At 40.9% G+C, this 69,929-nt stretch overlaps 2 protein-coding genes and 1 long non-coding RNA gene across 8 annotated transcripts; 1 reads left to right on the top strand and 2 right to left on the bottom strand.

The window, feature by feature from the left end:
• Positions 1-20,816: 20,816 nt before the first annotated feature.
• Positions 20,817-29,136, top strand: M6PR (mannose-6-phosphate receptor, cation dependent). 2 transcript variants are annotated; one of them, XM_007503622.3, is made up of 7 exons: positions 20,817-20,940; positions 24,705-24,884; positions 25,629-25,792; positions 26,267-26,376; positions 26,574-26,710; positions 27,109-27,235; positions 27,591-29,136. In XM_007503622.3, exons 2-7 carry the CDS (start codon positions 24,706-24,708, stop codon positions 27,711-27,713), a joined length of 840 nt encoding a protein of 279 aa, XP_007503684.1. In that variant the 5' UTR covers positions 20,817-20,940; position 24,705; the 3' UTR covers positions 27,714-29,136. The 2 variants fall into 2 exon arrangements, with proteins under 2 accessions (XP_007503684.1, XP_001364374.1); XM_001364337.5 differs by lacking the exon at positions 20,817-20,940 and adding an exon at positions 21,032-21,435.
• Positions 29,137-29,210: 74 nt separating this feature from the next.
• Positions 29,211-52,667, bottom strand: PHC1 (polyhomeotic homolog 1). Of its 5 annotated transcripts, XR_472644.3 has the most exons (16): positions 48,555-48,929; positions 46,091-46,249; positions 44,734-44,844; positions 44,113-44,190; positions 43,002-43,151; positions 41,132-41,287; positions 37,011-37,503; positions 34,829-35,619; positions 34,243-34,390; positions 33,788-33,999; positions 32,915-33,029; positions 32,405-32,513; positions 32,075-32,225; positions 31,340-31,571; positions 30,313-30,483; positions 30,034-30,171 (listed from the first exon to the last, which is right to left on the bottom strand). XR_472644.3 is itself a non-coding variant. In XM_007503623.3 (15 exons), exons 2-15 carry the CDS (start codon positions 46,202-46,204, stop codon positions 30,017-30,019), a joined length of 3,015 nt encoding a protein of 1,004 aa, XP_007503685.1. In that variant the 5' UTR covers positions 46,205-46,249; positions 52,491-52,667; the 3' UTR covers positions 29,211-30,016. The 5 variants fall into 5 exon arrangements, 4 of the variants coding, with proteins under 4 accessions (XP_007503685.1, XP_001364459.1, XP_016281388.1 ...); XM_007503623.3 differs by lacking the exons at positions 30,313-30,483; positions 48,555-48,929 and adding an exon at positions 52,491-52,667 and having other exon boundaries at positions 29,211-30,171; XM_001364422.5 differs by lacking the exon at positions 30,313-30,483 and having other exon boundaries at positions 29,211-30,171.
• A 6,422-nt stretch (positions 52,668-59,089) lies between these two features.
• On the bottom strand, positions 59,090-67,107 carry LOC103106526 (uncharacterized). Its single transcript, XR_472645.2, has 2 exons — positions 67,061-67,107; positions 59,090-59,364 (listed from the first exon to the last, which is right to left on the bottom strand). It is a non-coding gene; the product is annotated as an uncharacterized LOC103106526 (long non-coding RNA).
• Positions 67,108-69,929: the final 2,822 nt, after the last annotated feature.

Here is a 69,929-nt window from a genome sequence, read left to right as displayed (position 1 = left end):
AAGCTATTTGTCCAGTTTGGTGGTGAGCTTCTGGCTGAGCTTCCTCCTTTACTTTTCCAACTTTATCCCCCCAGAAGCCTCTAATCTTCTTCAGAGACCTAGAGGCAGGAATTTTAAACTCCCCCTGGCACAGGCCAGGCAGGAGGAATCCTATATCCTCTTCCCTCCTTCTCCTTAAATTCCTTCCCTCTATATTAATTAAATTACCATAAATTTCCAGACTGACTTGGGTATTTTATTTGGGATTTTCCCTGGCAACCAATTAAATCTAGATTTTAAGTCACAACCTTAAAATTATCTTGACAATACATTGCTCCTCTTTATGCACTGTAAAATTCAGTTAAAAGCCTTTTTGCCATTTTTTCAGATAACATTCCATTTCCCATTTCCATATTTTTTCACAGGCTATTCTCCTCATGCCTATAATTCACTCTGTCTCTTAGAATTCCCCCCTTCCCTTAGTTTAAGCACATGGGCACACACACACATGAACATCCATCTGGAAAAACCACCCTAGGTTCAAGGGTTCAAGGGTTCAAGGTTGTAATAAGGATCAGTTTCCCTGACAACTTCTTTCTTCACATCCACAATATTGGTTGATTTTCCCCCAAAGAAAGCTGCCCTTGGGATCTAATTAGTTTCAGCCTCTTGGTAATTTAGTGGCATAAAAATTTCAACCACATAGGTCCTGAAGTGGTTGTAAGAGAAGTTCTAACCCAAAGCTTCATCCCTGAAACGATGGCTTCTGAAGACCTGTCTAGTGGAGCTCCAGTCAAGTTCTCTTCCCTTTGCAGTCAGCTTAGAATACCAGGATCTACAAGGGATGAGGGCCTGAAGAGGTAAAACCCAGTAGGTATTGAAAGAAAGACACTCTGTAATCAATCACAAGACAACAGAGACACTGGGACTCTCCACAAGAGCAAGGGAGCATGTACTTCATCATACATGCCTTATATGTGTATTCTCTACTCATGTGTGTTTCTTACATGTCCCATTACATGTCCCCCTCCCCCATCAAGGCATACTACACTTGAGGATGCACAATCTATCTCAAGGTCAATGAGATCTTGCCTTTTGCCAATAGTTAAAGAATAAAGTCAAATAAATTCTAAGGCAGAAGAGTGGTAAGGGCTAGGCAATGGGGGTTAAGTGAGTGATTTGCCCAAGGTCACACAGCTAGGAAGTGTTTGAGGCCAGATTTGAACCCATATTCTCTCCACTCCTGGACTGATGCTCTTCTACTATGCTACCTAGCTGGACCCTATATTGCTTTTGAAAAGCAGTTGCTTGCCTCTTACTGACCCAGTTGCTACTGAAAATATGACATACCTTTTGTCCAGAGTTGCCTATTATGGATTGAGTGATGTAAAATGGTCTAACAAGATGGGTAGACCTTCTATGGGCAACTTCTGCTGCAAAATGGAAATGGTACATTTGAAATCATGCTTGCCTAAGTTAATCTAGTGTTAGTGAGATTAAAGACTCCAGTCTAGACCCTGGAACTGCCCCCTTGGTTGGCCCTCAACCTGACTCCAGCTGGGTAAAATGGCATTCTCCAATCTCAGATCAAGAAGTTTGCCCTTGTTAATCAACAGTCACATAACTATACATCTGATTGATTGAGTTAAGTGTCAGGCCTTTGAGAAGCCATATCTGTGACAAATCAGTATTATCCTGAGAAGGGGTTGGGTTCTCTTGTCAATTAAACATTCAGTAAAGATTTATTAAGCTCCTAGTATATGCCAGACACCCTATTAAGTTCTGGGGATAGAACTTTAAAAAGAAAGACAGTCTAACCCTCAAGGAGCTTATTGGGAAGACAATACCCAAAAGGAAGTTGAAAAAAGGAAGAAGAGAGAATTTCCTAGGCAAGGAGGCATGATGGAATATAAACCAAGGAGTAGCAGCTGCTAGAAAATGAACAGATGGCTGGCCTGGGAGCCATCTTTAATTGGAAATTTTGAGAAGAGCTCTTCTGTCCACTCTCCAGCCCTCCTCTCAGAGGCGCAGAAACACTAATGAAGTGAGGGTATCAAAGCTAAGGAAATCTTATATGATGGCAGGTTTCACCATGATGAGATTTTTTGGGAACATGATGGAATCCAGTCCAAGGAGTGCAAGCTGGTAGGAAATAAGTCTTGTCTAGTGGATTCTGGGATCCAGTATCTAGAAAGGCTTACCTGTTGAAAATGGATTGCTTTGGGATACAACTCTGGCTGAGCCTTTCTGGCTTCTCTCATTCCTTCTCCAGTGGGATATACCTTGGCTACAAGGTCCTTACCCCTTTGGAGGGGACGTTAAGGGAGACACATCTTGATTATGAGCCCATTGTGCCCATCAAATTCTGATGATAGCATTTCTTGCCTTTCAAGGAAAAATTAGCTTAAGCCATGTTGTAAGGGGAAGAGAACCCTAGTAGATAGTGGTCCCATTGTACTTGCCTAGTTAAAGCAGCAAAGTCTCCTGAGGGAGAGACAGGAATCCTACAGACCTGGAATTTTCAATCTCATTTATGGCTAAAATCTCATATGGATGTTGGGAGCCCCTTGAGAATAGATGATCTTGCTGTTCTATTTCTTGTATTTGCATGATGTGTTATACATACATAATAAACTCTTTATGAGTTTACTATACTTGTTAAGTTGTCCAGTTAAATAAACTTGATAAGTTTGCATTAGCTCCTTCATGATTTGATAAATAGATGAGTAGGTAGGTGGAGAGATGGCAGATCTCCTGTGATATACCAGGTGAAGAATTATCCTTCCCTGCCCACATTACTATGGGAGGAAAGGATAAATGGTAACTAGGTAGGCAGAACTGATGCATTAACTGTAAGAAAGACTGGAACTTTGCTAATTGATGCAAAAGTCTCCTCTCCACTTAAATCCCTCCTAATGCAGATATTCTGTGGCCCTGTGGTTCTGTAATTGAATTAATAAATAAAATAAAGGACTTTTTTTAGACCAACAAAATCAATACTCCATTAGGTGATTAAACTAAAAAGAAGAGAGGAGAGTGGGAAATTACAAAAATTAAAAACAAAAAGATCATTAGAAATGGTGAGGAGGCACACAGAAAAAAGCCCCAGGTCCTCTTTTGGTTCTGCTCCTAGAAGTTCATGATGCCATGAAAACATACAACATAAGTGGCTTGTAAAATATATTTGCATACTATCATCCTTAACACTAAGCTAGGACTCAGACTCCTATCTTGTATAGTCTGTGAAATATTTAAAAAAAAGAAAGAAATGTCATTACTGCTCTCCAACTACCCACCCACTACTGGTTGCAAGATATACTCCTAGTATGAATACAATGTCTCAGAAATATACATACTGTATTCATTCTTTTTTTTAAACATTACTGTCAGTCTTAGTATCAATTCTAAGAAAGAAAAGTGGCAAGGGTTAGGCAACTGGGGCTAAGTGCCTTCGACCACTAGGAACTTTCTGAGGCCAGATTTGAATGCAGGTCTTCCAACTCCAGGTTTGGTACTTTATCCACTGTTACCTAGATGCCCTCCTGTACTATTGAACTCAAGGTTACCACTATTAGGACTATAAAGAGGTATTTGCAGGAAAAAAAACAAAAACAAGCAGACAAACTGCTGATCTGTACAAAAGGACTTGTAACAGCACTGTTTACAATAAGAAAAACTTGGACTCTGTTCTCTTCCTTTTCTTTTTTTAAATTAAAACATTAACAATACATCTCTTATTCCCTGTATTTTTTCAATATCAATGACAGAATCTCAGCTCTCTTTTCTTTCATTTGGTTAACCTGGCCCAAGTGACTTGTACTTATTGACAAGGAATTGCTCTCTCTTATCATCTCCCCTCTTAACTTCATTTTCAATTCCTAGATATTTAAGTCAGATTAAAATAAACACAAATAATTGTGATGGAATACTATTGTGCTATAAGTAATGACAGGTGGAATAGTTTCAGAAAAACCTGGGAAGACTTATATGAGCTGATGCAGACTGAGATGAGCAGAACCAGGAGAACATTATATATACTAACAGCAATTTTGTATGATAATCAAGTGTGAATGAACTTGGTTATTCTGACCACTGCAGTGATCTAAGACAATTCCAAAGGACTTGTGATTTTTAAAAAAATGCTTTCTACTTCCAGAGAGAGAACTGGTGGGGTCTGAGGGCACACTAAACCATATTTTTTTCACTTTCTTTATTTTTCTTGCATTTTTTGCAACATGGCTAATATGGAAATATGTTCTGCATGATTTCACATGTATGATTGATATCACATTTCGTGCCACCTTCTCAGAGGGTGGAGGAGAGGTAGGAGGCAAGAAGAGGATTCAAAACTCAAATAACATTTTTAAAGAGTTTTAAAATATATAATAATAATAATATAAAAATAAAAGAATGAACACTACTGCTTCTGATGTCTGAGAGTCTTATAGAGGCAGAGACCTATAAATCTGAATTTCCTGAAGTGGAAGCGAAATCTAACTTTTTAGATTTTACTATTCACTTTAAAAAGCCATGAAAATATAGTAATTATGACCATTAAGTGGTTATAATTCCCAAAGTCCAATAGAAAAAGCTTTCTTCAAAAATGAAACACAAAGAAATGTTACACATGATGTCAGTCATGGATAATTTTCCACTTGGTCACACTTTCTCCCCTTTTGTTATAAAGGAAGGCTTCATGGGGAGGGAGAAAGGGGAAAGCAGCATTCCTGGAAATTACTGTGTTGTAAAAAATTTAAAAACATCAATACTTAAAAACTAAACCAAACCTTATCTCATACCTTAGTATCAATTCTGTGACAGAAGAATAGGAAGGGCTAGGCAAACAGGACTAAGCGACTTGCCGAGGGTCATACAGTGTAAAGGATAATTTTAGCATTGCAACCTAAATTATATTAATTATTTGGTTGCCATGGATATTCCAAATAAAAAAAATACCCAAGTCAGCTGGAAATTTATGGTGATTTAATTAATATAGTGGAAAGAAATTAAGAAGGGAGAAGGAAAGGGTATTTAGGATTTTGCCCACCTGGCTTGTGCCAGGGGGAAGATTAGAGGCTCTAGGAAGGTAAGGTTTTGGAGAGTAAAGGAGGAAGGAATCAGCCTGAACTCCAAGAGGGCTCAGCCTCTAAGATGCCTGAACTTGAATTAGCTTAAGGGAAAACTCACCACCAAAACCCAGACAAATAGCTGCCATCACGCCATGATGTTGGAACGCTTAGCATGTTGCCAGCTACAGCCGCCTCTCCGGGTAAAGAGAGCAAAGAGAGGAAGTCACGTGCCCTATATAGATGGTTTTACATCATTTTCCTATGTCTCATCTGTACCAATGTTAGCTTAGCTTGACTTAGGACATCCCAGGAGTCTGTCAGCTGTTTCTGCACATGTCTATTGAAGGCCATCTTCAGTATGGGTGCAGACATTCCTGACCTTGTTAAACTAAGTAGGGTGGAACAATGTAGAGTTCCCAAGACCTGATTCTGTTAGACCAAGTATCTCCAATGTTACAAATCAGGGAATAGCTAAATCAAATCTTCTAAAGTATAGTCTGAGTACAATGGAGTAGTTTTAAAATTCACAACAGTTAGGAAGTGTCTGAGGCAAGATCTGAACCCATATCCTCCCCACTCAGATCTAACACTCTTTTGCTGTTCTACCTAGCTGCTCCTCATCAAAACAACTTTTTAAAAAGGAAAGAAATCAATGGAGTGTTAAGAGTTCCTGTGGAAGCAAATAGCAGAGGTAGTCATGTGTATGCCATGTGGCCTGACAGGGGAGGTCATGGACCAAGTTTCAAAATGCAAAACTCTTACACAGAGGAAATAGCTTGATTTTTTAGACAGTATGATACTAGAACCTAGAATCCTGGCCAGAGAAAGATGTATTGGGTAATGCTTGCCATCAAGTTTGAGAATTGGGGATCAGGCCTTTTAGAGAGAGTTGGAGATTTCCTAAGCATTGTCATAACCTCAGAGAATAAAGGATCATCCACAAAGGCTCTAATTAGAGATAGGAAAGGACCGAAGTTGCAAGATGAAAGAGTAGAACAACTGTCCTTTGCTCCCAACTCTTACAGTGAATGATTTGAACAGCAATGGTCCAATGGGAATTGAGCTTCTCATCCAGCCTGTTGTCCCTTGAAGTTTGTCTTCTGGAGATAATAAAAACCAAAGGGCACTGGGAGGGAATATGTAGGACTCTGTGAAAGCTGGGGATTCACCAAAATGTCAAAGGTTTCCCAGATGATAAGTTACTTCGAAAGGGGACTACCTGTGAGTGTGCTTTATGCATTTAAAAAATATTTGCTTATGGGTTCCTGTGAGTCCTTTAAGCCTGACATGTACTTTCTGTATTTATTTATGAAATCATGGAAGTCCCTTGCATCTTCTACATTTTCTATGGAAAGAAATAAAATCTGCCTATATACTTGTTTTCTTCAGTGAATTTTTTTCCAATCTTTTTGCTTCCATTACCAAGATGTTGACTCCTTTTTCATCATTCTCCTGTATCATTCTCATTTCTTTTCCCAACTTTTCTCTTGTACCTCTCTTATTTGAATTTTAAAATCCTTTTTGAAATATTTATAGCTGCTCTCTTTGTGGTGGCAAAGAATTGGAAACTAAAGGAATATTACTCAATTGAGGAATGGTTGAACAAAGTGTGGTATATGATGGTGGTGATGGAATACTATTGTGTAAGAAATGATGAACAGGATGATTTCAGAAAGAGCTGGAGAGACCTACATGAACTGATGCAGAGTGAAATAAGCATAACCAAGAGGATAGTGTACACAGTAATAGCAATATTGTGAAATGATCAAATGTGATAGACTTTGCTAATAATAGCATTACAATGTTCCAGGACAATTCTGAGGGACTTATGAAAAAGAATGCTATTCACCTCCACAGAAAGAACAGCTGGAGTATAAATGCAGATGGAAACATATGATTTAACACTTTATTTGGGTATATGTTTTGGGGTTGGGGTTTTATAATATTATTTGCTTACAAAAATGAATAATATGGAAATATATTTTGTGTGATAATATATGCATAACCCAGATTGAATTACTTGCCAGTTCCAGGAGGGGGGAGGCAAGAAGGGAGGGAGACAATTTGGATTATGTAACTTCAGAAAACACACATAGAAATTTATTAAAATTTTTAAAAAATTAAACAACTTTAAAAATCTTTTTTGAGCTCCTCTAGTAGTTCTTTTTTTTGGGGCCTGACATCATTTCCTGTTTTCCTCTGAGGCTTCACATATAGTCCCAACACCTGATATTGGGCAGATAGGTTACAGATGTGACTTTTAACTCAGTGTCTCCTAAACTCTGGGTTCAAATGACATGACACAAAGAGATCACTATACTACTTTATTTTATATACATATACATGGTACCTTGATACTCAAGCACAACAAATATAGTACCTGTATACACATGTTACCTTGACTGTTCAGAAGACAGAAATCCTATTACCCCCATTTGGGGAAACACAGACATAAGTATCAGCTGTATTTGGATATTTTTCAGAGTTAATTCTGGGTGAGGGCATACTGAACAAAAATGGTCCTTTTGGTGTCTGCTGGGAAACATTGGACCTAGTTCATTTGAATGACACTTGTTTCACACATTATCAAAATGTTCTGAAAGAGAGGAAGAAACAAACTTCCATGGAAATTTTTTGTTGAAATGGCCTCTAAGGGATATTGAGGAAAGTGTGACCAAAATTCAATGAAGACAACCAAAATTCAATGAAGAAAATGATGATAATTAAGTAAAGTTTAAAAAATAGCAATTAAGTTTAGCAATAAAGTTATATATCATAAGTAATGTGTAAGGTCAATTTTGCATTTAAATGTAGCATTATGAGTGTAGAAAGTAGGTTATGTTAAGTGATAGTGCATGAAATGAAAACCTTCTCTGCCAGCATCTTTGCCTGACCTTGAAGGTAAATAACATTTCATAAGTAACGTTTATTTCTTTAAATATTTCTTATTATCTATAAATATATCTATTTGTTATTGATAAAGTATATTTTCATATTTAAAAGCATATACAACAAAAAATTAGTTTGTTTTTTGGGGGACCAGAATGGATTAATTGCATTTCCATTCATTTAAATGGGGACATACAATTTGATACATGAGCAAATTGAGTTACAAGCTTGGCCATGGAATGAATTAAACCCATGGGTCAAGACACTACTGTGTATATACATATATACACCCTTACCTTTTGTCTTAGAATTAATGCCAAGTATCAGTTCCAAAGCAGAAGAACAGTAAGGGCTAAGCAATTTGGGGTTAAGTGCCCAGGCTCACACAACTAGGGAATATCCAAGATCAAATTTGAACTCAGGATCTCCCATCTCCAAGCCTGAAGCTCTATTCACCAAGTCATCTAACTATTCCTATCAGTAGACTACTTTTGAGGATTTTTCTCTTTTTCTGACCAGTTGACTCTACTTAGATGATTTGAGAACTTCAGTATCTAATCTCACCCAGGGCATGGTCAACAATTGTCTCTGATAAGCACATGTCTAAGAAGGCTCAATGAACAAACAGCTTTATGGATAATCCAAAACATATAAATAGAGCTTTCACAAACTGGGTAGAAATAACAGTAGATAGCTATCGGTGATCCTCTGGAAAGACGTCAATCACCTCAGTCATTTTACAGTCATGCTCTGGGGAGGTTCCCAACAGAACTTAACTGTGTAATGACTTTGAAGTCCATTTTTCTTTCTGAAGTTCCTGTGGCTGCTTCTCATTTCTCTGTCCCTAGGTGGTTTCTCTGGCTCTCTGCCTGGCTCTTCATTATGCCTGTGGTATTCTGTACCTACCAGAAGTCAGAGAGGTCATGACTCCCCATCAGAGCTTCCTATCATATTTTTATCTACCATCTTGTGCATTATTGATCTATGGTCAATCATGAGGATCCGATGGCAGGACTGAATCACCAACCAGGAAGTCCTCGACAGAGCCAACTCCACCAGCATCGAAGTCATGGTCCTCAAAAGCCAGCTACGATGGTCTGGACACGTCATCCGTATGGACCCACAGCGAATACCAAGACAGTATTCTATGGTGAACTGTCAGCTGGACTCAGGAAACAAGGTCGACCAAAGAAAAGATTCAAGGATCAGCTAAAGTCAAACTTGAAGTGGGCTGGCATGACACCAAAGCAACTAGAACTCGCTGCCTCTGACAGAAGCAGCTGGCGAACCCACATTAACCATGCCGCCGCCACCTTTGAAGATGAGCAACGTCGACGTCTCGCTGCTGCGTGTGAACGCCCACACCAGTGTAAACCTTAAAATTTCTTAGACTTGTGAATTTTGGAAATTTCACCATTGGAAGGTTTCATGCTTGTAGGGAATTTCCTACTGATAGTGGGAACTCTATTGGAATGTGAACCCCATTGGCAAGGGAGGTTCCTCCTCCTCCCTTCTTAAGATTACTTTAGGACAGAAACCTTTTGCTGAACAATGGAAAGGTCTGCAGCATAGATCAAAATTTAATTATTCCAATCTCCACCCTACTCAGGGTAACAGGATTTAGGAAGGGCTGTAGCAAAGGATCAAGATTTAATTATTTGAGAATATGACCTTCAACAGACATGTGCAAAGCCACAGACCTCTGGGCGGTCCTGGGTTAAGCTAGAGCCACCATTGGCACAGGGAAGACATGGACAGTGATTGGTAGATGTGAGAACTGAGGGGAGGGAACTTGGATGTTTTCCTTAAAGATAGCAGGGTCTGAGGACTGGGGGGGGGGGGGGATTGGAGAGGTTTTTGCTCTGAGAGGTTGTGCTCTGAGAAGCTTGCTCTGAAGGAAGCTGGAGGTGGAGGCCCCTGAGACTGTTTCTCCATTTTGGTCAAGTGAGTGATAGGGACTGATCTCTTTTCTTTGCCTCAGCTATCTAAGGGCTTGAGCCTTTTGGCCCAGCCTAAACAGAGCGGGTATTTAAGCCCTATTCCCTTCTCTCCCCTTTCTCTCTCTCTCTCTCTCTCTCTCTCTCTCTTTCTCTCTCTCTCTCTAATACCTTTCTTCCTCCTGTTTGTAATTAAACTCCATAAAAGGTTGACTGCTGCATTAAGGAATTACATAGCTGAATTCCTTGGCGACCTTAAATTAATATATATCAGTCTTTTAAGTGATTTCCTTCCCACACCAGGCCACAACTGCACCTCCCATAACAACTGGCATCCCATGCCCCATGTGCCACAAACTTTGCGCCTCAGCCTTTGGACTCCAAAGCCACATGAGGGTACATCAATAGATGATAATGCACAAAGACAACTGTCATTCTTGGTCACCGAGAGACTACCACTAAGTGATTCTCTAGGACAGTGATGGCAAACCTTTCAGAGACAAAGTGGTGAACCCCTCCCCCACCCCATCCCCTAGACCAAGTGCCATGCCCACCTCCTCCCAATCAGAGTGCTGTGCCCCAGTACCCCACAAAGGGCAGGGAGAAAGCATTCCCATTGGGCTGCTGGGCAGAGGGAAGGGTAATGTGAAAAAATGTCATCAGGCACAGTGGAGGAGAGCAGCTCTTCCCATGTCTCTCTGCCTTTCTAGTAAGGGACACTGGAGGAGGTAGCCAAGTGCTCACAGAGAGCGCTCTGCATGCCATCTTTGGCACCTGTGCCATAGGTTTGTTCACTATCACTACTCCAGGAGATATTGTCAGCAGTCTTCTGCTGCTACTCTCAGCTACCAGTGTCCTAGTCAGAGGCTATAAAATGTGTATACCCTTTCATCCAGCAATAACATTACTGAAACTAAATCACAAAGAGATCAAAGATTGAGGGAAAAGACCTACTTTAAAAAAATGTTTTTGGTAACTCTTTTTGTAGTGACAAAGAATTAGAAACTGAGGAGATGTCCATCAATTGGGGAATGGCTGAACAAGTTGGGATATATGGTTGTAATGGAATACTATTGGTCCATATGTAATGATAAACTGGATGACTTCAGAAAAACCTGGAAAGACATATAAACTGAAGCAAAGTGAAGTGAGCAGAACCAGAAGAGCACTGGATACAATAACAGAAATATTGTACCATGATTAATTGTAAAGGATGAAACTACTATCAGCAATGCAAGGTTTCAAGATTCACAATGAAAATTCTAACAGCCATAGAAGGAATTTCTAGAGTCTGACTGACAATCAAAGCTTTCAATTTTTCACTTTATTTCCTTCAAAGGTTTTTTTTCTTGTATGTGATACATATCTTCTTTCATGCCATGAGGAGTATGGAACTATGTATTGTATGACAGCACTTGTATGATATGTATCAAACTACCACTAGGGAAAGGGAGAAGGGAAGGGAGAAAGGGAGAGAATCTGAATTGCAAAATATCAAATAACAATTGTTGAAAATTGTTTCTAAAAGTAATTGAAATTTTAAAAGTTAAAAAAAGGTCATGACAGGTTAGTATTATTTCCTTTTTAAAATAGATTTACTAAACTATGTGACCCCTCTACCTTTTAAAAAGGGACTCATGAGGAAAATGCTATCCCCAGCCAAAGAAGGAACTATTGGAATCTATGTACAGATCAAAGCTTGCCATCTTCTACTATATTTCCTTCATGAGATTTCTACCATCTGTGTGATGTCATGGCACAAACAATATGGAAATTTGTATTACATGAAAGTTTGAGTATAACCTGTATTAGACTATTCGCTGCCTCAGGGAGCAGAAGGGAGGAAATAGGAATCTTATTATATTTATTTATTTATTTTTAAACCCTTACCTTCTGTGTATTGATTCTAAGGCAGAAGAGTGGTAAGGGCGAGACAAAGGGGGTTAAGTTTACTTGAATATTAGCAAAGCATTTGATGAAGTATTTTATTTTCTCCTTCATGTGGGAAACATAGAAAAATGTGGAAGAGATGATAGTAAAATTAAACATATTTAGAACTAGCCAAAAGTGCAGATTCAATGTCAGCAGGGCAGGGAGTCTCCAGTAGAATTCCCTAAGGATCTGTGCAGCTTGTTTTTTATTATTATTAATTACTGGAATAAATACACAGATGGTATAATATCAATTTGCAAATGACATAAGGCTGAGAATAACTAATGTACTCTATGACAGTCACAATCCAAAAATACTTTTATGTAATAGGATTAAGAGGGGAACAGGGGGAATGGAAGGAGAGAGGGAAATGGGGAGAGAGGATGAAAAGATTCTTCTTCCCCTCTCTATTCTGGGAGAGAGGTAGCCAGTCTTGTACCCCTGACAGAGGGAATATGTCTCCTCAGAGGATAGTTCTGGGAGATGGAAGACAAGACCTGGAGAGATTCTCTTTGGTAAAATGACCCACTGCCTCCCCTTTGGTCCCAGGTATTGTTGAGAGGTAGGATGGATTCTTCTGCCTCTGATCTCCTCAGGGACACCCACTGTCATTTCCCTTCAGAAACTTAGGGTCACCCCACTGTCAAGGAGAAATGTTGTGCCTTGGGTTAGGCAGTTTGGTTGTAGATCAATTGTTTTGGGAAAGAAATCTTTTGCTTTAGGATTTAATTTGGATTTTTGTTCACAATCTTTTGGTTCCCTCTGTGTAGAAGCTTGCCCTTGCTCTTTAAAAAATGGGGGTATGGAATTTTGGGTGCTAGAATCTGTAACTCTGGGCTTTTCTTGTGCTGTCTCTTGCTTTTTGCATATCCCCTTCTTTTGGGGGTTTATAGAATCAGTGAAAGATTTGGATTTGGTTAAGTTTTTTATCGTGATGCTGGATTTGACTTAAGGATTTGTTAAGAACCCCTGTGTTCCCTATTCCCAACCCATATTTGCATATCAGAAAATTTTCTAGGTATTTCTTAACTTGTTCCTTATTCATCCCATTACTCTCTTCTGTGCCCTTGTATGTACATTTATAAACTATGACATTGGACTAACTCTAATAAAAGCCAACTGGGATAAATGGAAGGTCTTATAGTTGGATTAAAAAATTCCATTTCTCAAGTTAGCCTGGTGGAGTGGAAAGCACACTGACTTTGGAGTCAGTAGACCTAAGTTCATATCTCACTTCTAAAGTGGATCATCCATGTGGCTTTGGGTAAATCATTGAATCACCCTGTACCTTAGTTTCCTTATAAAGAAAATGAGGGAATTCTATTATATGACCTCTAAGGTCCCTTCCAGCTCTAGATTCATGATATAAAATGTAGAATGACTGAGGGTCATAGATAATAGTTTTTCTGGAGAAGGTCTGGGAGATTTGTTGGCCAGAAAACTCAAAAGAGTCAGCAGTGTGATATGATGTGGCAGCCAGAAAAATGGGCTATTGCAATATTCATCTGCACTGATTAGGTACCAGTAAAAAGGAGGTCACTACTCTGACCTACAATGATTTGGTTCAATCCACATCTGGAGGTTCAATTCTGGGGCCCATACGTTAAGAAGCAGAATCAGCATGTAGGCATGTTGAAGAAAAATACTAATACAGTACTTTGAAATTTAGAATAGTCCATGAGAAACAGTTTTATCTAACATTATATCCAAGCCACTTCTAGTTTAGAGAAAAAGATGGCCCTAATGACCTCTGGCATGTCTGGCCTAAGATGAGTCCAGGTAACATAAGACTCTTTAACAAAGAAACATATATAATCTGGATTAAAAATGCTATCCCATTTCTCCTGGACCACTGCCACTGAGGAATCAATGTGGCTCTTCCTAGAGAGCTCTATAGAGAATCAAACTGAATCAGAGGCAGAAAGGATACCTCCTTTTTCAAAGAAAAAGATACTTCTTTACATTTCATTCTAGAGCTAATCCCATGGGAAAGGCCAAGTTCTTATCTGTTGTTGTTCACTGGTGCCTAACACTTCATAACCCCATGGACCATAGCATGCCAGGTCCCTAGCTCTCAACGTCTATCCAAGTTTGAGTTTGTTGTTTCTGTGACACTATTTATCCATATCAACCTTTGCCATTCAATTTTCCTTTTGCCTTCAATCTTTTCCAACATCAGGATCTTTTCCAGTGAGTCTTGTCCTCTTATTTAATGTGGTCAAAGTATTTGACCTTCTAGTGAATAGTGTAAGGATAATTTAGGGTTGTGACTTAATCTAAATTTAATTTTTGGTCACCAGGGGATATCCCAAATAAAATACCCAAGTCAGATTGGAAACATATGATGGTTTAATCAATATATAGGGAAGAAATCAAAGAGAAGAGAAAGGGAGAGAGTATAGGATTTCTCCCACCTGGCCTGTGCCAGGGGGATTTCAAAATCCTCCGCTACAAGGTTTCTGAAGAAGATTAGAGGCTTCTAAGTGGATAGTGTTTGGAAGGTAAAAGAGAAGAATCAGCCTAAAACTCCAAGAGATCTCAGAGAAGACACCTCACTGAACTAGGTTACTAGGCTTCCTCAAGTATAGTATCAAGGAAAACTCACCACTAAAAACCAGACAATAGCAGATACCATGCCAAGATGCCGACACGCTCAGTCAGCTGCTGCCAGCCACCTCTCTGCCATCAAAGAGGCCAGAGAGAGGAAGTGATGCGAAATATATAGACGATTTTACGTCACTTTTCTGCATCTTACATGTACCAATGATATCTTAGGCTTGACTCTTAGGACAGCTCAGGGGTCTGTCTGTTTTTTCTGATTTGTCATTTGCTAGCACATGTCTGTCATAGGCCATTCCTGATTTTGTTAGACTAAGTAGGGGGAGTAATCTAAAGTTCAGAATTTCCTGATTTTTGTTAGACTAAGTAGGGTGGAGTAATCTAAAGGTCACAATAGTCTGAATCAATTTCTTTAAGTATTGACAGATTTGATCTTCTTGCTGTTCAAGGGACTCTCAAGCATCTTCTCCAGCATGATAATTAAAAATCATTCAATTCAGCTTTGGAGTAGAGTCTGGATTATAGCCCTTAATTCATTTTCCTAAGAAAGACCTTTTTGTCCCAGACCTATCACCCACTTTAAGGGACTTTTCCCAGGAAGAGCTTAGAGAGGAATATTTTTAAATAATTTTAGGAAAATTGCAAACAGTCTTCCCATAGACATGTGTAGCACATTTCATTGAAGGGTATACACAGAAAGTTTTACTTTTTTAAACTTTACTGGTAAAGATTTATTGAATGCTCAATCAAAAATTTTATTATTTTTATTCATCAAACTAAAGGAACTAAAACTTAGGTACAATTAAGTATAAAACTTGTGCATAATGCAACAATCCATATTATTGTAGAAGGCAAAATCATTCTCCCAGTCCCTTAGGCTTACAATCTAGGGAATCCTCCTTGCCATCTCTCATTCCCTCATATCCAATCTGCTGCCGAGGCTCACTGACTTAACCTTTGCTACAGCTTCCAAACATACTCCATTCTTTCAGTTTACTGTTACCACCCCGGGGTATAGGCCCTCATCACCTCACACCTGGACTATTGTAATAGCTCTCTCTTCACTCCAATACATCCTCCATTCAGCCACTAAAATGATTTTCCCATAGCACATACCCAACTATGTCACTCTTCCTTACTTAAACTCCAATAGCTCCCTATTACCTTCCGGATCAAATGCTGTACAAAACCTGTTTGTCATTCAAAGCCCTTTATAATCTAAATCCTTCTTTCATTTTCAATCTTTTTACTCCTTCCTCCCTAACATGTATTCTTTGATCCAGTGACATTTTGGGCTTCTGACTGTTCCAGGAACAAGACATTCTTGTCTCTTGGCTCTAGATGTTTTCTCTGGCTATCCTTCATGCCTTAAATGCTCTCTCTCCTCACCTGTGCCTACTAATTTTCCTGGATTCTTTTAAGTCCCAACTAACATCTCATCTTCTATAGGAAAACTTTCCTAACCCTTCTTCATTCTAGTGCCTTCCCCCTTTTAATTACTTCCCAATTATCCTATATAAATATATCCTGTAAAAATTAGGTTTGTACCTATTTGTTTCTGTTGTTTTCCCATTGGATTGTGAATTCCTTTTGAGAGTAGGAACTGTCATTTATTTCTTTTAGTATCTCCAGTACTTAGCACAGCATCTGACACAAAGTAGGCTCTGAACAAATGTTTATTGACTATTTGAAACTAAATGAGTGTCATGGTTAAATTAAAATGCAAAGCTACTTTTGAGGGGTTAAAGGGAAGAGAGAAATTAGAGTGTGCCTAGGAGAACATGATAGCTTTGTAACACTCCTCTAGGCTATACCTCAAACTCATATTCCTGCTCCTGGGTTTCCTCAAAAAAGATATATGTTACTCCTATTTCTAGGGATAGTTGTGGAACTGTATTAAAACTAGGGCTCAAAGTTGCAAGATACAAAATAAACCCACATAAGTCATCAGCATTTCTATATAATTCCAACATAGCTCAGCAGAAAGAACTAGAAAGAGAAATCCCATTCAAAATTACCTTAGACAAAATAAAATACATAGGAATCTATCTCCCGAGACAAACAAGGAACTATATGAACACAACTACAAAACACTTTCCACACAACTAAAACTAGACTTGAACAATTGGAAGAACATTAACTGCTCATTGGTAGGACGAGCCAATATAATAAAAATGACCATCCTACCCAAACTCATCTATTTAGTGCCATACCCATGGAACTTCCAAAAAAACTTTTTTACTGATTTAGAAAGAACCATAACAAAGTTCATTTGGAAGAACAAAAGATCAAGGATATCCAGGGAAATAATGAAAAAAATACAAAGGAAGGGGGCCTTGCAGTCCCAGATCTCAGACTATATTATAAAGCAGCGGTCACCAAAACAATCTGGTACTGGCTAAGAGACAGAAAGGAGGATCAGTGGAATAGACTGGGGGCAAGCGACCTCAGCAAGACAGTATATGACAAACCCAAAGATCCCAGCTTTTGGGACAAAAATCCACTATTTCATAAAAACTGCTGGGAAAATTGGAGGACAGTGTGGGAAAGAATAGGTTTAGATCAACACCTCACACCCTACACCAAGATAAATTCAAAATGGGTGAATGACTTGAACATAAAGAAGGAAACTATAAGAAAATTAAGCGAACACAGAATAGCATACATGTCAGACCTTTGGGAAGGGAAAGACTTCAAAACCAAGCAAGACTTAGAAAGAGTCACAAAATGCAAAATAAATAATCTGGAATACATCAAATTAAAAAGTTTTTGCACAAACAAAACCAATGTAACCAAAATCAGAAGGGTAGCAACAAATTGGGAAACAATCTTCATAAAAACCTCTGACAAAGGTTTAATTACTCAAATTTACAAAGAACTAAATCAATTGTACAAAAAATCAAGCCATTCTCCAATTGATAAATGGCAAGGGACATGAACAGGCAGTTCTCAGCCAAAGAAATCAAAACTATTAATAAGCACATGAAAAAGTGCTCTACATCTCTTATAATCAGAACAACTCTGAGATATCACCTCACACCTAGCAGATTGGCTAACATAACAGCTATGGAAAGTAATGAATGCTGGAGGGGATGTGGCAAAGTGGGGACACTAATTCATTGCTGGTGGATTGTGAATTGATCCAGCCATTCTGGAGAGCAATTTGGAACTATGCCCAAAGGGTGATAAAAGACTGTCTGCCCTTTGATCCAGCTATGGCACTGCTGGATCTATACCCCAAAGAGATAATAAGGAAAAAGACTTGTACAAGAATATTCATAGCTGCACTCTTTGTGGTGGCCAAAAACTGGAAAACGAGGGGATGCCCATCAATTGGGGAATGGCTGAACAAATTGTGGTATATGTTGGTGATGGAATACTATTGTGCTAAAAGGAATAATAAAGTATAGGAATTCCATGGAGACTGGAACAACCTCCAGGAAGTGATGCAGAGCGAAAGGAGCAGAACCAGGAAAACATTGTACACAGAGACTGATACATTGTGGTACAATCGAAGGTGATGGACTTCTCCATTAGTGGCAATGCAATATCCCTGAACAATCTGCAGGGATCTAAAAAATACTATCCACAAGCAGAGGATAAACTGTGGGAGTAAAAACACCGATGAAAAGCAACTGCTTGACTACAGGGGTTGAGGGGATATGACTGAGGAGAGACTCTAAACGAACACTCTAATGCAAATACTAACAACAGGGAAATGGGTTTGAATCAAGAACACACGTGATACCCAGTGGAATTGCGTGTCAGCTATGGGAGAGGGAAAGGTGGTGGGAGGGGGGGCGGGGAGGAAAAGAAAATGCTCTTTGTTTCCAGTGAATAATGTTTGGAAATGACCAAATAAAATAATGTTTAAAATTAAAAAAAAAAAGTTTCCTCCATAAGCCTAAAGTGTTCTCTCTCTCAAATACATATAGTTTTTGAGGGAAAACTGGATTCCAATATAGAATACACATGTAGGGAACACTTTCAGCCAATAAACTCATAAATCCAATATTGCTAGGTCCTGATATCCATTCCCTCTTTGTAGAGACTTCACTAATCTCTCCTGAGTTCTCTGCTAAATTTGTCTCATCTGGGCTCTCAGGGTCTACTCCTTTCCATAGCCTGACTCTAAATTGCCAGTGCTAGATTATTCTAGCATACCAGTCACTCTTCTATCAGATGTCTCCTCCTCAAAGGTGTTTATAGAATAACTGCCTTTCTGTATCTAGTCTATCTGGGGCATTCTCTGCTCCCTCAATTATATTTCAAAGTCTCTAGAACTGCTTCTCCAACTGCTAAAGAGGTTATCTCCTGGACAAGTAGCTGTGCTACTAGATATCAGGGCTGTTGGCGAGAAATCTTCACCTCATCAAAAGTGATTCTTCTAAGTAGAAGGGACTTCCACTGCACTCTCCTGGACTGGACTAACTGCTGAACTGTCAAACTGTAGCCCTCAGGATTTAGTTTCCAGGGGCCATGGCCAATATCCAGTTCAGCAAATTGTCTTTCCTCTTCTGATTGTTTCAAAGGTATTCATTCCCATTTTGTTATGGAGTAACTGAGAGTTAATACTTTGTTAAAAATCTATTCTAAGACATGGAAAGTGAAGGGCAGAACCCACATTCCCCTTACCTTTTACTTCAAGCATTTTAAGAACTATTGTGTGGAAGAGGGATTAAAATTGTTCTGTTTGGCTCCTGAATGCACAACTGAGACCAATGGATGAAAATTGTAAGGAGAATAATTTAGATTTGAATCCAGGAAAAACTCACTAATTAGAGCTCTTAGACTGAGAAGACTGATGACCCAGGATGATCCTCTCCAATAGCTAGATGGGATACCTCCCCATTGGCCATAATCCAAGGATAAAAGTCAGCCAATCTTCCTGTTCCTATCTGAGGACAGCCTGGGGTGGGAAGTGCAGGAGAAAGCAGCAATATGGAATAGATAGCACTTATCTCAGTCTAAGGGCTCTAACAACTGAGAAGTTTTTGAGGCTTTAAATCTAGAATTGCCTCTTTACACTTAAATACATTGTTTGCCAGCAGTTAACTTGAATAGGACCTTTCCGAACGTTATAAATTATTGTTGATAAACTGCATAGAACTGTTTAGGAACCAGGGGGCTCGTATAATAACAATTTTGTGTTATACCTGGTTAACTGTTTTTAGGGTTCCTCATCATTAAGTAGTGTAATGGGAAGTATAGCTCTGAAACAGCCAATTCGGAGAACAGATGCCAGATCATATGGACTGGAGTCAGCCTCTGAACAAGCCAAAATACAGGAAAGATATTTGAGAAAACAAGGGGAGAAAGCTGCCTACCACGAAGTCAAGGACCAGAAGCACAGAAGCTTATCAGCTCAGCTCAGCTGACAGCAAGAATGCTTGATTTGGCGACCTCAGGGGATTGGTGACGAGTCAGACAATTTGAAAGAACTGATTGGCGGAAAGCGTTCCACTCTGAAAGAGCTGATTGGAGAAAGGAGGAATCATCTTCGGTGACGAAAAGGAGCTACTGCCAGCTCTATAGAGTGAAATTTTCATTAAGGTTTTCCTTTTTTGCATTTTACTGTCCTCTCTCCCCGCAAGAGGGGAAAACCCCCGAATATCTTTGCAGATTCCAAGATTAAAGGGTACTCCTCACATTGTCACTCTTGAGAATCATGATAGCTCATTAAAAATCCCTATGTCTTTTTTTTTTTTTTACAGAAACATACCCCCTTAACTACAAATTCCCCTCTTCCATTTATGCAATCGATTTTTAAAAAGCATGACTTTTTGCTCGTGTTAAATTCCATTCTATTAGAAATTGCTCACTGTTCTGGCTTATCAAGCTTTTCACTATTTTTATGTCCTCTGAAAATTTGTTAAATATGGTTATTTGCATTTTACCTAAGTCACTGTCAAAGAAGAGGAACCAGGGCGGAACTCTTCTTTGGAGACCCCTGTCCTAGCTGACTTTGACCCATCGGTAGATCAGATCATTCAACCAATCTTGAATCAACATTAATGCACAGTCATTTAGCCCGCATCAATTTATACGAACACAAGGACAGTATACGTTATTTATCAAATGCATTGCTGAAATCGAGTTATTCTGATGTCAGCTTGGAAAGTCTGTCAAAAGAGGAAATTAAATTAGTCTGGCACAACCAGCTCTTGATGAAATCATGATGATTCTTGCTTCCTTTTTTCCCCTAAGTATTCACCATCTATAATTTTAGAATTACATTTCAGAATCTTCCCAGGAATCTAGGTAAATGTCATGGGCTCATAGTTTGGTCCCTCAGTAGTTCTATCAGACCCAGAATGGAGGGCACGAAGGTGCAGGAGGGAAGAGAGAGTAAGCTTGGTAGGTGCGACAAGAGCAAAAGGAAAAGACTACAACTCCCAAAGTGCTGAGCGGCATTCACGTCAAGTCCTCCTTGACCTTAATCTTCCCCTCCACCCCGGTTTCCGCTTCCCTATTTTACAGTTCACATCCCTTAGAGCTGAGAGCCAGCTATCCGGCACGTGAGTCCGCGTGACAGCCGGAGGTGGGGAGGTGAAGGTTGGTTATTGATGGAAAAGGTGGGTGTGGGGGCGGAGCCTTTTAGATTGGCAGGAGGGGAGGGCGGTACCTTTCTGAGGATTCCATTAGTAATTGGTCGGGGTGGGAAGAGGGCGGGGTTAATTTCAGAAGCGACGGATTGAACTCACTTTTTGCCAATGAATGGCCAAATAGTGGGCTGGACTAGTTGGAGGCGAGAGGGAAGAGGCGGGGTTTAAAAAAAAAAACTCGCCGCGGTTGCCTGCCGCGGGGCCTGGTGGGAGGCATCCTTGCCGGGCGGCCGGTTTGCGTTTCCTGTTTCCGGTTCCCAGAGCGGGGCAGTGTGAGGTTCTACTGGAAACCCTGGCCGCTGGGACGGAAACCACCGCTGGGACCCTGGACTGCCCCTTCTTCGGGCCCAGTCTCCAAACGATATTCACTGGGAATTCCAAAGGAGGGGTGCTCTAATTAATATTCATGAGGGCTCATTAATAATTCAGGACGATCGGCGTTTCGCCCCTCCTCCCCAGTGGCACGTGAGTATGCTGAGGCCCCTTGGGAAGGGGATTGGAGACTGGGAAGAAGGACCTAAAGAGGAGCCTTCTGGAATTTGGATCCTTGGCATCCCTCTCCCCAGCCAAGAGCTCGATCCGAACTCCCACGGAGGATGTACTGGGTGGAGGGGGAGGCTGGGACTCGGACTAGGCCATGAGGAAGCTGCAGGGAAATGGTAGGAATGGAAGGAGAAGAGAACCTTTAGGACTTAAGTAATATTTGGGAGAGATCGATGGGTGTTGAGAAGAGGGAGACAGTGATCTAAGGAAGTTCCCCCACCTCTCGCTGGGTACTCTGACTGAATTATCACTGGGGGCTCTCGTTTGGGACTCACAAGGTAACTTGCTGGTGAAGACAACAAATAGAAGCCTAGGAAGAAACCGGAGTCTTTTGAGATAGATTACGAAGGTGCACGGTGTAGCATCTTGTGTCACCTGGCTCAGAGTTTCTCGAGGAGATGTAGTTTGAATTATTTGTCCATGTTTTTCTTTGCCATCCCTTCAGTGTTTTAGATATGGAAACAAGAGGAAAGGGATGAAGGCAGGAATTTCTTGCTGCAAGGGAGGCTCAGAGTCAATCATCAGACTTGGGTGGTTGAGATGGGATAGAAGTGGAAGTGCTTCCTATTACAAGTGTAGGTTGAGTGTTTCTGAAGCCATAGACTTGAGAGGGTGTCCACAAGGGTCCACACACCCTTCTTGTTTACAAGTTTAAAAAAAATTTTTTTTAATTATCACTAGGTCAAGAAGTTCTTAGTTTTAAGTGGGAAAAAAACCCTATTAAAATCTACTTTTTTTTAATTTAAGCTCATTCCTTCATGTTTGATGAAAGCATCTGTTTCCCTGTCTAGAATGCATGTTTTCTTCACTTCAAACTTTGAAGAGTTCCTAGGTTCCCTCAAGGTTCACCTGTTGACCTAATCCCCTCATCTGTTAATGGTCCCACCATTAAAAAAAAAAGAAAGAAAAGAAAAAAAACCTTGTATGTATTTTGTATATGCTTATATTCCTATTTATCTCTCTGACCCTTAGCTGAATGCCTGGAATAATAGCTAAAATTTATATAGTGCTTAGTATGTGCAAGCCACTGCACTAAATGCTTTTTTTTGATGGGTGACTGATTGTTGATATCCTTAATCATAATACTGATGAGAGATAAATAAGAATAATAATCACTTTTTAATAATTGTAAAAATATATTTAGTCTATTTTTTGTGAATCCTCAGCTTCTTAAATAGGGTGGTAACTAAAAATTACATGCAAAATTATTCTCTAATAAGAGACCAGTTGTGGAACAAATGAAAAAGGATCCTTTTTTATTCCCTTCATGCAATATTTGTAGTTAGAATGTCCCTAGCCCAATTTTTCAACTATTGCCTCTAAAACCAAGTGTAGTGTTACCTAGTTAGCCTTCCATGTGATCTGGAGGTGGTTCCTGTGACTTAAAGGTTAAGAGGGTAGATTCTTGGCCTGTTGGAAGAATGGCAAATCTATTTCTCTAATAGCTTAGGATTTGGTATTAATTGCTTAGAAGACTGGGGGTGACCTCTCCCAGTTGCTGAACTCAATGGGGTGGACTTCTGGGTTTAGTGCTTTAGACTTTTTTGAAGAAAAGTTCAACTATAACAGATAAGTCTTCAGACTTTAACGTTATGCCTGAAATCCCTCTTTCCAGAACTGAAATGACTTTTTTTCAGGGAGTTTCAGAATTTTGATACCTTTAATCTTTTCTCATTTCTTTTTGTGTATGTGGAGAAAGTAGCATGCCGTCAGTTATCAGAAAGGTTGAACCCTTTAAGTAGTACTATCAGGCAGTGTTTTGGAGGTGGTACAGGAAGCTCAGGTTTGGGGCCTGAGTCTTTTGTTCCGTTTTCCACTAAGTCACTCTTAACTTTGGAGAAGTCATATTCCCCTTTGTATTCCTGAGTGAAATGGAGGATGTAGTTTTATTATCTATCACCTAATCTAGATCCTTGAGAGGATGGGGGTATCTTCAGACTATGGGTGGGTTATTACAATACAGAACAGTTGAATTTTGGAGTTGATAGAAAAAGGTAGAACTATGGAGTATCTGGCAGAGTTATGATGGCAGGATGCTGTAATTATAGAATTACCAGTTTATAAGCAGTTACCTTAAAATAACCTCTAGGATCAAAGTTGAAATTTTAATGTGTAGTAGGTTCTAATTAATGAACAATGTTTTTATTCTCAGAGTAACTTGATAAAATGGGTCAAATATGCAAACATTAAGGTGATCTGGCTAAGTGATTCCCAGGACCTCAGTGGCAAGAAGTGCCTTCTTCCTATAATTTATAAAATTGAGTGTATTTTGAAGAGGGCACATGAGACCTTAAAAGAAATGAGTGCTTATTATTTGTTAAGTGAGGCTTTATTCTTTTATGTCCTTTTGTCACTCCATGACTATGACAGGCAGTAGGATTTCTAGCTGGTCTGAGACATTAAGAATCAGGGGATTCTTATTCTATTTTGGGGTTTATTTGGACCTATATGATCCTTTTTGGGGGTGTGGGTGGGAGGAGGTTTACTTCTGCAAGAGCTGTGACTAACGACTGGCTTGGCATAAATCTTAAATCTAATTCTGTTCCAAATAGGCAGTAATGCTCCTACTCACCCAGTTTTTCTGAAATGTGAGGTGTGATTTGTTTTGTCTTTAGCAGCTAAGAATTTCTGCTCTACCAATCCTGATTTGAAAATGGCTTTTTTGGTGCCTTAACACTGAGGAGAGCTCTGCTTGTTCACCATTTTATCTCCCCCTCCCCAAAGTATTATGAATAACTAACAAATGGAAACATTTTGTAGAGAAATGCAAAATAATGAGAGTAATTAGCACTGGCCTGGCACTCTAGAGACCTTGTAGAGACACATTATAGAGAGGTATGGGGATGCCTAAGGGGCAGTTAGGTGGCAGTAGATTGTGTCAGGCCCAGAGATGGGAGGTCCTGGCTTCAGATGTTGTCTTAGACACTTCGTGATTGTGTGACCCTGGGCAAAGACAGAAGGTAAGGGTTTTTTAAATAAATTGTGCCTGAGTTTGGGAGAACTTGTAAGTTAGTGGTTATCTGTGGCCAGAGATAGCTATTAAGCATGGTTGGCTTGAGAGGGTATGTGTTAGACAGATTGATGTATTTGTGCCTATTCCAAAGGTTTTGATGCTTTTTGAATAACTAAAAGATCAGCCTGGGCACTGTGTTGTGATGGTTGACCCTCTCTCCTTCTCCTCTTCCCTTCAGGATGTTTCCCTTTTACAGCTGCTGGAGGGCTGGGCTGCTATTTCTGCTACTCCTGGCTGTGGCAGTGAAGGAGGCCTGGCAGGTGGAAGAGAAAGGCTGTGACTTGATAGGAGAAAAGGACAAAGAGTCAGAGAAGGAGCTGGCCTTACTGAAAAAATTGACTCCACTTTTTGGCCAAAGGTAAAGGGCAGAAACTTCCAAGGGCTTGGGGCAATATTTGTTTTAGGGAATCTTTCTCTCCTTGCCATGTAAGGAATGCTATCTGTGCTCTTTTTTGGGGACCAGCCACCCTGTTTCATAATGAATAAAAGGAAGAGGAGGGAAATCAACCCAACTTTTCCCATCAGCCTCTATTTCTTGCGTAATTCAGCTTGATTTGTTTGCCTCCAAGGTCTAAGCCGGTACTTTCTAAAGTAAACTTTTGGTGACAAACTGTATTTGACTTGGCCACTGGGCCTTAGACTTCTTACATGGACATTGTTAGGTCCATCCCTGTTACCTTGAATCTTGGGAATGTGTGTGGGATGGGGGCTACAAGGGGCAATCGGTTATTTATTTAATGGTCCTTCTTAAGGAAAAAAAAGCAATTTTTCAGAACTCCATTCTCCTGAGCATGGGCACTTGGCATATATAAAGTGACAGGGCTTGAGACAGATGCTCTGTGGAAAGCCTGGAAGCTCTGGCAGGTTTCTTTGTGTGTGTTTTAATTACCAGTTAACCTTTCAGAGCCTCAGATATCATATTTCTGCCTATGGTATTAACTACTATTTGTGACCATAATTCTCTCTGCCAAAAAGATGAGATGATCTCGGATAATGAACCAAAAACTCAGTAGATGTGGTTAGGGTAAGTTCTGCTATAAGTTGAAATAACCGTTCTGACTTTTATCCCCCTTCTTCTTCATTTCCCTCTTCTGTTTTACAGCTTTGAGAGTACTGTGGGCCATGATTCAGAATCCTATACCTACAAATTTAGAGTGTGCCGAGAAGTTGGCAACAACTCTGGGGCTGGACTTGTGCAGGTCAACTTGAAGACTAAAAAGGAGACAATAGTAGGGAGGATTAATGAAACCCATGTCTTCAATGGCAGTAAGACCCTTTCTCACTTATTCTATCATTAGATAAATTCAAAGTCAACTGATTTAAACTCAGCTTCCCAGATTTCTTTGCCCTTTCAGATGTATTTTATGATCTACCACCTGGTCTCCCTCCTAAGTTTATATATATTTTTTTCTTTATGGTTTTCTTTAGATCTTTGTTGCTTAAGGAGTGTCTGTTAGCATGATTATTTCACTTAGTGTTAAAGATGGAAAGAACATGATCATCCTTGTGCCACCATCTTTTCTCCCCCACTATTTAACCAGTACATAGGTATTTGGAATTTAGTAGCTGATTTTAAATACCAGAATGTAGACTTCTCCCTTCTCTCAGCAAGTAGTATTTATTCAGTGAATGTGATTCTCAATATTAACTCATAAGATTGATTTGAAATAGCTGTATAGTATACTCGAGTAATGTTGCTTCTATCCTTTCCTGTGACAAAAAGTTTTCCTTGTCCCTCAGGTGACTGGATCATGCTAACCTATAAAGGGGGTGATGAATATGACAACCATTGTGGCAAGGAACAGCGACGGGCAGTAGTGATGATCTCCTGTAACAAACACACCATCGGGGTGAGACACCATGGGGCTAGTACAGTTGGACAGAAACTGAATGGCAGAGTGAACTGCTGGATGGGTATATTAGGAAAGTCTATGGAGTCAAGGGAGTAATTCTTTCTTTTGTTAGGTTGCTGAATTAGGCTAAGGGGGTAGGTGGTAGAAAATGTTACCTATAGCTGAATAAATTATTGTTTCCCATCTTCTCCCAGGGCAACTTTGCACCAGTCTCTGAAGAAAGGGGCAAAATACAAGAATGCTTTTACCTCTTTGAGATGGACAGCAGTCTGGCTTGCCCACCTGAAGATTCCCATTCCCATCTCAGTGTGGGCTCCATCCTACTTATCACGTGAGTGCTCTGAAGTACAAGTACTTCAGTACCTATTCTGTCTTTTTTTTTTTTATCAGTGGGAATGTGGGGTTGGGTTAGGTCTCTATCCTAGAAGACTTGACTATTCTTATTCCTTCTTTAGCTAACAGAATAAACTAAAGCATAAGCCAAGAGGCTGATTATTTGCTTTAACCAAGAATGAATTTGTGCTGACATGGTTTCCAGATTCATGCTCAATGCCAAGAGCCTGGTTTTTTCCCCAGTGCAGGTCCCTAGCTCTAACTAGTTGCCTTGAGGTGATTTGGGGGGTAGGGGTCACTATTGTATTAATTATTCCCTAGCTCTAGCTGGGTTCTCAGTCTTATTCCTTAAAATTTATGTGATTCTTTTTCTGTTCCTCCCTCCCCCTTCTTTAGGTTTGCCTCACTGGTGGCTGTCTATTTCATTGGGGGCTTCTTATACCAAAGGTTGGTGGTAGGCGCCAAAGGCATGGAGCAGTTCCCTCATCTAGCCTTCTGGCAGGATCTGGGCAATTTGGTAGCTGTAAGTAGCTGTTGCTATGGTACCTATTCTGCTAATCTAGCTGCAGGGAACATACAGATTCTGGCCTTTTGCAAGACCTGGCTTATTCTAGTTTTCTCTCTTAAAAATGGCTTGAGTCTTTTTTAAGGGGGAAGAGGGATGAGGGTGAGGGAAAGGAAATGGGGCTCAAAAACTCTAAACTTTTAACCTTGCATGTTGGCAGCAGATACCTTTAGTTTATTCTTTATTACTTTATTTTTCCTAGAACCAGCCTCAGGCTAACCTGTGATATTCATAAGACCAATACTGGACCTTTGAGCATCTCTTAGCACTCCCATAGCTAAAGCCTTGAGTCAGTCATTTGTTCTTTTCTCAGGATGGCTGTGATTTTGTGTGCCGCTCTAAGCCCCGAAATGTGCCTGCTGCCTACCGGGGTGTGGGAGATGACCAGCTCGGGGAAGAATCGGAAGAGAGGGATGACCACTTGCTACCCATGTGAATGCACTGGAGACACCCAGTCTTTCTTTTTCTCCACCCTCCCCCCCCCCCGAACCAAAGCATCCTCAGCCAGATTTCTCCCGCCACTGCTGCTGCTGCTCCATCTCTTCTACCAGTTTTTTCCTCTAATTTGCTTTTAACTTGCACTCACTCTTTCTACCCACTAAGCTGCCTTCTCTCTGCTCTGTGTTTTCCCTTTGGAGTCTATTAGTGGCACTGACCCAGAAGAATGTGCCTAGAAGGGACCCTCCTTACAGGCTGAAGGGAACTGAGGGTCTGAGAGGGAGGGGGACTACCCTTACAGAAAAGGGATGGCTAGGGAGGTGTACAGATGGCTGGGAGTGGGCAAGAGACTTTCCCAGCCTTTTTATTGCATTTTCAATGTTAGGCTCTTCTGAGACACTGGATTCTAAAGAAAAAAAATTATTTATATAGGGTTTTGGTTGCTGTCATGCTATTACCCTATGTCTGCAAGAGTCTGGTTGGAATTCCCTGCTGCTTGGGACAGCTTTATGATTATCACTTCTGAATTTAGTCTGGACCTGAGGCAGCCCCCAATCTCTCTTGGCCCCCTCTGGGATCAGAACTATAAAATGTGAATTTTCCCAGGCCACAGGTTTGTGAGGTACCACCAGGTCATCGGTTGACTCTGCCTTGAAATATTATGTGATTTGTGATCATGTGTATCACTTCACATTCAGCCAAAAAGCCCAAGCCAGAAACTAGAAGGGGGAAATGAGACTGAAGTATTGCGCCACATTGGCTCCTGGAAAGGAAAATTAGCTATGCCTGGGGTGAGCTTATTGGTGTAGAGAAAATTTTTTTCTCTGATTAAAGAACCTGGTGAAGCTTTTCCTATTTTTCAAGATATATTCCCACCTTTTTACGAATATGGCCTATCTCCCCAGGGATATGATTTTTCTTTTACAAAAATTGCCAAAAATGCAAATAATAGTGGATGGGGAGCCTAGAGCCCTGCTTCCAAGTATAGAGAATGCTACTAATATTCCCTCTGCTGGCTCAGGGAGGAAAGTGTGTGCTGCCCAGGAGATGTTTTGGGGTAAATAAGGGTTTTCAAAATTCCTTCTGGTGCCTCCCTTTTCTAATTAGGTGGTATGGCCAGGAAATTGGGCTGATCTTTCTTAGGCTATTTAATAAGGTTCTTCTGGCCAGTTGGGGGCAAAATAGCTACAAACAGACAGAAATTTTCTCTTTGGCTTTTTCATTACTGTTGGAACATTTTATTTCCTTTGAATATAGGGAAATTAAGGTTATAAAATCAGCAGGTTTTTTTGTGTGTGTGTGTGTGTGTATTTTGTTTTCCTTCTTCCTTAACCTGGTGTTTTAAAATGAGGCAAAGTCTATGCCACTTTTTGTATAAAAACACAACTTCAGAAAATTAAAAGGACCAAAAAAAATCCTAATCTTTGTGGTCTGGCTGTTCAGTTAAAAATTAAGGTCAAGGGATTCAGGCATAAAGTAAAAGAGACAACCAGGATCAGTTTTCATCCTTTTACTAAGGAAGAAAAAAAAAATATTTTGATTTTTGTTGTACAAGAAACAGGGTCTGAGGCAGGTACTTATATTCCTGGCCCCACACAACTCATATTCCTGCCTTGTAAAGCTAGGGGGAAGAGAAGAGGTAGAAAGAAAGAAGAGGGTGGGGCAGAATAGAAGAAATCCAACAGAAGAATGGGGGAGAAAAAAAGAATAAGAAAAGCCACACACACACGTGCCAGCCACAAACATCATGCCATAGGCCCCTGCAGCAACTCAGAAGCTTGTGAATCCACTCTCAAGAGGGTTGAACAGCCCTGCCATGGGACTCTGGGCCAGACCTACAATAGTACAGTCTGGGGATGGAAGTACCAGAGACTAAAAATCCTACCCTTACTGCCCCAATGGAGGGAAGCAGCCCCTACCATACATTGTCAGGCCCTAGCCTTACTGTAGACCTCCAGAATTTAACCCTTGGCTAGGCTTGCCATCCAGGACTGAGCTGAATAGCCCTTGCCCTCTAGGTGGTCTCATCTTAAAGATTTGGGGGTTCAGGGAAGGGTGGAATGGTGAGGGAGAAGCCATTTTTCAAAAAATAAATGAACTGGGATGAAGTGTCAAAAGTTGCTGTCATGTGGTGACAGCAAAGTTCACCAGAGGGTGGGTGAAAACTCATCTTTTCACCCGACTTCTCCACTAGTGAGACGGCTCCCTCTTTCCCTGCCCGGATCTCTGCTGATTCTCAGCAGGTTGCAGCATGGGCAGCAAGAGAAAGCTCATTTAGAACTAGTCTGTGGAAAGGCTTTGTTAGGTCTCCTTAAGGACATTGATCTTGGCGCAGATCTTTAGGGCTGGACCCAACTTGATGTTCATGGCACTCATAAGGTGTTCTTCTTTGAGTAGTAACAAGGCCTGTCCGTCAATCTCCTGGGAGCGGAACTCTTCCGCAATCTCTTGGCATCCTAGAAAAAGGCAAAGAGGAAAAGAGAGTTTCATAAAAATGAGAGCGAGCCAAAAAGAGGGAAGGGTGGAAAAGGGGAGAGGGGAAGGTTTAGAAGGCAGTGGGGCTATAACCTGGCCTGTCTCCCTTAGGACTGTCCCACCTGTTTCACACAGCAGCCTCCAAGCATCCTGGCCCATCTTGTGCCAGGCAGCATTTCCATCCCGATGCCCCTTCCATTTTCAAGTTGAGGAGCTTCAGGTGCATAGCAGACAGTATTTCCTTTCCCCTCACAGTACCCCAGACAGAACAGTGGCAGGACGTGATGGATGAACTGAGGATAAGCAATGCAAAGCTGGAATGGGACTCACTTATCCGAAGTTCAGAGGTATAATATGGGAGCAGAGAAGGCATGTTCTTGGGGGTACAATGAGAGAAGGATGGGCAATATAACTGCCTAAGAAGGATTAAAGAGCTAACTAGTTAGTAAAACTATAAAATCTGGAACCAAGCTTATACTTATTGTGGTCCACGGTAGAGAAATACGCTTTACATTATAATTAAGCATGAAGAATACTTTCTGAATGTCTACTCTGGGTCTTAGAACTCAAACCTATACTACCAGATCATCAAAAGAAGTTAAATCTTAAGACTGGTTTGGAAATTGTCTTTCTTGCTGAGGCAGGGAAGAACATCTTAATTCTTGAAAATCTTTGACTTCTAGCTTTTTCTGACTTCAAGAAGCCATAGTCCCCTCATTACAGGGAAAGATAAAGAATACTTCCAGTCACTCTTACAAGAAATACAATATTTTCATTTTGTAAGAGAAGTCAGCACAAAAGGCCCACTTGGGGTGAATAAAGAGTAACCTAGTTGGAAAGCAGGCCCACTGTAGAGAATAAAAGCCATTAAAGTAAAAGAAAGCTGCTGCCATTCCTGTAACATGGTAGAGTACCAAGCCAATTTCTGAGTGAGAAATTAGATAAAGCACCACAATCCCTCCTCCCAACCACCAAAACCATGCTATGGAAAGGAAATATAATTAACTAAAAAGAAAAATGCATCTTTCTAAACTATACATACACTATCCTACAGCTTCATTACACTATTCCTAAAGAAGGGTTTGGAACACTTTCTAAATTGAGATGAACCTTTCAGGCAGTGGGAAGGGGTTATCAGTAGGGTCTGACCTTGTAGAGAGGCGATGAACTCATAGACTTCTTCCACACTCCAGCGGCTGGGGTTACTGGACAGGAAGACAGGGTTGATACCATGCAGCTCTGGTGTTAGGGTGTCTGTGTTAGGATTTCCCAGGTCTCGTTCTCCATGGCCAGCCCTCACTGATAAAGGCCCAGGGGATGTGGGAGATAGTGCTTCATCATAACTAGAGTTATCTGAGCCCCGGCTAGAATCCTCTTGACCCTATGGAAGAAAAGAGAGAATAAGGAAGAGATTGGTAGAATTAAATTTGGGCTATTATATGTATCTCAGATATTCTAGAGGCCTTCAGAATGTTTCCAAGTGATATATACATGTGTGAAATAATCTACAAATGAGCACAAGACAACCCTATTTACAGGCAAATTCCAATTTTTACTGCATTGTTGCTTTTTTATTTTTTGTGCTTCTCTTTTTTTTTCACTTAATATAACAACCACTGTGCAAGAATTACATTTAAAGAACTGGTGAAGGCAAGAACTAGAGGACAATATAAAGGGAAGTGAGGGAAGGCAACTGGTGACATTTTTTTCCAGACTAATAATGGGTTGGTTATGTTGCCATCAAAAGCCACACTCAAGCAGCAGTGACTCAATTTGCTTCCAATTACTTGAATCAGGGGCAGGAGGAAGATGGAAGGAAACTCATTTCAGGGTGGGGAATAGGTATCTCTTTCAATGGCCGCTGGCTCTTCAAGGGAACCTTACCCGGTGTCGCTTGCCCTGAATCTTGGCCCGGGCAATGTCAGAAGAACTCCGTCTAGGCCCACGCCGGCGTACTCGAGCATAGTTAGCCTCCTGGAACTCTTTCATCTTCTTCCGCTTTAGTCGAAACTGGTGGCTACAGCTTACATTGTACCTAAGGGAGCAAGGGTTAAAAGCATAGGAGCAGGTCAAGTCTTAGGGTAGGGCTTCCCACTGTGTGTGCCAACCCTATACCAAACAAATGAACTTTAAAAAAGGAAAGGAAGAAAGTGTCATGAGAGCATCTGGGAAATGGTCCTGGGAAAGGGATGTGAGGGTTAGGGGCCTGAGTACCTCTTAGCACATGTCATGGAGCAGAATCTCTTGGAGCCACGAAACTGCTCCTCCGGAGCATATTTTCCACAGTACTCACACTTCAGAAGATTTGTTTTCTTATCCAGCTCTGGAGAACAGGAAAATGCTGAGGGATGGACTATCACAGATGCTATCAGGATGCACTAAGCCCTAGAGGCAGCCCTTCAGAAGCCCTACTGAGTTCTCGGCCCTTAAGTAGCCCTGCTGGGAGCTCTTTTGGCCCTTCATCATTGAAACTGTTCAAGAATATGTCACTGACACCTGAGATGTTTTCATTATCCCTTTCTTCATTCACATTCTCCTCCAACCCCTATCCCCACCTCTGCTGCTCACTTCACTGGCTAAGGAAAGATCCCTACTGGCTAACTAAGTAGATGAGACCCCTTCCACCCAAAGATTAATGAAAACCCTAAAGAAAACTAATAAATTAGTCCAAGCCCACCACCATGAATCTCTTTTCCCAAGAGGGTTCTTCATAGCCATACTCACCTGAAGTTATACTGTCTCCTCCCAGGGGGCCACCTGGTTGGCCTTCATTCATCCCTACAGGAGCTCCCGTCTGTAATGGCTTCTCAGACTCCTTTAAGAGCTGAGAACAGTTCACCTGAAAGTGCAACATAACCAGTTAGTTCATTTTTTTCCTTCTCTCTTTACATTTCTTTTCAAGGAGATCCCTCCATAAGGTTCCTCTCTGTATCTGTAAACTAGTTGCAAAGTCTGAATCAGAGATCATTATCCCAGAATGGGTGTTACAGTCAAGAGTCCCCAGGTTTTCATACAAGACACTGGAGAACAGATGTACATTCTCCCTACCACTGTATTTCTTTTTAGACTTTTCTTACAGTGAGATGTCTGGCCTGGGACTCAATTAAGTCTTGGCTCTGTCACTTACTAACTGAATGACCTCAGGTAACCCTTTCGCCTATTGTAAACTATCTGTTCTATGTGTAAAATCAAAGGGTTGAAATACATTGGGTCTCTCCAGAGACCCAATCTTCATTCTACAAATATTTTCTTTCATTTGCCTACCTCCATCAAAAAAAATTTTTTTTTGTTTCTTTCTGACTCATATAGTCATATATTTTGAGCCAGAACGGTCTTAGATCACTTAGTCCTCTCTCCTTTGTTTTACAGGTGAGGAAAATGAGGAGCAGGTATAGTAAGTGCCATGCCCAAGGCTCCAAAATGGCAGTGGCAGGATTCAAACACAGGTTCATTGTCTAAATCCAGGGCTAATGAACCCTGAGGTGTACCCTTCTTTGTCATGGGTTCATTCATTTAGATTGGTGGAACAATATCTTTTGCTTAGGGGAGAAAGTTGAAATTCTTATCTATAAATCACTTGACCCTATGCTCCCTCACCGGAAAAGGTTCTGCCCCTTCCTGGATGACAAAGCCTTCAATGATATGAGTAAGGATTTGAGGTTTCACAATGGCCTGTGGGGGCTTCAAGTCACCCAGCTGTCGAGACATCATGGCCAGTGTGGGAGGTGGCACTGATGGGGTGGGGGCCGAAACCACCAGTTCACTGCTCGGAGTGTTAGGGACCATGTTGACCACTGGTTCAGCTTTCTCTAGAAAACAAAAATACATATATAGAAGTAGGTAGAAGAACAAGAGGTTCCTTCAGTTTGCTCTGTCACAATAATGGCCTTGGTAGATAATCGCAACCCAGACATACCAGTTTTGGGAATCTGTCCATTTATCCACTGTACTTTGGGCACACTACTGCACTAGATTTGTCTTTTGGCTCTTTGATGTAAGTGTCTGTTCCTAGCATACTCCAGAAGTCACTAGGAAGCCTGCTGTCATCTTACCTGCAAGGCTGCCCTTTTCTTCCATGATTTTGGGATTCTCTATGATTGGTGACGACTTGGCAGGAAGCATAGTGTTTACAGTAGAGGATTCTTCTCTATCTTCTTCAGATTCAGCCTTTCGCTTAACGGCCAGAGTCTGGGGTTTGCCCTTTATAATGGGAAATGAGAATAGAAAACCAGAAAGACCCAAGGATGAAGGATAATCTAGGATTCTGACAACTCCCATTCATTCCAGTTGACACTTCAGCATCTCTCAATTCGCTAACTGAAGTATTCCCTTCTGGGTCCTCCCTCTTCTTTCTAGTCTGTGCCACTTCTGAGACTAACCTAGGAGCTGAGTTCTATTCCATGTTGCTTTGTCCCAATACTCTTGCCTACCTCAGAGTGACTTCAGAGTGGCTGACTGCTCAGAAAACTGATTACTAAGGACAGAGTTTGAATTACCATCAGGATCAGATAAGCAGCAGTGCCCCTCATCTTTGAGCCTCTCTTCCAGTTTAAAAGGGAAATATGTCCGCTGTAAGCCAGGTTATTTCCCCTCCACTTCCCCAAATTTAACATCCTTTTGTTTTCTGACGTCACTCACCGACAGCTGGACAGACTGCATATAGAAGGCAGCAGGCACTTGGGCCACAACGGGTGAGGCAGAGGTTCCACCCTTTACCACATGTGCTGTCCCCTGCAGAGGGGTCAAGCTGACCCCAGAAGCCAGTGGTGGAGGGACCTCGTGCAGGGTGCTAGTAGCCTGGGAGGGTGGTGAAGTGACATGGGTCTGGCCCATTCCTTGCATTGTGCCTGGCATTCCCCGAGAAGCTGGTCCAGCAGCTGCCAGCTGTGCCAATCCCAAAGCCTGTGCCTGGGCTGAACCTGGCTGCCGACTTCCCACAACTTGAACTGGAATATGTGGGGGAGGTTGTTGGGTAGCAGACATCTTGGTAGCCCCTAACTGAGGAGGCTTAATGGATGCCAGGGGCAGTTTGGACTGGATGGGCATGGGTGGTTTAGGAGCCGAGTCAGGTGGGAGTGTCAGGGCCTGGGACTGGAGCATGGGCTGGACAACCAGGGTCTGGGCTTGTTGAGACTGTGGGGGTGGGGCTTGCTGGGGAGGAGGAACTTGTGGCTGAGGGGCAGTGAGAGTTGGGGCTTGCTGCTGCTGCTGCTGTTGTTGTTGTTGCTGATGCTGTTGCTGCTGCTGCTGCTGCTGCTGCTGGGCTAACTGGAGATGGGTAGCGGTGTGGAGCAACTGGGACTGCCGGTGCTGGAACTGCTGCTGGTGGTGGATGGCAATTTGCTGCTGGATTACTACTTGCTTCTGCTGTAGGTGGATCTGTTGCTGTTGCTGTATCAGTGAATGGGGCTGGATCTGTGTGTAGGTTGCTAGAGGAATGAGGCCAAAGCAGGCAAGGGAACAGGGAAAGAATAAAATGTGATCAAACTAAAGCGTTCCTTCCAGGAGTTCCAAGCTTTGAGGCTGTATAATAAAAAGAAACCTAGACTGAGATGCACCTTCTGATGCCATCTTAGTCATACTGTTGCTTCAAGGCAGCTGTTAACAAATTTGCCTAGTCCTAAAAACCCTAAGAGGATCTTCTCAAAATTACAAAGAAGTGGCATTAAAAGAATGATGTAAGGGGCCTGCTACACTGCTCAGTGGATAGACCCAATCCTAGAGGTGGGAGGTCCTAGGTTCAAATCTGACCCCAGACACTTCTTAGCTCTCTGACCTTGGACAAGTAACTTAACCCCCATTGCCTAGCCCTTACCACTCTTCTATTGATTCTGAGACAGAAGGTAAAGGTTTTTTTCCCCTGAAGTACTAGAAATGCCAAGTTATTGTTAACAATTACAATCAACTCAATTCTTGCTTAGTGATTTATCCCCACTGAAATATTTCAGATAATATATGGACTTCTCCCCTAGCTGAGGCTTAGGACATCTAAGCTAAAATTAAATAAGCAGGGGATTTAGGACTAACCACTAAAAAAGGGTAATGCATGTATGTAGTGATACTTATCTACCTAAATTCCAAAAATAATATATTTATTTTTATTACACTTTGTTTTGGTACTATTACCTCCCCCTCTATTATTATTATTATTATTTGCTTATTTATTTGCTTGACTTGGCAAAATTAGAATATAGGTTTCACTATGCTGCTTCAACAACTGCTATTAACCTATATTTTTTAAAATCTCATGGATGAAACATCTCATAAAACCTTTCAATTGCTTTAAACGGCAAAATATCAAGAAAACAAAGGTCCAAGGAGCAATAGGGAGCTGCTTATTTCTTCCAGAAAATCAGGGTGGGTCTAAAAGTAGACTCAGCTACAATGTTTTCTTTTCTCAAGTGATGGGTAATCCTGAATCTAGCAGATATATACGCTGGGCAGAAACTTGGTCTGTTTACTCCTCAATACTTGGCCCATAGTTCTTACAGACATTTTAAGGCCTGTCCCTAAGCCTAAGAGGGAATGGGCAACAGGGGAAAGAGAACTTTTTTTCAGAGTAAGGCAGCCAGAAGTGAGCAGCTTGGAAGCTGGTTGGTACAGAATTGCCATTAGTGGGCAATCTTTTCCTGATTAGCACCAGCATGACATAAGATGAATGGATGTTCATTTTCTTTTCTCATGCTATACAATGGGGGCAATCAAGAAAAGACTGAAAAATCTTTTAAACAAATAATAAATAGCCAGTCCTCTGCTTTCAGAGAAAAAAACTATAGGTCTTTGGTGAGTAAAGACACCCTGCAGAGCCAAGATAGCTCACCTGAGCTGATAAGGGTCTGGCTGGGAGCAGGTGTAGCTGTCCGGGTCAGGTTCATGCCCACACTCTGCTGTCCACTGCTCTCTACCTCTGCCTTCTTGGCTGCTGCATTTTCTGCCTCTGTCTGGCTGCCCTGGCTCACTGTCACTGCCTGGGCTGCAGGCAAAGGCTGCACCACCCCAGTGCCCTTCCTGGAGCAGCTCCCACCTCCACCCAATCCTGAAGAGGGCACCTGACCCAGGCCCCCAGATGCCTGGCCACCCCCCTGTCCCATAGATCCTGGGATGCCATTCCCACTGCTCCCACCAGCTTGACTGAGGTTGAGGGACTGGCCTGCCCCACCAGAGGAAGCTTGAGCCACAGCTAAAGGTTGGCCAGTGGCCTGGGGAAGGCCTGTGGTGGGAGAGGCTCCAGGGGGAATGGCCTTTTGAGCAGAGCCCTGCATTTGAGGACCCTGGGCTGAAGACTGTTGGCTCCTCACTGCCAAGTTCTGCACCTGAAAAACATGAAGTGAGAATACAGATTGGTAAAAAAGGTAGGAACTATGGGAAATCATAGAATATAGGAGTTGGAGGGGACTCAACAGCCATCTACATCTAACCCATCGACAGAGGAAATGTTCTTCTAGTCTGTTTCAAGACATGGACAGGGCTCAGGGTGGGGGAAATGGATGGACAAGAAGAAACCACCACTTTTCAAAGCAGATTATTCTACTTTTTGACACCGTTAATTATTAGGAAACTTTCTAACTTCAGTTAAGCCTATATTTGTCCCTTTTGCAACTTCCATCCATTGTTCCAAGTTCTGGTCTCTGGGACTAAACAGAAGAAATCTAATCCCTCCTCAATAGTAAAGCAATTCAAATACTTTAAAGAAAGCTGTAATGTTCCCCTAAGGGTCTCATCTCTTCGCTAAACATGCCTTTGACCGATCCCATTATGTCATGAACTCAAGGTCTTTCACTATTCTGGTTGCCCTCCTCACAATTCTCTCTAGTTTATCAGTGAACTGAAACTCTGGTGTCCAAAACTGTCTTCTTCTAATATAGACCTAGATTAGGTCTGACAATACAACTAAAATAGTAAATTAATGGTACATTACCTCCCTATTTCTGGAACCTAGACTTAGCTAATGTCAGCCGAAATCACATTAAGTTTTTTTGTCTGCCATATCACATTGAGTCACATTAAGTTTGCAGTCCAACCAGCTCCCAAGATCTTTTTCAGAACAACTGTTGACCAAGCCTCCTCATCTTATACTTGTGGAACTGTTTATATCCAATTGAAAAATTATATATTTATCCTTTTTGGTTTTTCTTACTATATTCATCTCAGTGTTCTTGCCTATCAAAATTGGTCATTCAGTGTGTTAGCCATCTCTACCAGCTTTGTGTCATCTGCAAATTTTATAAGCAGGCCTTTCAAAGTCATTGATAAAATTATTAAACAGCACAGGACCAAGGACAGATCCTCATGGTACTCTACTGGAGACCTCTTGCCACAATGACTGAAGGAAACAGTTAATATTTGTTAACTAACTACTTTTAAAACCCAGCTAGCCAAAGTTCTGAATCCCTCACATAATACTGCTATCGAATCCACATCTCTTTCTGTCTTCTTCAAGAGTCTGTGGCATGTCCATATGGAAGGGAAACCAGTTACTGCATCATAACTTTAATTCCCCAGGGTTAGAACAAAACACATTAAAAGTTTCCATTGTCCCAGGCTAGAGAATTTGAGATCCTAGATGCAAAGCATGTCAGTTGGAAAGGGCCTCAGACGTTATCTACTCCCAGGGGCAGCTAGAGCACAGTAGATGGAGAGTCAGGCCTGGAGACTGAAGGACCGGAGTTTAAATCTGACCTCAGACACTTCCTAGCTATGTGATCCTGGGCAAGTCACTTAATCCCCATACCTAGCCCTTACTGTTCTAAGACAGAAGGTAAGGGTTTAAAAAAAATCATCTAGACCCACCCATGACTGAACAGTTATTCCTTCTCTAATATCCTCAACAAGTGTTCATTGTGCCTACTTGGAGACTTCTAGCAAGATTCTTTATTTTCTTCAAGATAGGCACCCCCCAAAAAAAACACAACAAAAAAACCCTTGCTTTCCATCTTAGAATCAAGACAATGTATTGGTACCTAGGCAAGAGAGGCTATGGGCTAGGCAATGGGGATTAAATACTTGCCCAGGGTCAAACAACTAGGAAGTATTTGAGAGATAGGACCTCCTATCTCTAGCCAGGCTGTCAATCCATTGAGACACCTAGGTGCCCCCTACTAGCCCATCTTTTTATCCAACTCTAATCCCTCTTCTGACCTCTAAGTCTCTTATCACCAACTGTTTATTGGACATTTCAAATCAGGATGTTCTGTGAACATCTCAAACTTAACATGTCCAAAATAGAACTAATTTTCTCTTCTCCCAAGCCTCCATAACCTCTAGTAGTTCCCAGTTACCATCTGGATCAAATATAGAATCTTATTTAGCTTTTAAAGCCCTTCAGCCTACCTTTCCAGGCCTCTTACATTTTTTCCCTCCCCTACATACTCAACAATCCAATGACACTGGCCTTACTCTTCTTTGCAAATGACACTCACCTCTCGAATGTATGCCTTCACACTTCCCTTGTTTCCTTTAAGACTAACCTGTGACTGCTTTCTTTGAGTATATTTTTGGTAGGCTATTTCCTCCTCTATAAACATGTGGATTATATCAACCCCTTAGAATATAAGCTCCTTGAAGGAAAGGATCATGTTTCTTGACTTTATTTCTATCTCCTGGATCCAGTAGTGTCTGGCACATAGCAGATACTTACTAAATGCTCAATGATAAAGACGAGAATTTCCCCTATAAGTCAAAAATCTGTGTCCCTAAAATCTCCTCCCATTAGAACTTGCTCTTCCCTCTGGGGCTAAACTCTCCTCCATAAGGCAAGGTCCTTACCCCTCTATTAGATGTCACCAAATCCTCTGATTTCAAAACAGCACATCTCATTTCTATACTACATCTCCTTGGTCCTGGCCTCCCTCACCTTAAATCTGGATGCCTCCAAGTGAATCCTCCTTAGTCTCCCTGCCTCTACTATCCTTTTCCTCTAATTGCTCTTGCATACTGTTGCCAGACTCATCTTCCTAAAATTTCACTTCCTCTGCTATTCTCCTATTCAATTATCCATTTCTCCTTGTGGCCTACTGAATCTTGATCTCTCAAAGTATGAGGGGCATTTCTAACTCAACAGATCTAAAACAAAAACTCTTTGTTTTTCTCTTTACAACCACCTGGATCCCCAAATTTCCACTTTCTGTCAAGGGCATGGCTACCTAGTTATCTAGTTCATGATCAGTCATCCTTGCCTCTTCTCTTGCTTATCTGTTATACTCAATGCTGTGTCAAATCTTTCCATTTCTTCTTCCACATCCACAGTCCATTTCCTTCCCTCCACACACCACAGCCCCTCTAATCCACGTAGGTCCTTATCAGATCTTGCCATGAAAGTAGCAATAATGGCATCTGGTCTATCTCTAGGCCTCAAGATTCTCCCAGCTCTTATCTATGCTCAACAGAACAGCTAAAGTGATCTTTCTAAATGCAGGGCTGACCACTGTCATGCCCCTATTCAATAAACTCCAGTATAAACCCCAGTATCGATTGGTTCAAACTAAACTTCTGTTTGTCATTTAAAGCTCTTTACACTCTCTCCCAATTCTATCTTATGCATTTCCCTCCTCCACACACTCCACAATCCAGCCAAACTGGCCTTCCTGCTATTTGTCATCCAATACTCTAGTTCCTGTCTCTGTTATCTAGAATGTATTTCCTCCTCATTTCTGCCTCTTAGGATCTGATTTTCTTCAAAAATTCCTTAGTTACCATCACTGCTAGGGGTTTTCCTTTCTCTGCTCTGCCCAGGTTAGCTTAGTATGTGCTTTCTTGTTTTTTGTATATACATATATGTAAGTTTTCTCTCCTGTCAGAAGACAAGAGAATCTGCTCTTTGAAAGCAGAGATTACTTCACTTTTTGCCTTTTTATCCCCAGCATCTAACAGAGTCTGGCATAAATAAGGCACTTAAATGTTTGTTGACATCTATTCTCCTCAGCTGAAGTAGTCATTACTGACCTGATCTGTATCTGTGTGGACTCCAGGAGACTGAGCAGATGGCACTTCCTGCTGGACAGCAGCCACAGCCCCATTAGGCATAAGGATGAGCTGGGATGCCAGAGGCACATTCCGGCCCAGAGTCCGGTTTACCTGTAACAGGTTACCCAGCTGTGGCTGGCAGGGACAGCAGAACAAGAATGGAAGAAAGGCGAGTAAGAGGACAAAAGGTGAAAAAAGAAGTAGAGAAATAGAGAAAACAAGATAAAATAGACACAACTGATGAAGCAGCTAGTCTGGCTCTTTTCCATGTCAGCCCTTTCACCCTCAATATTTGATTAATATGTAGAAAATGGGACTTATTTTTTTTTTGCATAATACAAACAAGCCAAATCTCATTTAATAGTGCATAAATTTGGATACAGGAAACAGAGTTCAAGTAACATGATATAGTTGTGTTATTATGACAAGTAGCACTACTTTCCACTATCAACCACAGTACCATTCTGTACATAATCTGACAATTTTTCAATTCCATTTTTAGGGAAAAATACGCTATATGAGATTATGGTTCAAGGGAAACTAATTTTTAAGGGAATGCTAAAAACAGACTAGTTACTTATAGTAAAAGCTAAGGCAAGACTTCACTTTTGCATTAACCATTTATAATTCTTTCTCAAAGCTTAATCTGGTGATAGGACAAAGTAATTGTGTCATTTAAAATACCAACTGCCTTGAAGAAGCTTCAGAGAATCTTTAACAGCAAGCCAAGTACAATAAAGATGTTACCTCTGTTGACTACCTCTTAGGGTAGGGAAAGGTACACTGATACAATTTTAAAAAGTTGGGAGCCTTTGAAGCATGCCAGCTAATCTAGAGCTGGACATTCTTTTTTAATGGCAGTATATATGGTAACAGCAGCAATGAAAAAAAAAAAAGATTTGGGGAAAACCAGGACCCCAGAACAACAGTCTGGAATTACTCCACTCATAGTCAATATGAGTTTTCCCATTTTCCATCTTTTTAAGATTTGCAGGGGAGTTGGGCATTAACAAAAATGAATGCTCCACACTCAAGAGGCCCAGGGAAACCATCCTGGATGGTAGCTTCTTCACTTTGAGGGGTGTCCCTAAAATCCCTATTAACTTTCACTGATCCCACAGTACCACATTGTGCATCAGGTAAGTTCTTTAAAACAGATTTAGAGGCTGTCAATCATACTATTTCCCACTTTTCCCACTTTCAGGGTAACATGGGCTTCAGTGCTTCTAGGTGGTGAGTGGACTGGGATAATGGGAGTCATAACCTCAGGATCAGGAAACCTATATTTATCTTCCTGTCCTTTACTCCCTAAATCATCACTTTTTTCTATTGTACCAGAAAATGGGACTTATTACAAGAAACCAGAACCAGGGATTCATGTACTTGGGAAATTAACTGGACACATATAAAAGATTTAAAATAAGTCAAAACACAATTGGGAAATACACTGAGATATGGCAATCTGCTCTAGAATTTCCAGAGATTCTAAGGTACTAGCCAAGAGGCAAAGATTTCTCTTTATATCTATATTTTAACACTGGGTTGATTATAAAGAAAAATATTGTTAATATATATTAAGCATTGCAAAGAACTGATCTATTAGCCCTGATCTAGTACCTTCCATTTTAGGATCTCAAAGCATTCTTATCCACCTGGGAGCTATAAAGATCAGCAATCACTTCCTGGGTAAATCAAGGCAATGAAAACAGAATAGTTTGTTCCAGGATATTCAGGAGACCAAGATTGAAGAAGGTGACAAATCTTGGTTCCCAGTTTTGGCCCAGGTTCTTTGCTAGGTTGAGAGATCAGGGTGTTCTTATTCAGATCGTTGTTATATATAGTGGCTTACCCGAAGATACATCTGGGCCTGGGACTGGTTGAGAGGTGGAGAGGTGGTATTTCCCAGGAGTACAGACTGGGTAAGGGTGGTAGCACTTGGGGAGCTCACACTCTGGGAACGACTGATGAGCTGAGCAGCAGATGTGGTAGCCAGATTGATCTACATAATGGCAAAAGAACAAGAGGTATAGATGGCTAGGAAGACAGAAGACCCTTGTATGTTTCCCTTCCAACAAATCTAGCATTACAGTTAAGAGTAGGATATCTTCCCCCAACTCACATACCCCGTCAGGCAGTCAAAGGAACCACAACTTCCAATTAATGTGAAATTTAGGAGGTGAACTACTACTTGTTTGTCACTTAAGTCCCTGATATGCAGGGTATCCCCCAATGTCATCCAATAGATCCAGCACATTGGGGCCAGTCCCAGAAGCATAAGAAAGTAGTCTGTCCTCACAGGGCTACACAGAGCTGAGGGCTGGGCATTTCCCAGAAAGTTATCTCCTCCTAGTTTCTTTCTTCTTTTACATTGTTTATATCTATTAAGACCCTAATACAAATTCAAATAGCTTCTATACCAGAGCAAAAAGCTTTTGTTATCCCTAAATTGGCTAGGTGAAAAACTGGAATAAAGACAGCAAGATGGCACCATGGATAGTGTTGGGTGTGAAGTCAGGAAGAATTGAGTTCAAATCTAACTTTGGGCACTATTGACTTCAGTTTCCCCATATATAGAAATTGCAATGCCCTCCCAAGGTTATTGTAAGAATTAATCAAGGCAGTATTTGTAAAGTATTTAGCATAGGAGAGACTAAATAAGTGCTTGTTCCCTTCCCTTCCCTTCTTCCAACACTAGAAGTGCTATATAGTAGTAGTCCTCACTGGCATATCTAGGTTCCAGCCTCAGTTTTCTTGCTTTCACTTTCACTGCTTTTTTTTTTTTAAGAGAGGGGGTGGAAGCCTGAGCTGAGGGGCAGGAGCCCAGAGGCTGTATATTTCTGATCAGCAGATGCTCCCTTAGATCCTAGATTTCGGCCATTCATGGTAGGTCTTGGACTTTGTCTCCCACAGCAGATACAGGGGTCCCCTGTACTGGCTACCCAGGTGGGAGAAATACTTACCGAAGCCTGAGTAGTAGTGGTCTGCTGAGGCGTGCTGGTACTTGGGGAGCTGGCCTGGCGACTGGCTGCAATTGTAGCCTGCGTATAACAAAAGAGAGAAGAGAGAGCACAGAGCCAAGGAAAGACCTGAATCTTCCAATAACATATAACACACACAAATGTGCACAAAATCCCTGGTGAAGATAAAGGCTCTATTACAGAGTATGGGGCTAGAAGGTATAAAGATACCTTTTGTTTCGGTTGTGGCAAAGCAGTTTTACATATGCAGCCACAATGACCTCTCTGCTGGCCCAAAGAGGGCACAAGAGGTCAATATTCTTATTTGCACTTACTGGATAGGTAAAATTTAGGATTAAGAGGCTCTTTTATAGGATTACATCAAAGACAGTACTGAGATGAGACCTCAGAAATTCCAACTCTTGGACAGCTCTCCAGTGGACTCCAGAAACCCTAGCCAAGTGTCAAAGGTCCATCCCTCCCCTAAAGGAGGACAAGAGGCACTGGAGAGACTTTATCCCCAGCCCTACTGAGTGTATAAGCAGTGCTCCCCAAGATTTCCCCCCGACCCACCTGTGGTGCCTTTCCCCTCCCTCTTGGGCCAGCTGGCTGCTGACCTCTCACCTGCTGGACGGCAGCCAGGCTGTGCAGCTGGGCATTGCTGAGCTGCTGCTGAAGCATAAACTGGTGGAAGTACTGGGCTGCATTAGGCTGTCTCTGTAATGCCTGCAGGGCCTAAAAAAACAAGAGAAAGAAAGGCCAAGTCATTCAGAATAGGACACTGCTAATTCCTAACCTACCTGCACTGAGTGAGCCAGTTGGAGAAAGAGGTCAACTGGAGGTGAAAGCCAGATATACACAAGAGAAAAAAAGATTGTGTTTGGACCAATATTCTATTCAAAGCAATGGGTACAAGATGTACTAAATTGTTTAAGTTTGTACAGCAAAAAGGAAAGCAGTGCGACTCAAACAAATCCACACTTCTCAAAGTGGGATCTCTGAATATTTGCTAGAAAAGGGAAAAAAAGGGCATTCTGAGGGGAAATAAACAGTAGATGATGACAATTTAAGAAAAGAAACAGATTAAGAAACCAAATACTATAGTTCCTAGGTTGGTAAAGTAGCATTAAGTGAGTAGACAGGAGATAACAGTAACAAGGGGTATTTATAGCTATATACGAGTATTTATAGTTAAACTCTTTATAAAGTTTGCAAAGGGCTTTATTAATCTTTTCTCATTTAATTTAAAAGGCAGCACAATGGTTTTATCTAGCACTCTAGAAATCAGACTTTTCAATTACCTGACATTCTGATAACATATAATAACAGGTTCATAATTATGACCCTGGGATACTATAATGACTACTCTAAATCTCATAGATATAGGATATTCTACTTCCCAACAATGACAACAGAAACTTTACATATAAAAATATGAAGAGATACATTAAACTTTACCATATGATCATCCAAAATGACATAAAGAATCACATAATGTCATAGTTAGGCCTTAAATATCATTAAGTTCAAAACCCTCATTTTATAAATGAGGACAATTAAGGCCCAGGGAGTGATGGTTACAAGGGTAATAACAATCAAGTGATGGTTACAAGGATAATAACAGAGCTAGAATCTGAACCCAGATCATGCCTCCAAATCCCATCCTTTCTACTGTATCACACTGTTCCTCAAAGCCAGTAGATGGCAAATCTGATCCCGAGCATCAGAAATAGGTAGCAATTACACAAATAGAGCAGACCAATCTTTACATAAGCAACTCACTTCCTCCTGATTCCCCATATCTTGCTTGTCTGAACCTTTTTCGAAGCATAGAAAGCACACAATTCTGAAACTAAAAGATATCACTTATTTCAGCCCCTTTGTTCCACAAACAAGGAAGCCAACATATGGCCCATCTATCTTTTCTTGTCCTTGCCCATTTCACAAATTATAGCCCCATAACTCTCAGAAATCTTCTCACCTGCACTGCCTGGCGCTCGTATAGTGACATCTGAGCTATCTGGGGGCGAGTGCTTCCCCCTGAGCTGGAGCTCCCATTGGTGGAGTTGGAGTTCTGTTCACTCTCAGTTTCCATTACAGCAGTCCAGGGGCCCCAAATTTAACACTCTGAACGTGAGACCTAGATGGAAACAGAATTAATAAAGTCATAACTGAAACCAAAATGGCTTTTTTGCCTTATAATTCTTAATCAGGAAAAAAAAAAGCAGATCAATTTTTTCCCCTAGACTTTTGTTTCCTATACTCAGATCTCCCATAACTCTACCAAACACTATTATTCGCCACTATTCAGATATTACCTCTAGTCTCCTCCACCCCAAACTCCTGTATTCTTTTGAAGTTTCAGATCTCCCATACATTGTCCTTCCTCAAAGCTGTCAGTAAATAAGAGAAATTCAATGGTCTTTGGTAGAGAAATTTGTAGTTAACAATATCACCTCGAGGAAGGTGAATTTTTTTTTATTTCAAAGTCTTCTTTTATCTTTTAATCTTGATGATTTCAAGATATCAGGTAAAAATTATTTTATTTAACAGGTGCAGAAACCAGGGAAAAGCAAGGTTAAGTTACTTGCCTAAAACCAATGAACTAGCTGAATGAAAGAATCACAGCTTGAACCTTTGTCTACCTTCAGCTCTGGTTCTAGTTTGGGCACATCACTTTCCCCAATTCGTGCCTCAGTTCCTCCATTATAAAAAGAAAAAAAAAGATATCCAATGATATATTGTAAAAGAATTTTACATACACATGTAAGAAGATAAAATTATCTAAAATCAAAGGAAATTTCCAAAGGGATCAAGGTTTGATGCTTTAACTTTTAAAAAGAGTCTTCCCCCTAAACCTACTGAAAACATAAAAGCTCTTTAAAAATACTGGGACTGAAACACATAAAAAAAAAACATAAAGTCTTTGGAGTATAAAAAGACCTTGAAGATATTCAACTCCCCTCACTTTACAGATGGAAAAACCAAAGTTCAAGAGATGGAGCTACTCACCATGATCACAAGGTGAGCTGTGGAAAAGGGAAAACCAGAACTGGCTCCTATCCTTGTCTTACACTCTTTCCACTGAAAGAGACTTCTAGATATTGCTAAGGACCAGTTAAAGAGACAGGAGAAAAGGCAGTACCAATGAACTCACAAACCAGCTTGAAAGAACTTTGTCCATTGTTCTTTTTTACTTTTTTTGACCCTAATTGATTGGACAGAAGCTATAAATAACTGCCCATTATTTTTTTCCCCTTTAACCTGATCTGCCCCACTGCTTCACTTAGGTGGGTTGGTTGGGTAAGCCAGTAGCATTATTTGGCTCAGAAATGAAAAGATCAAATAGAATTTTTTGCTAAGGGTTGTCAATGATTTATTATTTGTCTTAGGTCCATAGCCATAAAAAAACAACAACAACTAAACAAAAACAAAATACTGGGCCATGTCAGAAACTTTACTAAAAATACTCATCTTTGTCCAAGATTATCTGACACAGTTATGACTCCCAAGAACTAAAGCCATCCACAGTTAAATCTGAAACTAGCATGTCAATGGCAAAAATGCTCGATCTCTGGTAAGTGATTGTATCCCAAGGATCAGTTCTGACTCCTCGTACCTCAAAACTGAGAACCTAAAGCACTCGGGTCCGTGAATCCTATTAATAACTGATGAAAAAACAGATCCTTTTTATACAGCTCCATTTTACAGAAAGAGAAACTGCCTCAGAGGAGGGGGACCTTAACACCAGGGAAGATTTCAGAGACCCATGAATCCTGGGTACCAGTTTAGAAGTTCAAGAGTTGGGACCTTAATACTAGTGATGATAGAAAATGAAGGCGGTGGGGAGTACCAAGTGTGTTAAGGAGAACAAACTTAAAAGAGGGAATGGGTAAGGCAGAAATCCATTTCCAAGTGAGATTTCCCAGAACAGACGCTTAAGAAGGAGGCAAAATAGACTGGGGTATGTGTGTAGGGGCTGGGACACTGTCAAGAGAAGAAAATGGAGAGAAACCAGAACGGTAAGGGTAAAATGTCAGGGGTCCTTGGTCCACTGATCCCCAACTAACGGAGAGTGGAAATGCTCCTGAAAGAATAGGGAAGTCAAATTCGGGGGGTGGGGGGGAGAAATAAGAATAGCCACAGCTCAGGAAATGGCAGAGAGAGGCGGGGACCGCGACAAGAGCAGGAGCCCACCCCTGAGGAGGGGGATGCCCAGAAAGGACAGCCGCCGCTGGACTGTAGGAACGAAAAGTTCGCGGCAGAAAATGAATGGGAAAGCAGCCTCGACAGAGACAGCTGAGGAGCGAGGAGAAGGAGACGACGGCGGAGTCGGCCTGGAAGAGGGACCTGGGAGGCAGAGAACCCCAGGACCACTGCGGCCGTCGCCAGGGGAGGGGGCGGCGGAGGCGGGGTGGCCAAGCCTCCTAGGTGGCTGCGGTTACCTTCACGCCCGGTTCGGCCCCCGGGGCCTCCCGGGAGGCATCCACCTCGGGTGTCAGGGAATCCCCAGTCGCCGGCGCCGGGGGGGGGCGGGGACGGAGCCCCGGGGCCGATGTGCTGGCTGGGGCTCCGAAGGGCCTCGGCTCCGCGGCGGCGCTGCGGCGGCAGGGGCAGCGGGCTCCTCGCCTCCTCCCTCCCCAGCCCGGAGGGAAGAGGGGCGGGGTGGCAGAGCGACTGTCCGGGCAGCAGCGCGCCCGCCCGCCTGCCGGGCTCCTCCTCCTTCTCCTCCTTCTCCTCCTCCTGGGCCGGGGCCGGGCCGGGCAGCGGGCACAGGCGGCAGCTCCGCTCTGGCCTCCGGGGCTCCCTCCAGGGCCCTGTCACTTCCTGCCAAGCGGGGAGGAGGGGGCGGGTGGGCTGGAAGGCTGGGGATGGAAGAGAGGGGGGCTGGCGGAGGAGGTGCTTCCGGGGCAGCCTGATCCCTCTCCTCTTCTCCCTCTCCTCTCCTCCCTCCTTCCCTCCCTCCCTCGCTTCCCTCGTTTCCTGCCCGGGCCCGTTGCCATGGCGACGCAGCTCTTAGGCCTCCCTCGGCCTGGCTGGGCCCCAGTTCCTCCCTCTCCCCCTCCCCCCCAACCCCCGACCCTCTTTCTCTGTTCTGAGTCCTGGTTGGATGGAGGAAGGGGCCAAAGAGCTGGACTCTAGAGGGGGTTCGCCAAGAGAGGGGGGGGGGGGTGAGGGGCTCCAGGATCTGGGAGTGAAGAAAGGAGGGGGGAGGGAAAGGAGGAGAGAATGTAAGGGGGGGTTGGAGCATCTGGGGGTGAAGGAGGGGGAAATGGAGAGAGGGGGAAATGTGGAGGGTTGTGGGGGTGGACTCGAGCATCTGGGAATAAGGGAGAGAAAGAAGAGAGAGGGGCTGTAGGGGGTGGGCTTGAGCATCTGGGAATGGGGGCTAGAAATTAGCACTTACTGGCAGAAAGAAAACAGAGTCTTAAAAGAGATCTTGAAAGAGTCAGAAAAGGAACTGTGGGGAGAAACTGAAGGAAAAGAATGATGGGATGTTGAGTGGGAAGCCTGGGCTCCTCAATTCCTGTTGAATTAGAATCAAGAGGACCTGAGTGCAAATTTATAGCTCTTCCCCCTACTATTAGTGTTGATCTTCCACAAATAGCTTAGTCTGATTTACCTGGAGTTTATTCACTTGAAAAAAAGAGGATGGTCTGAATCTATGTGATTCCATGTTGGTTTCATGTACAGGGTGTCTCAAAAAAGTTGGTGTAGTTTTAGCCATACATGTTAAATATTACAATTAAAAACACTTCGCATATTAATTTTCACCAGCCTCTCCAGGAAGGTAATACAAAGCATGAAAAAAGTTATACCTGCTCACCGAAAACTTACATGCTTCAAAGGTAGCCACACACACACATCCTGTTTCTGGGGGCGATATTAAGTTATAAAGAATTTGCTTATTTTAAATTAAGCAGTACTGGATGTTATACTGGGGAGAGAAGATCAGAGTTCAAATTTCGTCTTCAGCATAAACAAGTTTGTCTGCCAAAGGGTGTGTATATAGGACCCTATACCAATCATTTAAGCTCTTCGTATATCCTCCGATAACTCTAAGAGACTATAAACTGCAGAGGTAGTGGTAATTGAGTGTGAGTATACTTACTGGACCTTTCCTGTGCCAATGAAGTCATAGGTCTTGCTCAAAAAATCATCATTTCTAAATAGAAGTTCCAATATATTCTGAATAATGTCAAGGCTGGAATATAGACTAATTCCCCAAGGAAGGAACATTCATTGAAATGTATGAATTCTTGTTTGTGTTTTTAAGTAATGTTATATTATAGTTATAATTCATAAAATCAACATGAACTCATTCAGAGGTGGAAATCAAAGAGAGGAGAAACAAAGATCAAAGAAGATAGAAGTGAATCTGTCACTGTCAAACATCTGAGAAGAGGTGCCTTTATTATTTCCTCATGCTACCAGTTCATCTTAAAACATTTTACAGATATCCTCTCACAGAAACCCCTAAGGACCCACAGCAACCTAGACCCACCCACACAAAAAAGAAACCTTAAAATACCCAACTAGCCTCCCTCCACCAGAAGACTTCTACTTTGGGAGAGCTTTCCACATCCTGAGGCAACCCATTGCACTTTCAGATAAGTTTAATTGTTAGCAAGTTTCTCATTACAATAAGCCTCTTATTTGCCTCTTTGTAATTTCCTTCCTGGGCTCCAGATTCTACCCCTCTTGGTAACCCTTCTTCCCTGAACAAAAGCCCTTCGAATATTTGAATTTGCTTTAGGTATCCTCTGAATCTTCTCTTCCCAAATTCTTACTGGTTTCTCTCTCTACTATATTTTACACTTTAAATGAGGACATTCTTATAATAATAATGCCCACAGAATAGAATGATGTGCTTGGCTAGTTTTGAATGAATATAAGCTTTCAGTGGGTAGGCACAATTTTTCTATGTTTTATACTACCAGGAGAAATGGGTGAGAGTTAATATCCAAAGTGTTCTTAATTATACAAAACAACTGCATTTCCTTCCACTGATCCTCTTAGAACTAGGACTCTAGGCCCTTCACCATTCAGGTTGCCCTCCTCAGATGCTTTCCAGCTTATCAATGCCCTTCCTATTTTAACTAAAAAAGAGTACTTTGCCTGCCTCTTTCTGGAAGCTAAGCCTAGTTCAGCTCAGGATCTCATTATTACTTGTTTTTTGGCTGATCTTATTGACTCTGAACTAGGAATACACTGAAACTTCCAAACCTTTTTAAATCAAACTGTTCTCTAACATACTAGATAGTACTTAAGGAATGAATTTCTGGACTTGTGGAACTCAAGGGTAAGATTTTCCATTCATCCCCATTAAATAAATGTTTTACAGTTGATTGGCTCAATAGCCTAGCCTAACAGGATATCGACCATCTCATATTTTATACGTATATAACATATTTTAGATATGGACTATCTGTTAAGAATAGCTCTCAGCTTGGTGTTCTTTGATGATTTAATTTGCATGCCATATATGTTTTTATCCAAGTCATCAGAAAAAGAAGATGTCAAGTTACACAAGGCCAAGTATGGATTAGATCCCTGAAGCACTCCCCTGGAAACCTGCTGTTGTGTTGATCTCTCACCAACTCTTAGTCATTCAACTAGTTCTGAATCTACAATCCAGCTTACATTTCTCCATTTTTCCACTAGAATAGCATAAGATATTTTATCTATCATTTTCACTTTAGGATAAGGAGCTTGATTCCCATATATAAAGGCAGGTAAGGAGAATTAAGCTTTTATTATACCTGTCTAGAAAAATCACGGTTGGATTAAGTACTCTCCACAGGTGAAAGACCAATACTGTGGCTAAAAATAATTTGGGAAATTGTTCTAACAGCAGCAAGCTCCCCACCTTTGGTCCAGGTTCCTCTAGTATCTGTATAGAATTTTTTAAAAATATAACTGGAACAATTTACATAGATTGTTTCATTAATGTATCACAACATTAACTTTTTTTTGTCCTTATTTGTAATTTATTTCAGAAAAGTCTCCAAATCTAGTTTAGTAAAACTCGTCTCCTTCCCTATTAAAATTCTTATCACCTCTCCGACTTTACGTAATCCAGTAGGAAATATATTCATGTTATATCTTAGTATATATGATAGAAAGATAATGAAATCTGATGCTGAGATTCCCCAATTGGCTTTGAGTACTATAGCTACCAAAGAAATCAGGTTAAAAAGTCCATGACTAGCCTCAGTAACTGTGGCAGCTTTCCTAATGACCGAGGCTGAGTTCAAACTTTGACTCCCCCCCCAGGCAACAAATGTTTCTGGAAGCCCTTAACCAGGGTAAATTATCTTTCATTCCCCCACATATCACAGCCATAAAGAAGGGGGAAATACCCTTCTAATCTGTCCTACCTGTTGCTTGGAAGCAGTTCATCAAAGGGGCTGATGTCAGGGCCTATTTCAGCCTTCTTACTAGGATCTTGGATTAGCAACTGAATCTCACTGTTTCCACTTCTCAGACTTGGCTTCAATGTGCTGACCTGTATTGATGGAAGGAGCTTCTTCAACAGGAGTTCCTATACCAACAAAGTTACAGGTCTAGATAAAAAGGAAAAAAAAGGAAAGAAAAAAAAGATGCAACTAAACTTTTATGAAATTTTTATTTTGAAATAATTCCCCCCCATAAGGGATATAATTTCATTTCAGAACACATCTATGGTTGAGTTGTTTTTTTTAAGCCCCCAAAGACATAGGAAATTGGTAATAGTCTACATATCACAAGCAATATGTTTGCAAACTTCCCTTTTCCTCTCACATTACATTCTAAGTTTTTTTTTTTATAGCAATGACAAGATTTTTATCTTGTTTGAAACTCTCAAACAGAGTTTAGTACTGTATGGGTTTCTTGTGGGCCCTTAGTGAATGTTGTTTAATGTCAGAGAGTGGCATGAGAGTCAAAAAAAAGCCTATTTGGTTTGGGAGTAGGTAAAGAGACCCATAGGCTAATAAGAAGGCAATAATCTCACCAACCCCTGCCCTCATAAACTTACATCTGGAGTATTATTTTTGGCTTTGGATCCCCAATTTAAGAAGAAAAGTGATAGTTGGAGAGTGTTCAAAAGAAGGAAAATGGAAATGGTAAGTATAATAGAAAGATTAGTTGAATGAGCTAAGGATATTTGGTCTAGACAAAGAAAATCTTGGGAAAACATGATAGCTATCTTTAAATTTTTGAAGGACTCTCACATGGAAGACTTGTTCTTAGCTCTAGGGGAGAGAAGTAGGAACACTGGGTTTGGAAGTTACAGATGGACAAATCGAAGCTCAATATGAAGAATAACTTCCAGACCATTAAAGCTATGCAAAAGTAAAATGAACTGGCCCTAGGTTTCCCCCTCAGAAGTACTCAAATAGAGGTTAGATGTGATGTAGTGGGAATTATTTTTCTTGTATGTGTTGGTCTAGGTGACTGACAAAGTCACTTTGAGCTCTAAAATTCTATTTGTATATCTAGATTAGAACACATATCTGTTTTTCTGTTTGGTGTTAATTCAATTCTCTTCTAAATAGCACCATGAGCTGCTACTCATTTCCATGGAGTCAAGGTTATTTCAACCTGAAGTCAAACCCTTAATTTAATGGTGCCAATAAGACAATAGAAAGAGCATTGACTAACTCTGGAGTCAGAAAGGCTGACCGAGTTCAAATCTCATTTCTGATGTGCACAAGTCATTTAACCTACCTGGGCCTCAAGTCTCCTAATCTGTAAAATGAAGTAGTCAGACTCTTTAAAGGCAAATGGCCTCTCCTTTGATTTTTCTTTTCTGTCTCCAAATCCTTGACTTTTCATGTCCCTCAGCCCTTGAATACAATAAATTGCAAAGTTTTATCAATTCTACTTCTAAATATCTTTCCCAATCTCTCCTTCCATCTAAGACTCATACAGCCTATATCTTGGTTCAAGTTCTTATCAACTTTCAGAAGAACTATTATAATATCTTTCAGCCTCAAATCTCTTTCCTTTCTAATCTACCCTCCAAAATCAAAGAGGTTTTCCTAGAATTGCTCTGATTTAGGCACTCATACCACTGGAAAAAGAAACAAAATTCCATTGGTTCCCTTTTGCCTCTAGGACAGTGATGGCAAACTTATGGCATGGGTGCCAAAGATGGCATAAAGAGCTCTCTCTGTAGGCATGTGCACCACTCTGCCCCCCACCCCCAGAGTTCATTACTAAAAAGACAAGAGGGTCTTGGAAAGAGCTGCTCCTTTCCCCCTCTCCACTGTGCCTGATGACATTTTTTCGCATCACCTGTCCCTCTACCTAGTAGTCCAATGGGTGCATACTGGGGTAAAGGGGTGGCTCACAGGCAGCAGAGCTAGAGGGGAAGCAGAACACTCAGGCCACTCCTCTCCCTGTCTCTTAACTCACTGAGGACATTCCTCACTTCACCTGCCCTTCTGCCCAGCAATCCAATGGGAATGCTTTCTTCTTCTCCTTTATGGGATAAGGGGGGGGGAAGGGCATGCTTGGCACCAAGTGGGGGCTTATGTAGCAGTCCACTCCTAGCTATGGGCAAGGAAACAGTATGTACAGATTGTCTTAGAAGAGAGCATGCTCAGTCTTGCACTTGACTAGGAAAGCCTCTGACCCTTGACCCCAGCTTCCCCCAGGTTAGGTGGGAAAACAGGTTTCTTTGGGTTCACCTGACTAAGAGAAACCACACCTATACCTTGTCATTAACCAATGATAATCATCCCTATGTATATTTGCATATCAAAGCTCCATCTTTAATTCCTTTCCTTCTCTATCTCTCTCACCTGGGACCTGGCCTTCAGCCAGGCACTTTCTTTTCTCTATCATGTCTCCGACCTGTGTGGTATTAAATTTGGATCACTGGATGGGTACAAGCCTTCTGAGTAGTCCACTGATGGGAGTTTTGCTGTGGCTCATTGATAATTAATAAGGCCTGCATTTCTGACTCATTCCTGCCACCTCATATCTCTAATTTGGCTCCGCCACCCCCCTCACAGTATCTAGAACCTCTATCCTTCCTCTATCTTCCTACCTTAAAGCTTCTCTCTCCTCGGGAAGCTTTAGCTTAGCATATGGTCTCTAAAAGGTTCACCATCACTGCTCTAGGATAAACTAATTGCTCTCTTAATTTATAGCCTTACATCTAAACATTCTTTTCAGACTAATTACATATTACTTTGGATCACTGACTCTTTCTACATATGACATTCCATCTCCTATCTCTGTAACTTTGTACAATCTGTCTTATGCTTGGAATTCCACTCTCTTTTTACCTCCACCTTTTAAAGTATCTAGCTTCTTTCAAAGGTCAGTGCCCCCTTCTACAAAGGTTTTTCTTGATGCCCTGATTATATTACCCTCTAATTACTTTTATTTACTTCTTATATAGTACTGTTTTGCTGGTGCTCCTAGTATCCCTCAGTCACCACAATTTCATGATTCTTTCTCCATTCCAAGTCCACAGTTCACTACTTCAGGATTTGTCAAAGCTGATCCTATACATCATCCAGCTTGGATGGCCACAACAAGTAGCAAATGGCTGAGAAATTGCTTGTGCCACTGAGAACTCATAGTCTTTTGAGCTTGTTTAATCTCAGAAATACATAAAGACTCATGGAATGGCAGTCTAGAAATCTGGTTGGAAAAAAGTCCCAGAAATCTTTCCAATGGATTAAATCAATAATAAGCTAAAATGGTGATGGGTCAACTCAGGGGACTAACAAAATCTCATCCTTGTCTTCTAACCTCTACTGTAGTTTCATCCCTGCCCTGAACCTATCCTTGCAGCCATTTCACTCCCCGCTACACTTACTTGTATATATTGTTTCCCCCAATACAATACAAGCTCAATGAGATGGGGAATCATTTAATTTTTGCCTATGTATCCCCTGAATTTAGTACAATGCCAGGTATATAGTAGGCATTTAATAAATTCTTATTGAATGAATGAATGAAAGTTCCCTACAGAGCCTTCTGGAGTCATTCCTCCCCCCCCCCCCCCAAGGGGCAGGGAAATAAAAGAACACTTATAATTCACAAAGCCACCAGATGGCAGATGGCAGATCTGGGTTGGTATTGAGAGCAGGGATTAAACCCCAAGGTGTTTTTGTTTGTTTGTTTTCGTGATATGCCAAGGGTTTTATTTGTGGCTGCCCAGATTAATATAATTCAGAAAGTATTGTGAAGCTTCCAGGAATGGGCCGAACCAGAAGTATGAGAGAAAGAAATAGGAGAGCAGCCAAAGGACTAAAAAAAAGCAGAGGGGAGAGGAACAGTGTTTGCCAAGACATGAGTGACAGATTGGGAGTGAAGTTGTCTTTAGGCATGCTAGTTCAAGGATTTCATTTGGTATAACTAGTAGCAACTACAACACATATTCATAGGAATATAGGCTCATAGTTTGAAAGCTTAAAGAGAATTTCAGTGCCATCTAGTATAACCCTGCTCATTAAACCCAAAGAGGTTAAACGACATAGGACCTACCTGTGTCTACCTGCCCATTGAGGAAACCTAAAGTATGACTGGGATCTGAGGCTAAAGGTAGAAAGGAAAGACCAGCCTTTCTCCCCTACCAGCTTTGGTTAGTGGCCTGACTTTAAGAGAATTTGCCTAAACTGCTTTTATGCCATTGAAGAAATAGTTCAAGATTTTAAGTGGAATATTTGGTTTCTTACTGTAAATAATAAAAAGAAATACTGTAGGGGATTTTGGAATGGTATTAGGGCCTGGTTAGCTTTAACTTTATAAATTTAACACAACCACTTAAACCCCTTTTTTCACCCTTAATGCTTAATTTTCCAACTTGTAATTTCCACACAATTAGCTCTCCACTTTTTTACCCATACAAGTATATTTTGTTTATTCTACTTTCCCCAATTTAGAGCTGTGTTCTGCAAAAAGGCTCAGCACAGAAAGGGGAAAAGCAAAATTGTTGGGAAATTGAGATACTGGCAAAATGAATGGGACATTTAAAGTGGTTACTTCATCTTTTAGATTAGAAATTAAATCATTTAGGCACATCTAGGATGTGATTATCAGGATTTATACATATATACATATGGAGACCATATATTATATTCCTAAAACCCTTAGCACTTTATATTTTGTATCTCTGTATTTATATACAGGCCACATGCCTATCAAACAGTAAACTACTGGAGGGCCAGAATAAATGTGTCTTTTTTCCCAGTCTTTTACATTGTAGCCCCAGAATCTACATAAGTCCAGTACATCTAGGCTTCTACTAAATATTTGTTTCAGGGAGCTAAGAATAAACACAATGATATCTATTTTCTTTTAAGGGATAAATTTCCCCATTTCAATACCCAGATTATACCTGAACCAACCTTTTCTTTTCCCTGAATCAACCAGATTGTCTTTCTGGGCCTAGACTGGGCCATTCTTTCATCTGCATAACATTGAGAGTCATTAGCTTTAAAAGTGTAAGGAATGCATTCAACTGCCTTCCAGAAAATCTGTTACACTCCCATTTGCTGAAATATCCAAGTAAAGTGGGATTCAGGATTTGAAAGGAGGTCATCTAGTCCATTTGAATTAGGATATAATTATGGAGGTCCTCCCCACTATCCTCCAAATTTATGGAACTTTTGGAATAAAAGGAAGAGAGAAAGAAAAAATTCACACTTTTCAACCTGGAAGGAACTGTAGAAATTAGCCTGTACAACTATTTATTTTTACTGATGAAGAAACTAGGATATAAAGGGAAGTGTAAGACAGCAAGAGGAGGAGACACTCTTTAAGAGAGATTTGCACTGTTCTGAAACACAAGGGCCCCAAACTGTAATGCAACTTCTTCACTCTGTACCTCTTCTGTTCTTACTGCACTGAATCTCCTTCAAAAGAATTGGTGTACTGCCTTCTGGTGATTTCAGAAAGGCTCCTTGATATCACCTCTCTGTCTCTGCCTGCCTGCCTGTCTGTCTGTCTGTCTGTCTGTCTGTCTGTGCCCCTCTCTTCTTCTTTCCCTCTCTCCCTATCTCTCGCCCCACCCCCTTTCAGTTTCAGACTATGTGGAAGCTAGTCCTTGTTCTTGGCTAGGCCAACTCCTGTAAATGAGAAAAAACATACTTCTCAATCACTCTTCCTACCCTCTTTGCCATTATGCATTCCCAATTCTCAGTCGTCCTAAAAAACCAAATCAAACCTATACTAGACCATCATCCGTTTAAGCATTTTGTCATATTAAAACTCTGCTTCCTTTCTCAAATTCCTAAAACAGTTGTGCTCTTTTTCATTTATTCTCCATGCTTTGTAAACTGGCTTCAAACTCATCACTCAACTGAAAGTGCTATCCCAATGTTATTAATAATTTCTTAATTCTTTAAAAAAAATCTGAACTTAAATACTTGTCAACATGGAAATCTAGAGATCCCCAGTTTATTTAGTTTGAGTGTAGAAACCCCAGGTTTTGACCTTGTCACAGGAGAGGTTTCCCCCTGAGGGAAGGTCCCTCTTCATCAGACAGTGAGCTTCCTGGTAGTTTGGGTGGGAACAGCTAATCCCATCCAATATTAAACATCCCTTTTGTCCCAATGGTTTCTTCCCCCTAGGCTAAGGTCCATGACCAAGGTGACCCAGCCCTAGGCTGAGTCTTTCCCTTTTGTGTCCATTGTAGGGCCCCAGCCCCTCACTATTATTCCTGTCTGGAACTCTTCATTTTCCTTTCTTACCATTGTAAAGTCAATCAACTGTCCCTCTAATCCTAAAGCCCCCAGGTCACCTAGAGTGGCATATAGGTTCCCCAAGTTCTTTTGTTCCTCGGAGCCCATCCTGAGTCGGTGGCACTCCCAGGGGCTGGTGAAAAATAAGATGGATCCAAATTTACAGTCACTTTTAAAGCTGCCCTGCTATCTGTGGCATCTCTATTCCTACCCTTTTACTGGTTCTGACTTGAATTAAAGACTGAGAGAAAAAGCAAAGAACTCCTGGGACAAATAAGCCAAATTAAGCAAAATGAATTCACATGAAGGCCATGTTAAAAAAGGAAAAAAAGCATGTCTCTGCATCTTGGGTGGATTTTCTATCTGGCAAAAGTTAGGTCACGTCGTGCTTCAGGATAGGGTTTCTGGTGGTGACATGGATGGTCGAAATTATTGTTCAAAATTCTTAGGCATTTCTGTTTATTTCTTTCCAGTGTTGCAGTCCTTGTAGAAATAGTTCTCACTCTATATTAGGGCATACGATAGGACTCTAAAATCTTCTCTTTTGTCATTTCTTCTGGAGTGTTGACTGGGAAAAAACACAGAACTATCAAATAGTTAAAAACCACTCTTTAATCAAGGGAAAGGGGTTCAATGCAATAGTAGGCCTCAACACAGAACTGCCCCCACACGACTGCACAGAATCGAGGATTGAACTCTGGCCGCTCTGGACATGGAGCCCTGGGAGTGCCAGACTTGAGAGATTGACATTTCCAAAGAGCCATTAAAGTTGGGGAGCTTAAATACCTTTCTAGGTGGAACATGGGGGCTGATAATGAGAGGGATAGAAGATTGATTTTACAATGGTAACAAAGGAAAATGAGGAGTTTCAGCCAGGAATCACAGTGAGGGGTGAATGCTTTACATGGACCCAAAAGGGAAAGACCCAACCAAGGGCCAGACCACCAGTAAAGGACTTTAGCCTAGGGGGAGAAACCATTGGGACAAAAGAGATATGGAACCTCTTAAAGTCTATTGTTGGTCTGAGATTAGTGAAGTAGGACTTTCCCTCAGGGAGGAACTCTCAAGTGATAAGGTCAAACCAGGAGCCTTCACCCTTAAGCCAAGTAAACTGGGGTTCTTTTAATCTTTCTAGGCTACAAGTTTGGGGGCTTCTAGATTCCATGTTGGATATTAAAATTATATTCAGATACCACAGTTTGTTCATCCATTCCCCAACTGAGGCAACTTAAGTTAGCCCTTATGTTGTGGGGTACTAGAGGTGAACCCCTGGGGTTCAGGAAGGATAACTTTTGCAAGAACACAAGGCTCCAAAACTTAGCTTAAAAATAAAAAGAAAAATTTATTAATTTAGAAAGTAATGTTGATGGGGGCAGCTGAGTAGCTCAGTGGATTAAGAGTCAGGCCTAGGGATGGGAGGTCCTAGATTCAAATCTGGCCTCAGACACTTCCTAGCTGTGTGACCCTGGGCAAGTCACTTAACCCCCATTGCCTAGCCCTTACCACTCTTCTGCCTTGGAACCAATATACAGTATTGACAGAAGGTAAGGATTAAAAAAAAAAAACAAAGAAAGTAATGTTGAAACTGGCCAGGAGGATAGTATAGGTGGAACAGCAAGATGAAAGGCTGCTCCCAGAATCCACCAATTCTAGGGATTATATACTTTTTACACCAGTGGGGACGTGATGTTGTGTCATGGTATGGACATGATTCTAGAGTGGTAAACACTCAGACTTTTGGTGGTGTGTGTGTGTGTGGGGGGTGGTGGTGGTCATCTGACCAGGGTCTGCTGAAGACCCTTATAGTTTAGGGGACAGCTAGATGTCTGAGAAACAACCCAATGGTATCACCTGGAGGTACATCTCTAAATCCATCTCAAATCTAATGGATGATCTAAAGATGATAATAATCTCAGGGTCTTATAGAAGTTATCAGATGTTCTTGGGCTAGGAGTCATGAGGACTGAAGGGAGTAAAGGAATTTCCCTGCTTGCAGTTTGCCTGGGTTTGGGGAGTACGATGCCCATGCCACTTATATTCTAGTTCTTTCTTTTCTTTCTTCAGTGTCAGGAAGTTTATTGTGTTTGTACCATCCCCTCCCTGTGATCATTCTCCCTCTTAACTCTCTTCCCTTCTCCTCATTTCCCTGTTGTGATTGATATTAAACCAAACTGTGTGTGTTCGACCTTCCTTTGTACTTTTCAGATAAGACTGAGGTTCATCTGACATCCATTATTTCCTTGATTGTTACAAGACTCTTCATGCACCCAAATTCTGCTTAAATATAGTTAAATTATACATGATTAAATACAACTAAATGTAAGTCACAGACAGAGGGCTGACGTGTAAGTGCAGTCAACTCCTGCATAGTTTGCTACCTAAATATATACAAAACACATAATGTAATGTAAGTATAAGGGAACCTTTGGGAGTAGGCATTGACAGCTAGAAAAAAGGCGTCCAGTAGAAGGTGGCTCTGAGCTATGTCTTGATGGAAACCAGGGATTCCAAGAGGTGAAGAGGAGATGGTAATTCATTCCAGACAGGAGGAATATCCAGTGCAGAAACCCAGAGACAGAAAGGAGCAAGAAGACCAGTTTGAATGAATTGGAGAGTACATGAAGGGGAATAATGTGTAGTAAATGTATAAAGGCTGCATTCACAGGTCATAAAGAGCTTTAAATGCTAAACAAACAGGAGCTTATAATTGATCCTAGAGGATACAGGGAGTCACTGGGAATTAATGAAGAAGTACAAGGAAGTGACATGATCAGACCTACAATTTTGGAAAATCATAGGCAGCTGTGTAAAGGATGGATTAGAAAGGGGAGAGACTTAAAGCAGGAGAACAATTAGTAAGTTATTGCACTAATCTAAGGAAAGGGAAGGGAGTGTGACTAGACTGCACAGTGGTGGGCCCCAAATCAGGAAGACAGCTTCCTGAATTCAAATTTGGCCTCAGACATTTACAAGCTGTGTGATCCTGGACAAGTCACTTAACCTGTTTGACATGGCTGAAACAACTGAACAACAGTAAGAGGGAAAGGGGATGAGGACATGAACCGTGGTGGTAAGTCATGAGAGTTGGGAGAGAGGACTAATATGAAAGTGTAGAGGAATATATGATGACTTGGCAACAGAATTAATGTTAGGTGAAAGAGAGTGAAGATTTCAAGACAACATTAAAGTTGTAACATCTCTATGACTGGAAAAATAGGGGATCCCTACAAGAAAAAGGGAAGTTTGAAATAGAGGTGGAATTGTGAGGAAAGATAAATACTTGGTTTTGTTATCCTGAGCTTGAGAAAGTGTGTATTTGGATGTTTTTTTCCTAATTAGTAAAACTATGACAGCTTTCTCATTAATTAAGCTTAAGCTTCCACCACAGTTCATTAAATATTATTTAAGAAACTTAGAGAAATCTCATTTCCCAATGACTAATTTTACTCTTCTCTATATAGTAAATCTCTTACAAACAAATACATATATATTACGATAACTTAACATGATTTATTAAAACTAAATCAATAAAAACCAAATACACATATAATTTTTAAAATCATTTTCAATTGTGCAAAAGATCCAAATCAGATTCACGTTAGACTTTCATTGTAATGAAGGGCAGATGACTTTTCCATAAGTTCTGAAAATCCAATTGTATACATTTAGTTTCTCTAGAGACACCAACTAAAGTTTCTTCTCAAAAATCTTCTAAAGGAAAACATCAAGACTTCATCCAAAAAAGTCTTTCTATCCCTCATCTCACTGTTTCCCAGTTTCTCTCCAATTGTGATAGGAAAACAAATTCTTCGCCAGACTTAATCCTCATAGAAGTCTCTTTTTATGTTTCTTCAATACATAAGAATTAAGATAGTTCTAATATAATGTATAATGGATGAGCTCCCTACTGCAGTATCTTTTTTTTTTTTAACCCTTACCTTTTGTCTTAGAATCAATATTTTGTATTGGTTCCAAGGCACAAGAGTGGTAAGGGTTAGACCTGTGATGGGCAACCTTTTGAGCTTGGTATGTCAAAATTCACCAAAAAACTGAGCATAACTTGGGTGATATGTCACTTCAAGAAAAAACCCATAATTTTTTGATATTTGTAATTTAACAAAAAATGTATAATTGTAATATGTAACTGTATTTAGTAAACCAAAAACTAATTATTTAACTTAGTGACTTCTTTGTTCATCTGTCAGTTGGTTTCTTTTGTTGGTTTTGATATTATTTAACTTGTGTGGGGTGTCCCAAACTAAGATAAGTGAGGGTGAGGGGGAATTCTTTAACTAACCTGCCTATTAGTGACTTTTTTGTTGCTGAATTTCATTGGCTAAATCTTCAATTGAAGGTTGGTCTTTTGTATACTTCAAGCCCAAGCAAGTGCTACTAATTTCATCTGTCAATCTGTTTCTTTTGTTGGTTTTGACATTATTTAACACTGAGAATAAGGTCTCACAAAAGTACATAGAGGGAAAAATCATGAGTAAAGGCATTGCTATATTTTTCAGGGTGCTAAAAGTGTCTGGTGATTGGTTCCAGGCACTCCTCCATTATATATGGGCTGGAGGCTCCTGCTGGGCCCCTTCCACCCCTCCCCAGCCTTCCGGCCTGAGGGTGGAGCTAGAGCAGCAGCTGCTACCCACAAGCCTGCCTGCCCTACTGAGCCTGCATGCTGCTATATGTCATTGAAAATGACTATGTGTGTACATGAGTCATAGGTTTGCCATCACAGGGCTAGGCAGTGGGGGTTAAGTAACTTGCTAAAGGTCACACAACTAGGAAGGGTCTGAGGTCAGATCTGAACCTAGGACTTCCCCTCTCTAGGCCCGGCTCTCAATCCACTGAGCCACCCAGCTGCCCGCTAGCATATCTCTTTACAGGAGTCATTGGCTGCCTACCTTCCCTGGACAGGCTTACCCTACTATACTCCACTTCCCAAAGAAGGGGAAGACCACATTCTATTTAAATTCCTTCAGGATCCTAGGGGTAAGCCTGTGCCTGACACTTAATGGGTACCTAGTTATTACTTGTTGACTGACTGGTTGATTAAGCATATTTCCTCTCAACATCTGAATTTCCTACTAAATCTTAATCTTCTCCAATTCATATAGCAATCCCCATATCCTTTTCATATTAAATCTCCTCTTCAGAGCTTTTCCCTGTTCCATTGTATTCTTCATCATCAGTTTTGGCTAGGATTAATGATAGAATCCTAGGTTTAGACTGATTTTTTTTATAAACATAAGGTTTGGGTTTATTTTTCTATTATCTAATATCTTGTGTTTTGTTGGCCATTTGCACTGGTGTAATCTAGGCAGAATCTAAAAAGTTATAACTGAGAACTTGTTAGGTATGTATGTAAAGTATGTATATCTTAAATCTGAACTTGTAACTTCATTGGTGTGGAAACTCCCAGTGATGAAGTTCCGTCTACCAAGATGTCATGTTCTATAACAAGGATTACCTAATAGCTATGCCACACCTAGATGTAAGCTTGGTGGGATGAATGTTTAGTAGTAACCACTTTAAGCTGACCCAAGGGAGTTGAGGGAGATCATCCCCCCCATCCAGGGAGAAGTACTTATACTCTTCATTCTATTTCTTATCAATAAATATCTCATTATAGGAACACATTTATATTAAGTATTTATCAAGGATGAGGAGATACTATTTAGTTATAACTGATACTAGGGCACTAATCATTGGTGATGATATTGAGGGGAACAAAACTGATGGGAATTTCAAGCTGATAACATGAGAAGTACCCCACAGTTCCTCAAAGGTATTTTTATAATCTTGAGGGGAGATGTGACACTGGCCTACTGGCTGTTTCATGAACAAGACACTCCATTTCTAGGTTCTAGGCATTTTCTTTGGCTATCCCCCATGTGCCTGGAACACTCTTATCTTCTCCAGACTGACTATTGACCTCTCAACTAAAATCTCATTTTTTATTGGTGGCCTTCCTCAACTCCTCTTAATTCTAGTGCCTTCCTTCTGGCAGTTGCTTCCTATTTATCTTGTATTGCTGGTTTGTACATATTTCTTTGCTTGTTTTCTCCCCCATTAGACTGTGAGCTCCTTGAGAGTGGAACTATCTTTTGCCTCTTTTGGGGTCCCCAATGTTTAGCAGAGTGCCTGGCACCTAGTAGGCACTTTAATAAATGTCATTGGCTGACTGAGATATAGCCAGCTGTGCTCTAGGAATGTGACTTGCATGTGTGTGTGTGTGTGTGTGTGTGTGTGTGTGTGTGAAGTCCATTCCTTTAAATATATCATTTGACTTTCATCTTTTTTTGTACCTGCATAAAAGACTTTGTAAGATTTTCCTTCAGCCTCCATATTTCAGTAAGTGGAAAGAATTTATAGTCCAAGAAAACCTTGTGTTTTGGACCAAATTTTTTTGGTACTGTCTTTACCTCAGACATGTCCACTTCCTCTGCCTGGCACCATTTCTGTTTTCTAGAATTTTTTTATACCTTAAAATTTCCACTCTAGAAAATTCCTTGGACCATATATACCTTTGTTAGTTGGTGTTTCTTTGCTTGTGACATGAAACTCTCTCTCTTTTTTTTTAAACCCTTACCTTCTGTCTTGGCATCAATACTGTGTATTGGCTCCAAGGCAGAAGAGTGGTAAGGGCTAGGCAATGGGGGTCAAGTGACTTGCCCAGGGTCACACAGCTAGGAAGTGTCTGAGGCCAGATTTGAACCTAGGACCTCCTGTCTCTAGGCCTGGCTCTCATTCCACTGAGCTACCCAACTGCCTCCTATGAACTCTCTTCTTATGCCTCTTAGTATTTCTAGTTTCCTTTGAAGTTCATCTTAAGTGCCAATCTATACATGAAGCTTTTCTTGATCCCCTCCCTCTAACTACTAGGGTTTCCCCTTTCCCAAACACAATCTATTTATTTTCTATATATTTACTTTTCTACATATCATCTTCCCTGAAAGAATATAAACTCCTTGAGGGCAAGTACTGTTTTATCTTTGGTTCTATGGACCCAGTATCTTGAGCATTGCCTGATCCATAGTTGGTATTCCATAAGTATTATTGATTAATTCATTGATTGGCATCAGAGATGGGAAACCAATAAAATACATCTAAGTAAGACTCCCTCCTACCCTTACCTCCCACCTGCTATAAGCAATATTAGTAATTGGCTGCCATAGTATGTGGAGGTCAGCTTTAAGCCCTAGTTTGGATGATCATTTGCCATCCTAGACCCAAAAATCTACTATACTGATTAAAAAGAGTGAAGGGAAAGCTGAAGTTGAAAGCACCAATCAGCTTCTTCAAAAAAGCATTAAGCATCCTGAAAAACCCTTTCTCCTTTTGACATGGCATAAAGACATCTGGCAGCCATTCTGTTTCCATGGTGTTGTGTTCTTCTTCCTGTTTTCCTCTCAGAGTTTTTGCCTCTTGGAGGTACCTTTTCATATGTAAAGTTAAAAACTGTGGCTTCCCGAACCAGCGTGAAGCCACAAGATAGGAAGATAGAGGAAGGATAGAAGTTTTGGATACTGCGAGGGGCGTGGCGGAGCCAAGTTATAGATATGAGATGGCAGAAGTGAGTCAGAAAACCAGGCCTTATTGATTATAATGGAGCCACAGCAGAACCCCGATCAGTCTGGACCTCTTTCCAAAAGGCTAATCCCACCCAGTGATCCAAATTTAATACCACACAGGTTGGAGAGACAATAGAGAAAAGAAAGTGCCTGGCCGAAGGCCAGGTCCCAGGTGAGAGAGATAGAGAAGGAAAGGAATTAAAGATGGAGCTTGGCCAGAGGCCAAGCTCCAGCCAGGACAGGCATCAGTGAGAGCTGAGATCCAAGAGAGCGAGAGAGGGTGGAGATTGCTGTGGCTCTGTTTTTAATGTCTTTGATATGCAAATATACACGATACATAGGGATGATTATCATTGGTTAACGACAAGGTATAGGTGTGGTTTATCTTAGCCAGGTGAACACAAAGAAACCTGTTTTCCCGCTTCACCTGGGGAAAGCTGGGGTCAAGGGTCAGAGGCTTTCCTAGCCATGCGCAAGACTGAGCATGCTCTCTTCTAAGCCCCTCTGTACCTTCTAACTGTTTCCCTTGTCCCTAGATAGGGGTGGACTGCTACAAAAACAAAATTATAATAAAAGTCTTGCTTTTTGTTTTACCCTTCTAATATAAGCAAACTTGGAAATTTTACAAAGTATTCTACAGATCATTTTTATACATGTTTATAAACACCGAGACCTATAATTCCCACTCACCAGCTGGAGAAGAACCCATTTGTTCCTACCTTACTCGAGTTTCCAATGATTTGCTAAGTTCCCATACCAACCAATCCCATTATGACCTAAATGATGCTTTTTTTTTTTTGCCATCAATATGGAATTTTGTCAAAGGCTTTTTGATAGATGGAAGAAATTAGATCCACTGGTTCTCTTTTACATTAATTATTCAACCAGTGTTGATTCAGCATGTAGTATGGTAGAAAGATCACTAGATGAGAAATCAGAACACCTGATTCAAATATTGGCTTGGCCAGTTGTTATCTGTAGCAGTCCAGCCCATAGGTATTATAGAGAGACAAGGATTGTGAGTGAGCACATGGCCATTCTGCGCATGGCAATGAACTCTATTCCCAGTGTGGCTGAAGTTAGGGGGCGAAACCTTGCTTCCCTTTGTCTCACTCACCTGAGGATAATAACCCCACCTTCACCTTGTCATAATTTGCAATTATCCAATGGCAATACACTATGTAACTCATCTATATGTATTGAGGCATCATGTAACTTATCAATATGTATTGAGCTCATTTGTGTATCAAAGAGAATAAAAGAAAGGGACGCAGCCAGCTCCTCCCACTTCGAGGACATCAACAGGTTTGCCAAGGAGCAACTTCTCCCCTTTCTCTCTCCTCTCTATCTTTTTCCCTGAGGCCTGGCCCTTCGGTCAGACCTTCCTGTCTCTCTCTCTTTTCCAATGCTAATACCTAGCATTATCTAACTCCTTTAGTTTCTAATCTCCTTTCCTACTGAGCTAGTATTATCCTTTGACCAGTGCAGTGTTAAATTGGGATCATTGGATGGGAATAGCCTTAATAGTAACGTCCAGTGGTCGGAGCAGGGCTGTGGCTCCCGAATATTAATAATTGATTACTGACTCATTTATTCATATATCAAAGGTTGACTCTTTCACGCCCTTCGTGGGATCCAAAACTTCTATCCTGTTTCTATTTTCCTACCTTAAAACTTCTCACAGACCGGGAAGTTTTATTATCTATGTGACCTTGGATAAGTCAAACTTCTATGGATCTCACTTTCTTATCTATAAAATAAGTGGGGGTAGGTCTTATATTACCTAAGGCCCTATCAGCTCTAAATCTGTAATTTTATTATGAAAAGAATAAATATGAGTAGGTCCCTATCTTTATGGTTCCTAAAATATACATATATATTTTATTCCTTCTCAAATAACTTCAATCCCTATTAGGTAGATATTATAGATATTATTTTACCCATGTTATAGATGACAAAACTGAAGTTTAGAGAGCTTAAGAGGCTTGCTCATAATCACACAACTAGTGAGCATCAGATGAAGGATCTGAATGTAGAATTTCTAATATCAAGTCCAACATTCTGTCCACTTAGCCACATTATGCCCCTTCTTGCTTATATCCTGTCCACACCTTTTCTCTACGTTGTGTGTTCCCTAGATGTGTCCACTCCTCCCACTACTAGTATCTTTAGTAGTAAGAGAGTTTCCTTCAGATTTATAGGTAAAATATTTTATTGCTGCTTTTATTACCACAATATTTCATTAGGTAGCTTTATCTTGAATTGTTTCCTCTGCTAACAAGTAAGAGTAAACATATCACTGGGGAATTGTGAGTTACTTGTGAGTGAGTGAGTTATTTCTGAGTAGATAAAGACCCACAGAATATCTTAAACCTAAATTAGCTTGTCCAGTAGGTATTATATGTGAGAAAATGGTGCCATATAACTGATTAGAGCATTTATATGGGTATAACTTCTACATACGTGTGTGTGTGTGTGTGTGTGTGTGTGTGTGTGTGTGTGTGTGTGTGACTCTTAAGTCTTGGAAAAAGCAAAAGATTTTCTCACTTGTGATGATCTATTCCTAATACCTCTCAAAGTTCTAAGACCACCTCCTTGGCTTTCAGTATACAGTTCAAAATATTATAGAACAAAGTTTTAATAAAAGAATCATGAAATATATCCCCCAAGTATATCCTTGGAAAATAAAACAAATTCTTTAATGGAGAACACTATTCTGAGATCAAAATATAAATGTAGTGAAGGGACCCAGAAAGAAGAGCTAGAAAGAGAAAACTCATTCAAAATAACTATAGAATAGACAGAAATTTGAGAGACTAGCTACTGAAATAAGTAAACTGAAATAATATATATACATATATATATAAATATAACTAAAATAATAGTTTATTTTAAGATAAGGGAAGGAAGGGGAGGGAATTGGGAAGATCTATCCAAACCCCAAATCAAGTTGTTAACCCACACTATCTAATACTTCTCTTCCTACAAATCTACTTCCTACAACTAGTTAAATTAAACCCCCTTAGTTAATATATAAAATGGGAAGAAATTGAAGGTAGCAGGAACAGGGTTCAAAGGAAGGGTCTCACTGACAGTTGTCCTCTGGAGTATTGAGCAGTTTTGTTGGAAATCACTCTCAGAATCAATAGGATTCACAGGGATAGGCAGAATCACAAGGAAAACCACAGCAGAGAGAATTTCTAGATCTCTAGGTCTACTCTAGAAGAACCAGACAGAAACTCCACTCCTGGCTGCTTAATTGTCTCTCTCAAAAGAAAAAACTGCCTGTCACTTCTCCAGAGTTCTGGAATCTTGCTCTCCTGCTCCTGGTTTGTAGCATTGCTCTTGCTTCTGCTAATTTCCCTTTAACACTACTAAGGCATAAGAACTAGGTAAATATGAATACAAAACATATTTTATAGAAAAAAGACCTAAAAATTGTAGAGAGATTAGTTCTTCATGGTTGAATCATAATAATATAACAAGAATAACAATATTGTCTGTATTAATTTCAGTTATTTAGTGTCATTCCAATAAAAACATCAAAGGATTACTTTAG

This window comes from Monodelphis domestica, chromosome 5 (assembly GCF_027887165.1).
Source record: "Monodelphis domestica isolate mMonDom1 chromosome 5, mMonDom1.pri, whole genome shotgun sequence".
NCBI classification, from domain to species: domain Eukaryota; kingdom Metazoa; phylum Chordata; class Mammalia; order Didelphimorphia; family Didelphidae; genus Monodelphis; species Monodelphis domestica.
The sequence above is the reverse complement of the archived record's forward strand: the minus strand, read 5'-3'. Positions and strand labels throughout refer to the sequence as shown.

What these genes read in the sequence shown, in the direction of transcription:
- PHC1 (XM_007503623.3), bottom strand. Translation starts at nt 46,204, where the DNA reads ATGGAAACTGAGAGTGAACAGAACTCCAACTCCACCAATGGGAGCTCC. An exon ending in TGCAGTCTGTCCAGCTGTCG is followed by an intron (nt 34,391 to 34,828) that starts GTGAGTGACGTC and finishes CCCATTATAAAG; the next exon opens with GGCAAACCCCAGACTCTGGC. An exon ending in GTTCATCGCCTCTCTACAAG is followed by an intron (nt 30,172 to 31,339) that starts GTCAGACCCTAC and finishes GCCTTTTTCTAG; the next exon opens with GATGCCAAGAGATTGCGGAA.
- M6PR (XM_007503622.3), top strand. Translation starts at nt 24,706, where the DNA reads ATGTTTCCCTTTTACAGCTGCTGGAGGGCTGGGCTGCTATTTCTGCTA. An exon ending in ACTCCACTTTTTGGCCAAAG is followed by an intron (nt 24,885 to 25,628) that starts GTAAAGGGCAGA and finishes TCTGTTTTACAG; the next exon opens with CTTTGAGAGTACTGTGGGCC. An exon ending in GGCTCCATCCTACTTATCAC is followed by an intron (nt 26,711 to 27,108) that starts GTGAGTGCTCTG and finishes CCCCTTCTTTAG; the next exon opens with GTTTGCCTCACTGGTGGCTG.